General features: G+C 34.9%; 2 protein-coding genes across 3 annotated transcripts; both read left to right on the forward strand.

Annotated features, from left to right (window-relative positions):
* The first annotated feature begins 5,486 nt into the window (after positions 1-5,486).
* On the forward strand, positions 5,487-17,905 carry LOC131154187 (CST complex subunit TEN1). Its single transcript, XM_058106774.1, has 6 exons — positions 5,487-5,504; positions 5,597-5,781; positions 7,545-7,689; positions 9,237-9,390; positions 9,528-9,683; positions 17,658-17,905. The coding sequence occupies exons 3-5, from the start codon at positions 7,586-7,588 to the stop codon at positions 9,642-9,644; spliced, it is 375 nt and encodes a 124-aa protein (XP_057962757.1). The 5' UTR covers positions 5,487-5,504; positions 5,597-5,781; positions 7,545-7,585; the 3' UTR covers positions 9,645-9,683; positions 17,658-17,905.
* A 25,293-nt stretch (positions 17,906-43,198) lies between these two features.
* On the forward strand, positions 43,199-47,119 carry LOC131154188 (probable protein phosphatase 2C 34). 2 transcript variants are annotated; one of them, XM_058106775.1, is made up of 6 exons: positions 43,199-43,489; positions 44,343-44,593; positions 44,859-45,167; positions 46,021-46,138; positions 46,212-46,435; positions 46,727-47,119. In XM_058106775.1, exons 2-6 carry the CDS (start codon positions 44,348-44,350, stop codon positions 46,943-46,945), a joined length of 1,116 nt encoding a protein of 371 aa, XP_057962758.1. In that variant the 5' UTR covers positions 43,199-43,489; positions 44,343-44,347; the 3' UTR covers positions 46,946-47,119. The 2 variants fall into 2 exon arrangements, with proteins under 2 accessions (XP_057962758.1, XP_057962759.1); XM_058106776.1 differs by having other exon boundaries at positions 43,204-43,489; positions 44,282-44,593.
* The last annotated feature ends 24,970 nt before the right edge of the window (positions 47,120-72,089 follow it).

Genomic DNA, 72,089 nt, shown 5'->3' on the forward strand with positions numbered 1-72,089 from the left:
AGAATAGTGGGAATCAGGTCATCATGCCATATGGGGGAATGCTTAACCACATTTTTTTTAGAAACAAAGACTTACTCGTGGACCTTCCTTGTAGAGACCTGAAGAATTATAGTAATTAAATAATAAAATAAATGAGAGAAAATGAATTTTAAAAAGGGGGGTTCAGTAGGGTCTTATCGACAAGTGTAGAAGTGCTCATCGACAAGCAGGGCTCTTGGGCTTATTAATGGGGACGCGAGCCTCGTCGACGAGAACTTGCCAAAAGGCTTGTTCTAGGGTCTGAAACTCGTCGACGAGGGTTAAGTGCTCGTCGACAAACCTTCTTCATGGACTCGTCGACAAGGTGATGTGGCTCGTCGATGAGGCCACATGGACAGGCTTTTTATATAAGGACGAAAATTTTTTTTTTTTTTTTTTTTGCAGGAATTTCAGGCACAATTCTCTCTCTCTCTCTCTCTCTCTCTCTCTCTCTCTCTCTCTCTATAGAATACGTTTTCTCTCACTTCTGTTTACGATTCTGGCTTAGTTTCTCCCCGGTTCGACAATCAGAAGCTACCACGGTGATCCTGGAGAGATTTTCTACAACATAGCAGGAGCAAAATGTTGATTTGAGAAGTTTGGGAACCATCCCAAATTCAAGGTAAGTAGATTATTTGGGTATTTTTAGTATTACCGAGTTTATTTGAGCCTAGATTTTATTATATGAGAATATACTGAAGTTTTGTGAAGTAAAATCATAATATTATATTTATAGTAATTGGGTGTTTTGAGGACCCTAGTGGGTGATATTTCAGGAACTCAGGTAAGATGATAAATGGTTTTTAATCTAGAAATTGTGCATGTGTGGATTTGGGGAGAATATGTATGTGATAATTATCTAGGTGAATTCAGTTGTTTGATTGGGAAATTATACGTGTGTTATCTCTGGATGTTGAAATTATGAGCGCTGCACGCGTGAGATTGTAAATAACATTTAGTGCTCAGATAATCGGTAAGGGAAATATGCTATGCTAGGAAATTTTAGTATGGTTATCAGTAAAAATTATATGTTTTACCAGATTCTTATTCAGATCATAAAATATTAGTATAATAGAAAAAATAGATTACAGAGCATGTGAATCTAATTATTTAATTGTGTGGCATGAGCTTGTAACAGATTAGTATAGTATTTATACAATTTACAAATACCATGTTTTATAGTATATTAGCAGAAAATATCACGGAATATATGTAGTGACCCAAAGAATTATGGAATTTAAATAATAAAAGTGGGAGAAAAGGAAATTATAAAGGGGGTCACAGCGACACGTGTCTTGTCGACGAGAAGATACCCATCAACAATACCGAGAGGCTATATTTCAATTCTGAATTTCGTCGACAAGGAGTATGCATTCGTCGACTAACTTCCTTCGTGGCCTCATCGACGAAGTGATGTGTCTCGTCAATGAAGGCTAGTGTATAAATAGCCCTAATCTGGATTTCAACGCAGTTTTTTCATGTAAATAGTGTTTCTCTCTCTCCTCTTTGTTTTTTCCTCCTTCTCTCTAAGATTTTGAGCCGGATTCTTGCCGGTTCGACGATCCGAGGCCACCACGACACTCCTGGAAAAGTTCTCTTCAAGTCTGCTAGAGTGGATCGTTGGTGGGGTTGCCTTAGATTTCATCCCAAATTCAAGGTAAGACTTTTTATTCAATATTTAGCTTTTCTACAATTGTAAGAAATGTAATAGTCGAAGAAATACTAAACTTTTGTTTAGGGGGATATTATTTTCAGGGTGTTGAACAGGAAACTGTGCGGGTGTAAGACTAGATATTGTAGAGGCTTTTCAGAAATCAGATAAGGGAATAAACTAAGTCAGAAATTTGCGAAAATGTACTTACCATTTTACAGCAGTTAATTTCAGAAAAATATGTATATTGTAGTATTTTTTTAGGAATAATGATGTTGATTGGAAAATATGATTAATACCTAAATTGTGTGGCATGAGTAAAATTTACCATGGAAAATTATGATGATAGAATATTATGTTTTTACTGCTTCCAGGAAAATATTAAATGAAACAGAGGTTTTTATATTATATCAGCATACGGGCCGAACTTTTATATGATATATCGGTGTACAGGCCGAAGCTTTTATACGATACATTGGCGTACGGGCCAACATTTTTATATGATATGACGACGTACGGGCCAAGGTTTATAAAATGCAAAATGCCGACGTAAGGGCTGAAGATTTTTATGATATGTTATGCAACATTATATGAAGATATTAACTTGACAATTATTATTATGAAATAGCAATGTATCATTATTTAGACATATGTTATATGTTATCAGAACCTGGTTGGCTTGGTTTAGGCTATTACAAAGTACGGTACCGTAGCTATATGATTACGATTATGATTATGTTAGTGCTACCGCTTGCCGTACGGGGCAGTGGGAGATTGGCAGTTGATGTGGTTTATTATAGTGTTGGCGCCCTTTGGTGTACGGACCAAGAGAGGTTGACCCATTGCACTTACAGACTTTTGCTTTTGACGTGGCAATGGTCAACTAGCCATTGTCGGATCCCGCCTTCGGGCCACACAACCTAGTCATGTGGGGGTAAGACATGACACCAGCCAACTAACCTTTCATGATGTTTTCTATGTACAGTTATATAAGATGATGTATGTTTATGAAAATTCAGTATGTTATACCATGATGTGATTATATATGATTTCCCAGATATGATACAGATAGTTTTATCAAGAATGTTCATGTACTGTTATATGTATAACATGAAAATACTCATGTTGCCACACACTGGTATTAGTTTATTTCCCTTACTAAGAGGTGTCTCGGCCCAAATTATATAAACATTTTAGGCGCCCTAGATAGGAGAGTGGATAAAGCTCCGCAACGCTAGAGTTCGATAGTCCTACCCTACCTGAAGGGTAAGTCATTTTACTAGGGTCAAACGGATTTTTGGGTGACTACCCTAGGACTTGTTTTTGGTTATTTTGGGTTATGTATAATGGGTGTAGTAAACTCTGGTACTGTGTTGAATGGTAATGTGATATGTATATGATTTCATGTTTCCCGCTGCTTAGGTATTGGTACTATATTTCAAGTTTACCCTTGGTACCCCTGGGTCTAGGTGGATTATGATTTGATTGAATTTTTATATGGATATTGTTATTATGAAAAAAATATATGGAAAGATAAGCAGGCCGTTATAGTTTGGTAACAGAACCTAGGTTGTTAGGTTCTGTAAACTTTAGAGTACAGCGGAAACGATACTAGAGTATAGGAAAAGAATTTAAAGTTTTGTTCTACAATCTAGATGCAAGACTTCAGTGGTGGTTTCTGTGTTTTTCCCGAGATGACAATTTCAGGAAAATCATAGTAAACTATTGCCAGGTTGTGTTCTTAGAATGTAGAATTGGGTTTCGAAATAAGATAAGGATGTTAAGATAGGGGACTATGTTAGGCGAGTAAATTATAAGGATATGGTCTCTAAGTTACGTTCATTGTTTTTTAGGATGGACCCTAGAGAAGGTAGTGCCTATGCAAGCGGAAGTGATGGTGCAAGGCCCTCGAGTGCAGGCGGGACTGATTTTGATACGGTACTACGCAACGTGGCTCAACAGGTTATGACTGAGATCGCTAGCAGTAGGATCTCACTTTTCTATGAATCAAAATAATAAACACTACATGCATGTGTCTAATAATCATATCAGGATTAAGAGTATAAGCACTCATAATAATCATGAGGTATTAATTGTTTTATATAGTCAATATAAAAACAATTACCCCAAGATGGTCCTATCCAATACACACAAAGTGTACTAGCACAAGGAGTTTGAACTATACCATTTCCCATAATCAAGACAGACCTATTAAAACCTTGTGCTACAGTCCTACCAATGGTGTGTCCAATTCCATTTAAGACTGTGAACAATAAACTTATATTCTATAAGAACTGATGATCTAATTTTCTGTGTGTAAACCGTACTCTACACACTAGATCTCCTATTATATAGAATAAAAGACACACATGCATAATCATTAAATAAATAATGTCAGACAAACATTACTCACAAAGATTTTCATTAAAATGGAATAACTGAAGTTATTAATAAACAATAAAACTGATTATATAAAGCATGTCTATCAGTATAAATCTGTAACACCAAGCGTCATGAAACTGAATGTTATAGATACGGAGGAAAAGGTCATTGGTCGTGTACCTTTCGTACGCCCAGACATTTGGTAGATCTATACCAAGCTTCTATAAAAGAAAAGGAAAAGAGTAAAGAAGTTGAAACAAATTTTGCTGATAATGTTGTTGCAATAGATCTTAATGTTGGACCATCAAACTCTATTTATCTTGATGTTGCTGATTTCCTTGTAAATTAATATGCAAATAATTATGTAATATTTTAAGATATAAAGTAAGTAATATAATATTTTGATTCTAATAAATAAATTATCGAATTTTATTGTTGTTATGATCAATTATAATAATGAGTTTTTAAAATGTGTGTTGCAGTGTGAATTGTTTTAAAACTTTGATCGATTATAAGATGTCTTTGGAAGAAGTTTGTTTAACTGACAGTGCTACAACACATACAATTCTTCGAGACATGAAATATTTTCATTACTTGAATATATTTTCAACAAATGTTAATACAATATCTGATTCTACAAATTTGATTGAAAGTTTCGGAAGAACTAATATAAAGTCACTCAATAGTACTTTATTACAAATTGATGAAACTTTATATTCTAGCAGATCTGAAAGAAATCAGTTAAGCTTTAAAGATTTAAGATTCAATGAATATCACATTGAAACTACAAATAAAGATAGTAAAAAATTTCTTTATATTACTTCTATTGTAGAGAATGTGTGTGGTTCAAATAAATGATTTCTTATATCAAAGCAAATTATGATTTTCAAATCAATTAAAGATATTTTATTAGTTTTATATAAAGACGACATTGCATGTATAGTTCAACTAAGAGGATGATACATAAAGGGTGACAGAACAAAATATATCTTTTCAAAATTCTTCTATATACATGAACCCCAAAAGAATTGTAATATTTTTGTTCAACAGATCCGATCAAGTGATAATCTAGCAAATTTATTCACCAAAACTTTACGTACTATAACATTCAAGAAATTATTAATTTCATTGGAATAAGACATCTTAAAAATCTTAGAAGAATGAGTTAATATATAAGTGACATTTAAAGGGGAGTGTTACAAAAACCATAAGGGTTTAATGGCTGTCACCCCTTTGTTTTATTACCCTAATAAATACTTTGTTATCCTTATTGCCCTATAAAAGGGGAGCTCTCACTCTTATTTGAAACACACATTGCATGTTTGAAATAAGCAACATATAGAAAGGATTTTAAAAAGATGAGAGATAGAGAGAAGATATATATTTTGTATAAAATTAGATTTAAATTATCTTATAATTCGATAGTAAAGTTTTTTACCTCATTCATCGTGAAGTAAGTATAACCGAATCACGAAAATTTTGATTTCCTTTCAATTTTTTATGACATATATAATTTTTCCTTTTTATTCTTTTTAACATTTGGAGCCCTAGCGCCAGCGCCATTTCGCGACAGCCTTGCAGAGCACTGCCGGCCGAAGGAGCTCCGAGCCCCCGTTCCACCGGAAGTCCCAACCACTGTACCAGAGCTTTTCTTCTTGTTGCATCTTCACTTCTAGCGTTCGACTGTTTATGTTAAACCTTCGACTCTTCGGGCCCACCAGATTCAACTGGTAAGTCACTAATTCCATGCATTCTATTACTAGGTCTTCTTCCCTCCTTTCCTTCCCCCTCTCTGATACTCTATAAAACCATCTCCATTTCACTACTCTCTGTTTATTGTTTGTTTGATTGTTTGCTTGCTCGTTTTAATTATTAGATGAATGATGAATGATGACTGATGAGCCCTGCCCAGCGCCCACCATGAGGCATAACAGCGTAGTGTGTATTATAAAATTTGTGTTTCTCTTTTCTTTTTAGGGTAAACTGACAGCTCTGGGTGCCCCTCTCTCCTTCACTCCTGTTTTGTCTTTTTTTTTTCCCTTTTTTATTCGTTTTTTTTTTTAATAGTAAGGTAGTGTTTGGGAGCGCGAATTTTGGATTTGGATTTGGATTTGGATAAATTTTACATCTTAATATCTTATATAACTGCAAATCTAATACCTCTTCTGGGGTAACTGTAGTTTGTGATGTGTGCATTGTGCGATTGATAGTTGACATGAATGATGCCTATATTTTAATTTGACTGTAGGGATATCCTTAAACATGATCGAATGAAGAAGTGAGACACAAATTGTTGGAATAAATGCATAATTGTTCTTGTTTAGACTATTAAGTTTCATATCTACATCCAATACCACAGTAGACTGTTTTTCATAATGCACCAATGATAGCTTTTTTCTTTTGAAAAGGGGGTTCTCTTTCTTGGGATTTCTACTTGTTTAGGAGTCTTAACTATTCATTGTTTTTTCATTCAAAATATCAGAATGTATATAAAATAAGATAATAAATCCTCCCAAGATCAAAAAAGGAAAAGACAAAGTCTTAATAACAGCCCGCCAATCCCACTGGAAATCCCCCAAAAAAAAAAAAGATACATTCAGTTAAAAAACTGTCTGCGGAAGCTCAAAGCAAAGTTATATATTGTATCCTATCCCAAAGGTAAATTCAATCTTTTTTCAGTGAAAATATGAGCAATCCAAACACTTTACTCCAGACACCCCTAGTAAATGAACAGTGTAAAAGGAAATGAAAATGAGACTCTGAACTGTCAGACCATAAAAAGCGAACATTTGGGAATAATGCCTTGGAATGCCTCTCACTGTAACGTGGATTGTCCATGTTAACTCTGTTAAGAAAAGTAACCAAATGAATGCCCCAAACTTACTATTTTTTAGGGAAGAGTGGAAGTTATGGAGTTAATGGGAAGTTATAGAGATATTTTAGAAATTTAAAATTAAAATTGTTTTGTTAATTACTTTTATATATCCATGGTTTGTAAATGTTGTAATAGAACCAGTAAGTCTGAGGGCATTTTATGAATAATGAGGAAAAATGTTGATTGAAAACTACCTCCTCTTCCCTTAATTAGTAGTAGAGATGATTCATGTTGCATAGAAGTTGAATTAGCAAATCAAAGCTTGAATTCATCAACTTGATGTGAGATAATTAGATGAGTAGCAATATGATTTTAAAAAGTTCCAAATAAAATAATTCTGTGACTAAAATCCTTGTCAGCATGGATATTGTCTCATTTATGTAGGCTTTTGGACTATAATTGGCTGATATGGGTGGTCCTTTGGATCAGTTAATTTATGGGCTTAAAAAGTTGACATGAGTGTGCATGTATTTCCACTTCTTTGTAACCTAAACTAGGAGTGTGCATGTTTTCATCTATGTGTAACTAAGATGAGATTGTATGATCTTTTTTTGTTTGCATTAACAATCAACAGTTAATGCCTTTTGTGTCTCATCATATGTGGTCTTCAACTTGTAGGAAGGAGTTGATGCTCTCATAACCAAGTGTGTGGTGGTTCAATGGCAGTACCTGCAATAAAGTCTGGGGAATTGGTCTCTCTACAAGATCTGCACCCATCTTCACCATTCTTTAAGCAAGGGGCTTCACTTAGAATTACTGGAAAGTAAGATTTTGCTCACAGATCATCCAAAGCTTGCTCGTAGCCTTTTGCGCGGATGCTTTTTTGTTTTTAATTTGTGTGCATTAATGATTAACGTAACTCCTTATGGTTTGATTTTTGAGTTCCAATGTTTTAACTTACACCCCAAGACTTTTTTGGGAATTAGGATTTTAAAATCCATCTCTCCAATTCCCCAAAAAAAATTCAGACAGTAATAGGACCTAAATAAACAACACACTAAATGTTTAAGCAACTTAAGAACATTATCTTAGATGATCTACTTGTAACCATACAGAGATAGACAATTAGATATATAATTTTCTTTTTTTTTGTTAAAAAACTAATGTATGAATGTCTCTATGGCAGCTGTAATCTATTGCAACATTATTGGCTAATGTATCAAAATGACAGACATAAAGCAGATTAGGGGTTTGGAGGTTCTTTTGATTGTGAATTGTAGCTTAAGTATATGATCTGGAAGATGCTACATTTTTTGCAGTTTGCATGTTTCTAGATTTTAATATAATAATTGAAGAGTTTGATTAGGTTGTTTCATCCATATTTATTTCCTAATGGGCGGAAGAAGTGATTTCTGCATTGTTGTAAATCCCTTCCCTTCTCCGGGGCTACTCCATGGACAAGTGGCTGAACTCTCTATATCCTTAGTTGGGGTTTGAAGTTCTGTCAAGTACCTAGGGCTTAGAGGAATGAAGAGCAGACCATGCTTCTGGGGTTTACTGGCCTAGTTTATAAATGGCTTTCCATGTTTCGAACAAAAATGAAAGAAGCCTAAAAAATGTTTTTATGCAATGTTGTGTAAGTTGCCTTCGAAATATTGTGAAATGATTTATCAAAAAGAAAATGCAAGCACCTTCTCATTTTGACATCTTGTTCAAGCCTTTATGATTGGTGGTTTTAGAAACACGTCCATTTCAGAAGTGGATGCCATTTTGGTGATGTAGCTAATTGAATACTTCTATACCCTGCTGACCATGCATACAAGGTAGCAGCCTAAAACATGTGGAAAGAGTATTTGTATTGCAGCTGCTCTCTAGATAGATTTGTTCAGGAGTTTTCTCTATATACCTGGGTCCCACTTTACGTGGTATTACATCTCATATGATTGTGAATACAACCAATTTGGAGTTTCTACCTTATATTAGGATACGGTACCATGGATGTTTACAGACTCATAATTGTCCAATCAGATTGAGTTTTAAACCATGAAAGTATCTTTGGTTGGTGCCGACATATTATGGGTCCTTTCCACATTCATGAATCCATGTATATTAGTCTTTTATTTATTGATATTAATCTTGTTTTAATATATATATATATATATATATATATAAATATCTTTCCAATCATTAAGTTGGGCTAATAATTGGTAAGAGATCAACAGTTTTAAATTATTGCAATATACCTTTGTGCAATTATCATTCTGTTGTGATGGTATGATAGCTTACATCACATATATTGTATTTTTTTATTGCTCTTCTTTATAATGCAAAATCATGGAAATGCGCATTATCTTTTTGTTTCCCTCTCAGGCTACAAGAGTATTCTGTAGAGACAGCCATAGCCAGAGTTGTTTATGGTGGTGGCATTTTAAAGATCAACACTGAACACTTGAGGGACCTTCACATTAGAGTTGGCTCCATTTACCAATTCATCGGTGAACTAGTTGTTCTATCAGACAATGAGGTTGGATTTTGATAACATCTCTCTCTCTCTCTCTCTCTCTCTCTCTCTCTCTCTCTCTCTCTCTCTCTCTCCCCTTTCGCTCCACTCCTTCAAGATGATAGTTTGTATAAATGTGTGGTTTCATGTCTCCCTTTCAGGCAATACTGCATGCACGTGTCGGTAGAAATGTTGATGGCATTGATCTCAACCTCTATCATCAGTCTCTGCAGCTTGTGAGACAGTTTCAAGCTGATCACATGAAGAGTCATACTTAATTCTGAAAATACTCTCTTTGGGAATTCTTGCCAGCACAGGTATTCAAGTACACAATCAAGAGACATGGATATGTTGAATCGGATAGTTTTTACTTATTTTTCTCTTGGAGTGCGTGAAACTGCTTTTTCAAATGAAAAATTCAAAAATAATTCATCAAAATTAAGTCAGTGTGTTCGTCACTACCTATTTCCCATGAAAATGGAAAAATATGAAATGAACAAACTTCAAATTGGAACTAATTCTTTATTCTTTTATTACATTTTAATTTTTTTCCTAAGCTGTTGTTGCAATTGTTATGTGTCACCATAATCCTTTTATCTGCAGTAATTATTTTGCTATTGCAGCTGCAAACTATAAACTATTTCAGCTGGCTAGACCATTATGCTTATTAATTAGCTCTAGTTTGAACGCTGGATTGACACAGCCCATCCTCGTCCACCACGTGCTTTATTCTGCAGAAAATATTTTAGATATGTAGGATTTTCATTTAAGCTCATTGTGAAGGTCTACTTGTTATCTGATCTATTAAAAGAGAAAATTAGGTAGTGATGTAGGATTCAAGAGGGAGGAAAGCAGAGAAAACATAAGAGGAAGAATAAGAATATAGAAATGAATACACAGTTACACTTCAATACGAATTCTGTTTTTTTTACATCATAATTGCATTCTAATTCATAGGGAATGCTGAAACAAATAAGTTACAACCAAGCCCCAGCCCCGTAGCTTATTAACAAATATAAGCTTACTTATGAATTAAACCTAACATATTTAGGATTATAATTCAGCAAGCCATTGACTCTATTCTTTGGAATCGATCTCCGAATAAGGTCAAAGAGATCCATCCCGCTGGTTTCCCATCTGACATCAGTGTCATCTTGCCAGAAAGAATTTGACTTTGTTGAGTTTGGGAAAACACTGACGACTCCTTACCACAAGAGGTTCTATCTTGCATCATCAGAAAAAGCTAATGATGCATATTAGCTTGGTTAGTCAAAGATCGCAAGATGGCATCAACTTGTACCTCCTCTTGAGAAGGTATGGGAATTTTCATATGCGTTATGCTTAACCCTATTATCAAACAAGGCATTATTCACCCATGCAATCTTTTATAGATCATGTGGCTCAGCCCTTAAGTTCTACTTCGTCATAACCATGACTCATGAGCATGGACTATTCAATTGGTATTTTTCTTACCAGCAAAGGAGAGTTTCAAAGTAAATACACTGCTAGTACTTTGGAGGTACAAATTGTTGCTGCATGGCTGACTCCATCTCATCCCATGCTTTGATATAAACATATCTTCTCCTTTTTAAGATCACATATTTGTTTAATCCACCAAATTGGAGTAGCTCCCTCTAATTTGGATTTAGTCAAATACAACTTTGGGGCTTGAGTCATATCATTCCACTAAAAATCGTTCTCCAAAGAGTACACCCAATCATCCAATTCATCAATGACACCATCGCCGCCAAAATCCGAACTTCCAATTTAATTTTCCAAGACAAATGTTCATTAGTCTTCATGTAACTCAAAAGTGTGAGGAACAATGAGTAAAAATGATTTATTGTCCTAATGTCCAGTATTGTGAGTTTGCAACTTCCAGTCATTACTATATTCGAAGTATTAAGATTGGTTTCGAAAATATTTTTCATGTTCTGCAGTCTGCACAACAATAATTTTACCTTGCAGAGAACTCAACATTAGACACCATGCTACTGAGTAATTTTAAGTTTAATTTTGAAGATTACTAATAAATTACAGAAATTTGAATGAGACTAGACTTGGCTAGTTTTCATTTATTAAAGACTCGTTCAAATACACTATCTTAACACTAACGTTGGATTGTTTAATTAACAACCTTTACTGAAGCTTGATCTCAAAGCTCTCGTTCACTAGATTAACATGCCTAACTAAAACATTAACTATATTAATTTTGTATTATTTAATTAAAATGTAAAAGTTTTAACTCGGTTTGTCTCACATACTTGAAGTCTAGAACCTTCCCTTCAATGTTGGTTTCAACCATTTTTCTATGTCTACTCGAATTTGAGACTCACCCCTATATGTTATGCTTATTAAATATGGAGAGCATGCCAAATTAATTTATGTGCTCATTTTAAAAGACAAAAGATGAGTGTTAATGGTAGAAACAATTAGTGTATATTCTAATTGTGCGTGTGTGTATACATATATAATATTATATTAGATATTACATAAATATGATTTATCTTTCATTTGATATACCCTAAATATATCAAGGTCAAAACAGTTCATCTGCCATAAAGGAGCATTAAGGAGCAGCTACAATTGGGGCCATTATCACTTAAGGATAGCTGTTCTAAAGGGGTCAACCCCATGTAGGCCAGAGCGATCCACGTCCGCGTCATAACTGACCAATAAATGGCCATACACCCTCGGATCAACTTCAGCCACTATAAGTAAGGACTCGGGTAAGAGGTCAAGGTAAGTCATTCCTAACCCACTCTTATTGTTGCATTCAACTTCTGTGAAGCATTCCCTTTAGGCATCGGAGTGATCCCCCGAAGTACTTCCCGGGTCCTACAAGTCTGTTTTGTTTTCAGGCTTTTCAGGTCATCGAAAGTCAGAGAGCAGCCTCACTGGTCATCGCCATTTTTATCCGCAATAGTTGGTGCCGTCTATGGGAACTTGTTTCTGAGAGGTGCTCATCTCACTCTCGACCTTTGACACTCAAATATTGACAACCATTCACAGCCTAAGCTCTGGCCCTACCATTGGAAAAAAATCACCCCAGTCAATTCACTCCACACTCGTAAAACATTTGAGGGTCACCAGGGAGGAATTTCTCGCCTTCCAAAGGAGAATGGAAGCTTCTCAAAAGAAGATGGAGGATATGTTCAACCTACTCTTGCAGCAAAAGAGTCAAGAAGAGCATGTCCCCCGCCAACAGCAGGTTAGCCTCAGCTCGCCTAAGAAAGCAGAGAAACTGAAAGAATAAGGAAAAAACTGACCTCACTAAAAAGGTGAAAGACGCGAACAACGTAGGAGTCAACGAGCAAAGATCAACCGAGTTAGAGGAAAGGATTAAAAAGATAGACCAAATTGAGAAGATGATGAAAGAGGGTCAAACCAACCCCTTCTACAAGGAAACCCCTTTAAGATCCTCGGAGTCGCCGTTCACCAAAAAAGTGATGGAGGTCCCGCTGCCCAGCAAGTTCAAAATGCCGACCTTTGAAATGTACAAGGGCCTGACTAACCCGGTCGATCATCTGGACACCTTCAAGGTGTTGATGCAATTGCAGGGTGCACATGATGCCATCATGTGTCGGGCATTTGCACCCACCCTTAAAGGTAGTACCAGGGATTGATACTGAATCTTACAGCCCGAATTACTCAGCTCATTTTTTGAGATGGAGCAGCTGTTCACCGGCCATTTCTTTAGTAGTTGGAGAATCATCGAAACGTCGACTTATCTGATGAGCATGGTTAAGGGAGAACATAGACACTAAAAAAGTTCATGCACTGTTTCCTCACTGCGACCCTGAAGATCCTCAATCTGGACATGGGGGTAGCTTTGGTAGCTCTGACCACAACCCTTCAGTCGGGAAATTTCCTGTACTTATTGGGGAAGAAGCCGCCAGGTGACATGAGAGAATTAATGGCTAGAGCGCAGAAGTATGTCAACCTGAAAGAGATGATGGATATAAGAGGAAATCGAATCGAGTTGAAAATGAAGGGTAACCGAGAGATTTGCAAACCTTCCAGACCCGTGAAGAGGCGGGAGAACAACACGCTGCATGCCAGCTCTAAGCCGAGAGGGCACACTAGTAAGTGTCAAACTTATACTCCCTTAAACACACCATGAACTGATGTGTTGATACACATAAGAAAGGAGTATATGTCGTGGCCCGAACCTATGCGAACACCCTCATATAAACGGAACATGTTAAAGTTCTGTCAGTTCTATAGGGATCACGGGCATGACACCGAGGAATGTATTCAATTGAAGAATGAAATGAGACCTTAATAAAAAAAAGGTCATCTGTCGAGGTTCGTAAAGAAAAGGGATTGTCAAGGGGAAGCTCGTGAGCAGAAAAAGCCAAACAGGGAAGAGAAAGAGGAATAGATCATTGGGGAGATCGCAGTGATCTTTGACGGATCCGCTAGTAGCGAAGACAACGGGGGAGCTCGAAAGAGGTATGCTAAGCTGGTGCTCTTAATAGAGAAGCCGAGCGGCAAAAGACAAAAATAGGAAGACGCTATCACCTTTGATAGCGAAGATGAAGGAGTACAGTGGCCTCTTGATGACGCCCTGGTAGTCTCCCTTCTGGTGGTTAACTACAAAGTGAGGCGCGTACTGATAGACAACGGGAGTTCGGCCAATATAATATTTTGGTCAGTGCTTGAGGGAATGAAGATCGGCAGGGAATGCCTTAAATCAATCTCCAACCCCTTTGTCGGATTTGGAGGAGACGTAGTACACCCCATGGGAACAATTACACTCCTAGTGACAATGGGAACAACCCCACAACAAATAACCTTGTTGACTGATTTCTTGGCGGTTGATCGGTCATCAGTATACAACATCATACTAGGCCACTCCTCACTCAATGCGGCTTGATCCATAACATCTACGTATCATCTAAAAATGAAATTTCCTACCCCGCACGAGATAGGGACGATCAAAGGAGATCAAGTTGTAGCTCGGAATTGCTACGTGATGACATTAAAAGGCAAGAGCGAAGCGAGGGAAACCTTGACTGTAGAAGACCTGGAGGTGAGGGAAGAGTACCCACAAATTGGCACGTTGGATGATGACCTCACACGCATACCCATAAACGGTAATTAGGAGAAGTGTGTGCAAATCGGGAGTCGATTGTCTAACTCTTTGAGAGTAGAACTGAGTAAGCTATTGAACGAGTTTGCTGACGTGTTTGTCTGGTCGGCCGAAGATATGCCAGGGATTGACCCTGCAATCATGGAACACAAGTTATAGGTAGACCCCAACCATAAGCCCGTAAAGTAAAAGAAGAGGAGCTTCGCGTTGGAGCGGATCAAGGTGATAGGCAAAAAAGTGACAAAACTGGTGCAGGCCAAATTCATCAGAGAGGTCAACTATCCAGAATGGCTAAGTAATGTGATTTAGGTAAAGAAACCAAATGAAAAGTGGCCGACGTGTATCGATTTCACGGACTTGAACAAGGCATGTCCAAAAGACAGCTTTCCTCTTCCTCAAATCGATCAGTTGGCGGACTCAACGTCTGACCATGAGCTCCTGAGCTTTATAGATGCGTATTCGGGATATAATCAAATCCCAATGCACCAAAGAGACGAGGAGAAAACATCATTCATCACAGAAAGAGGACACTATTGCTATCGAGTAATGCCCTTCGGGTTAAAGAACGCGGGGGCATCGTATCAGAGGCTGTGAACAAGATATTCAAAGACCAGCTCAGAAAGACGATGGAGGCGTATGTAGATGATATGTTGGTGAAAAGTTTGAAAGCAAGGGAGCACTGTAGGGATTTGAAGAAAACATTCGAACTGTTGTGCGAGTATCAAATGAAATTAAATCCTTCAAAATGCGTGTTTGTTGTCTTTGTAGAGAAGTTTTTAGGGTTCATGGTGACGCATAGAGGGATAAAAGCCAACCTTGACAAGATAAAGGCACTGTTGGAGATGAAGGCCCCTCGAACAAAGAAGGAGATCCAAGTCTTGACAGGAAGGATCGCCTCCCTCTACAAGTTTACTTCACTATGAAGCCTAAAAGCTTCCCTACAGAGACACCAAACGCGCATTTTGAAGGATTCAATTTCATTTGATACCCGCGCAGCAGTTCAAATGTTTTCTTCAGATCCCTACAGTGCTCCCCCACTTTCAAACTTTTCACCAACATATCATCTACATACGCCTCCATCGTCTTTCCGAGCTGGTCTTTGAATATCTTGTTCACCAGCCTCTAATACGTTGCCCATGCGTTCTTCAACCCGAAGGGCATTACTCGGTTGCAATATAGTCCACTTCTGTGATGAAGGATGTTTTCTCTTCGTCTCTTTGGTGCATTGAGATTTGATTATATCCCGAATGCGCATCTATAAAACTCAAGAGCTCATGTCCAAACGTTGAGTCCGCCAACTGATCGATTCGAGGAAGAGGAAAGCTGTCTTTTAGACATATCTTGTTCAAGTCCGTAAAATCGATACATGCCTGCCACTTTTCATTTGATTTCTTTACCAGAACCACATTGCTTTGCCATTCTGGATAGTTGACCTCTCTGATGAATTTGGCCTGCACTAGTTTTGTCACTTCTCCGTCTTATCACCTTGATTCGCTCCAATGCGAAGCTCCTCTTCTTTTGTTTTATGAGCTTATGGTTGAGGTCTACCTGTAACCTGTGTTTCATGATTGCAGGGTCAATTCCTAGCATATCTTCGGCCGACCAGGCAAACACGTTTGCGAACTCGTTCAGTTGCTTACTCAGTTCTACTCTCAAAGAGTTAGTGTAGTAACCCGAAAAATAATAGTATTTTAATAATAAAGAGAGAGAAAATGGAAATATGAATAGAAGGAAACCATAAACTTCGTCGACGAGTAAATAAGGAAATTCGTTGATGAATACAGGGCTTCGTTGACGAGAAAATACCGAGTAAAGGTTTTGGACTGCTCTGAATTTCGTTGACGAATATAGGGGTTCGTCGACCAATTTACTGAAGGACTTGTCGACGAGGTGACGTGTCTCGTCGACGAATCTGACCCTATAAATAGCTAAAAATTCAATTTTTATCACATTTTAACGCTCCTCTCTCTCTCACGGATCCTCTCCCTTCTCTCTTCGATTTCGGCCCTGACAGTCGCCGGATCGACGATCTGAAGCCACCACGACGCTCTTGACGAAGTTCTCTGCAAGTTTGACGGAGCGGATCGTTGGTAAAACGAAGTTGGAAATCATCCATAAGTTGAGGTGAGACTTTTTAAGTCAAATTTGATCCTATGGTAGTTATAAGAAATGATGTACACGTAGAAAATACTGAAGTTTAATACTGTGAGTTTTCAGTTTCAGGGTATTGATCAGGAAATCCTACCGGGGGGGTTAGGCCAGAATATTTTAGGGGCTTTCTAGTAGTCAGGTAAGGAAAATATGCTATTCTAGGTATTTTTAGAATATTATACAGTTTATTAAATGATGAAAATTATGTATTAAAGTATCGTGCGGCTTGTGAATACGAATATAGTACGAAGATATGTTTTACGATATTTCAGTATCCTGATTTTACGATATTTCAGTGCCATGATTTTATGAATCTCAGTACCATGATTATACGAATATCAGTATTACGATTATACAGTTCTCAGTATTACGACGTATGAATTACAGTACAGTTTATGCAGCATCATGGTTATTACGATTATTTCATAATCATGGTAAATCAGATAGTTGTATATAGAAATACATTATATAGTATCAGACCCTATTGGACTATGTAGCTACAGAGCACGGTACCGTTGCTACAGATGCTATGTTATGTTATGAGTGCAACCATATATTTAGATAATACGTGGTAGGAGGTCGATCGCTTAGGTCCTTGACGTGGACAGGCTCCCCATCAGATATGGGTTGAGGTGGGTAGATCAAACCGATGGAGTATAGTAATTTATTCGTGGTTGGCCAGTCAGGGTAAATCCCGCCTACGGGCTGCACAACCCTGTCATGAGGGGTTAAATCATGACACACAGTTATCCACAGGGAACATTTTCAGCTATTATAACGTATGTACAGATTTACCGAGACAGGGATCATACTTATGTATAATAGGAGTATTTTGAATAGTAACATATAATATTGTTATGTTAAGTAACATGGAAAAATGGTAGTGTATTTTATTACATGTATTGTACTTACGTATCAAGTTCTACATGATATTATAGAAATAGATTTTCATGATATTATAGCTCATTTGCCACACACTAGTAATAGCATATTTTGTCTTACTGAGCGTTGGCTCATCCGAGTGTTGAATCATTTTTTTTTCCAGGTGATCCAGGTAAGCGAGCAAACCAGGCTTGCAGATAGAGGGGCTTCAGTAGTGCCCTGTCAGAGAGTGAGTATATTTTGGGAGTGTTTTTTTTGTATATCCCAGCATGGTTGATGGTATTTTGGGGAAATAGATATATGTGTTTATTTTGGAGAAACATTATAGTACTCTGGTATTGGTATTGTATAGTATGTATAATTACATATGGTTATGTTCAATTGATTTCCGCTTCTTGCTGCTTAAATTAATGATTGAGTTTAATCCAGTATGGTATCAGAGCATGGAGATTATCATAGTTTAAAAAAAAATCATTTAATTAAGCAGGTCGTTACAGCTTGGTACCAGAGCAAAGGGCTAGTTACCCCGATCTCCGGGAACTCTCGCTTATGAATGATTGTGACGAAGTAAGACTCTCCGCCCCGGAGCTTGCTGAATTGAGGGACGGCGATACGTAACGCCTCAATCTCAGTGAGTGCTCTGATAGATACCCGTTGTTGCCACGGGCGCAAGGCCCACAAGGTTAAGTGACAACGCCTAAAGGGGGAACGTTACAGTTAGACAATTGACTCCCGATTTGCACACACTTCTCCTGATTACCGTTTATGGGTATGCGTGTGAGGTCATTATCCAACGTGCTAATTTGTGGGTACTCTTCCCTCACCTTCAGGTCTTCTACAGTCAAGGTTTCCCTTGCTTCGGTCTTGCCTTTTAACGTCATCACGTAGCAATTCCAAGCTACAGCTTGATCTCCTTTGATCGTCCCTATCTCGTGCAGGGTAGGAGATTTCATTTTTAAATGATACGTAGACGTTATGGCGCGAACCACATTGAGTGAGGAGCGGCCTAGTATGATGTTATATACTGATGACCGATCAACGACCAGGAAATCAGTCAACGAGGTTATTTGTTGTGGGGTTGTTCCCATTGTCACTGAGAGTATAATTGTTCCCATGGGGTGTACTTCATCTCCTCCAAATCCGACAAAGGGGTTGGAGATTGATTTGAGGCGTTCCCTACCGATCTTCATTCCATCGAGCACTAACCAAAATATTATATTGGTCGAGCTCCCGTTGTCTATCAGTACGCGCCTCACTTTGTAGTTAACCACCAGAAGGGAGACTACCAGAGCGTCATCATGAGGCTACTGTGCTCCTCCTTCATCTTTGCTATCAAAGGTGATAGTGTCTTCCTATTTTTATCTTTTGCTGCTCAACTCCCTTTTCTCTATTAAGAACACCTGCTTAGCATACCTATTTCGAACTCCCTCGTTGTCTTTGCTACTAGCGGATCCATCAAAGATCACTGCGATCTCCCTAATGATTCGTTCCTCTTTTTCCTCCCTGTTTGGCATTTTCTGCTCACGAGCTTCCCCTTGACAGTCATCTTTCTTTACGAACCTCGACAGGTGACCTTTTTTTATTAAGGTCTTATTTCATTCTTCAGTTGAATACATTCATCGGTGTCATGCCCATGATCCCTATGGAATTGATAGAACTTTAACATGTTCCGTTTATATGAGGGTGTTCGCATAGGTTCGGGCCACGACACATACTCCTTTCTTATGTGTATCAACACATCGGTTCATGGTATGTTTAAGGGAATATAAGTTTGAAACTTACTAGTGTGTCCTCTTGCCTTAGAGCTGGCATGCATCGTGTTGTTCTCCTGCCTCTTCACGGGTCTGGAAGGTTTGTCAATCTATCTATTACCCTTCCTTTTCAAGTCGATCTGATTTCCTCTTGTATTCATCATCTCTTTCAGGTTGACATACTTCTGCGCTCTGGCCATCAATTCTCTTATGTTAGCTAGTAGCTTCTTTCCCAATGAGTACAGAAAATTTCCCGGGTGAAGGGTCGTGGTCAGAGCTGTCAAAGCTACTCCCATGTCTAGATTGCAGATCTCCAGGGTCGCAGTGAGGAAACGATGCATGAACTTTTTTAGTGTCTCCTGTTCTCCCTAAACCATGATTATTAGATAAGCTGACGTTTTGACGATTCTCTGACTACTTGAGGAAATGGTCGGTGAACAACTGCTCCATCTCAGAGAAGGAGTCTATTGATCTAGGCCGTTGGATTTGGTACCAATCCCTGGCATTACTTTTAAAGGTGGTTGCAAATGTCTGGCACATGATGACATAAGGTGTGCCTTACAATTGCATCAACACCTTGAAGGTGTTCAAATGATTGACTGGGTCAGTCAAGCCCTCGTACCTTTCAAAGGTTGACATTTTTAACTTACTGAGCAGCGAGACCTCCATCACTTTTTTGGTGAATGACAGCTTCGAGAATCGTAGAGAGGTTTCCCTGTAAAAGGGATTGGTTCAACCATTTTTCATCTTTTTCTCAATTTGGCCTATCTTTTTAATCATCTCCTCAAACTCGGTCGATCTTTGCTCGTTGACTCCTATATTGTTCGCGTCTTCCACCTTCTTAGTGAGGTCAGTTTTTTCCTCACTCTCCTTCAGGTTCTCTACTTTCTTAGGCGAGCTGGGGCTAACCTGCTATTGGCGGGGGACATGCTCTTCCTGACTATTTTGCTGTAAAAGTAGGTTGAACATATCCTTCATCTTCTTCTGAGAAGCTTTCATTCTCCTTTAAAAAGCGAGAAATTCCTCCCTAGTAACCCCCGAACGTTCTACGGGTGTGGAGTGAATTGATTGGGGTGATTCTTTTCTAGCGGTAGGGCCGGAGCTTGAGCCGTGAGTGGTTGTCATTATTTGAGTGTCGTAGGTCAAGAGCGAGATGAACACCTCTCAGAAACAAGTTCCCATAGACAGCGCCAACTGTTGCGGGATAAAATTGGTGATGACTTGTGAGGCTGCTCTCCGACTTCCGATGACCTGAAAAGGCTAAAAACAAAATAGGCTTGGAGGACCCGGGATGTACTCCGAGGGATCACTCTGATGCCTAAGTAAGGGGAATGCTTCACAAAGGGTGAATGCAATAGTAATAGTGAGTTAAGAATAACTTACCTCGACCTTTTGCCCGAGTCCCTACTTATAGTCGCTGAAGTTGACTCGAGGGTATATGGTCATTTATTGGTCAGTTATGGCGTGGGCGTGAATCACTCTAGCCTTTAAGGAGCCGATGACAGCTGTCGGTGAAGCGGGCATGGATCACTCTGGCCTGCATAGGGTTGACCCCTTCAGAACAACTCTCCTTGAGCAATAATGGCCACTATTGCAGCTGCTCCTTTATGGCAAATGAACTGTTTTGACCTTGATATATTTAGGGTATATCACCCACTAAGGATAAAAAGGTAATGATGCCCATTATCTTTATTTCATGTTTAGAATTGGAAGCTTCAAATGTTCAATCATAGATTTTGTAAAAATTGAGCTACAAGAGATCAAAGTCTTGGAGGCTAGTTTGACATTTAACTGAGTTGCATGTTGTGGTAAAAGTCCATTTGAAGTGGTTCATTGAGTAGATTGTGAAATTTTTTTTTACGTCAAATAGGTCCTCAAAATCATCCTTGATTTGAAGTAAATAGTTGAGGAAATTGTTTAAATCATTAGTGTTGATTTGAAGTTATATTTTCTGGCGATTTGAAGTTTTGTTTTGGCATCAATGGGGGCTTTTTAATAATTTTGGGCATCCATTTGGCAAATTGATAGGCATAAGCCTATGCTTTATTATTAATTTACTTTTACGCTATGTTTGAAAGTATGGACCTTTGATTTAGATTTTGATAGATTTGAATAAATTTTAATACAATTTTATATTATATCTTATCTATAGATACTTCATTTTCTTGAGGGCTTATATAACACAATTTGAGTTATTATTCATTGTGTAAGGATCCATTAAAAATGGAAAAATATAAGAAAAAAAAAAAGGAAAAAAAATGAGTACATGGAAAAAAAATGAAAAATTGAATACATTAAAAAGAAAAAAAAAAACAAGAAAGTAGAAAATTCGGTAGGTCAACATTTTTAAACCTGCAAGCACAAAAGGAAAAAAAAAAAAAATTAGACGTGGCAAGTTACATAAGTAGTGTGTGGGTGAAATCATAGTTTAATGTAACTATAAATTGATCAATTCAATTTTATTTTGATTTATCAAGTTAAATCCTCAAAATTGATGGAATGGTTCTACTAGGCTTAGAAATAGTGGGTTTCTGAAGAGTAGAGGACAGACACGTACAAAGAAGAATAAAAGAATGATTCATTTAAAAATTGAGAGAGGATTGTGAGAAGAAAAGCCGAGAGTTTGAGCGATTGAGATTGAGAAGTGAAGAGAATCAAACAAGCTTCGGGTTTTTGACCCATATTTGGAATACCTAGACCCGAATACTAAAATTTGAACACTTATACCCAATTACCCTATGTCCGAATAATCATACTCGAATGCCCCAGATATGACCCGAGTCTTGGTCTATTGACCCATTAATCCAAACTTTGGACCTAGACTCAAAATTTATTCGGGGTCAAACCTATTTAAAGCCCAAGTCCTAATTAATCCAGCTCATGACCCAATTGGGCCTAATTGAACCCATTGGCCCATGGCTCGATTGGACCTAGCCCAATTGACCAAATCCAATCCCCGAAATTGAGCTTAGCCCGACCCAATTAACATAATCCAATTGCCCTAACCTTCAGCCTAAAGCAATTCCAAATGTTTGAGTCGAGCTCGGATTTGGAAGCATAGAGCCCGAAACTCTTTGCTTATGTTCCTATTTTGATCAAGACTTGCAAAAGTAAGAAAAAAAAGTGTGAGAATAAAAAAAAAGAGAGAAAGAAAACAAGGAAGAAAGAGAGAAGGGGATCAAAGACAGAGAGAGATATCTGAGAAAGAAAGAAAGGAAGAAAAAGATTGAAGAGAGAGAGAGAGGGATAACGCAGGGAGAAGAGAGAGAATGGAAAGAATAAAGAGAAGAAAATAAATGTGAAAAAAAAAGTTTTTATATTAATTTTTTAAAAATAATTAGAGAGGACCACGCATTCAGGGAGTGATGTTGCGTGATCGTGGTTGTCCAAAGTGGGGTTTCTTTGGATGGCTGGATCATTGTCATGTCAACGATTCGAGTCAAAAGCGCCTTTTTTGTTCGGCCATGTGGCGGGTGACGTCACCCTGCTGCAAATAAAATAAAATATCAATGCCACATGTTGCCACCGATGGCTGACACGTGGCAACCCTTTCCCCAACTTGGTTTGTTCCGAGTTAATCTAAGTTGACCCATTGACCTAGTTTAGATCGATTGAACCAATCTGACCCATCTCGAACCGCTTGGTTCATTTTTTTAATTTGAAAATTGATTTTGAAATTATGAAAATTGGGAAAAGTAGTAAAAAAATCAGGAAAAAATAATTTTAAAAAAAATCAGAAAAATGAATAAAAAATATTGACTCAAATAACGAAAAAAATGAAAAATTATAAATACCAAAAATAAATAAAATGGAGAAAAAGTCTTTAAAAATTTTAGAAAAATGCTAAAAAAATTTCAAATTTTTTTTGGAAAACGTGGGAATGTTTTAAAGACTCTTTTTGCTCAAATTTGATGAATTTATTTTATTATTATGATATTATCTCTTTCTCTCTCTCTCTCTCTCTCTCTCTCTCTCTCTCTCTCTATATATATATATATATATATATATATATATATTCTATTTTGGTGTGTGTCCTAATTATTAAACAAAGGTTAAAGAAGAATTTCATATCTCACTTCTATTTGTTATGAGAGAGAGTTTATTTAATAAAATCCTCTCTTTTGAAAGTCTTATTAGACATTCATAAAATCTCACTTTATTTTATATCTTCTTTTGAAAATTTTAATGTTTTTATTTTTTAATCCTTGGCTTAGAATTAACCAGAAGATCAATCAATAAGTAGTAATTAGGTGAGCTAATAGTACCTAAAAAAATTATTAGGTTAATAGACTCCATCGAACATTTACTATTATTATTTCTCGCTATTCCAAATCTTTTTCCGAGACGTTGCGATATTATCTAAATTTAGCTGGGGCATCTCTACTTGATTGAGTAGGAAGCTATGGTTTTTTGATTTATTGTTATGGCGGTAATATTTGTAAAGATTCTTATTGTATGAACATCTACATCCTTTGACTGTGTCGCTGAGAGTGGGAGGGGAGATTTGCAAATGTAGGCAAAGGGAAGTGGGGTGAGAGGTACTTGGGATTTCGGAGGAGGAAAATGACATAACACCAAAAACAAGTTTATCTTAAATTTGAGTATATTTTTGTCTTATTCACAAGATTAAAGAGTCATCAAACCTAAGACATTGAATATTAATGACAAAAGATCTTTTTTGAGATTTGATAAAAAGATACTGACCTCTTTTGAGATTTCAAAATTTTCAAGGACATTTCTGAGTTTTAAAATTTTCAAGAATTTCTTTTAAGATTTGTCAAAAAAATACAAATCTTTCCAACAAGTCTTTTAAGGGGTTTGGTCTTTTTGACAAACTATTTGTGACATTTTTGAAATTTTAGAAAAGTTAATGGAATTTTTGAAATCTTAGAAGAGGTTTTTGTCTTTTTGTCAAATCTCAGCCAGTGTCTTTTGCTCAAAATATATTAAAAAAAAAATTTTTATTACTATTTAAAAAGTTTCAAACAAATAATAAAAAATAAAATAAAATAAACTATAAAGTAATAGTTATAAAATGCTTATGAAAAATAAAATTCAAAAAAATAGAAATATCTTGCACTTCGACATAGGTTGTACAAAAAAAAATTTCAAAAAAAATGAACTCAAAATACCTTCTTTGAGATATCAAAAATATCAGTGCCCGTGGATGATGTTTCAAGCTTCAAAAACAAGAAAATCAAAGAAATTTATTACAATTTTAAATCAAAGTTTTGAATTTCATAATCTAAACACAAAATAAGAATCTAGGCACAGGAAGGTGAAAGAAATGCTTGACATGATTTTTGAAAATGACTAAGCAAAAGTTAGAAAAGTTTCCTTTACTACTAATGTTTGTTGGAAATATTAATTTAAATATTTATAGAGAAGTTAATAAGTTACACTAACTTAAGTCAATTCTATTTTCTGGGTATAGGTTCTGAAATATATATAGTTTTTGATCCTCCTATTATTTAGTTGTTGACAATGTTAAGAAAATGTTATTTTTGTGGCGTACTCTATTTACTTCTCAATAGTTTTCTTTGAAAAATGAAAATTTTAATTATGAATTTAATCGAAAATCATTTAATCATAAAACTAATTTTATTTTATTTTATTTTTAGTTTCTTACCGTTCATTTAGTTTGGTAGTTAGGTCAAGTTAGGCTAAGATAAATTGAAGACTCTTACCCTGTGTTTGGTTAGACTCACTAGTCAAATGGGTTTGGCTAAAGAGGAGAGGCTTAGATTGGTCATGTGGTATAGGACTGGCCAACACCCCACCTCCCCCCTTTCCACCAGTCCCACTAAGGATTCAAAGACAATGTTGCCCATTGTCTTTATCTCATGTTTAGAATTAGGGGTGTGCAATTGGCCGATTGCGCCAATTAACCTAAGTCACTGAAAAAATTCAGTTAACGATTCATTATAACTGAACCGACTGAACTATCCTTTTTACTCGAATCTTACCAGATCAAATTGAATTTAACCGAATCAAATTATAATTAATTATAAGAAAAAATATGATTGTATGCCTTCGATATTTAATTTATATTTAATTATATAATAATTATGGAACCCTAAATATAAATTATATAATTTATATTTAATTATTAATTAATTATATAATTCAGTTAAATTGGTTAATTGAAATGTAATTTCTCCATAACCAAATCAAAAATAGAATAATTGATTTTGCCAAAATATAAAACTGAACCGAATTAAATAAAAAATTAACTGAACTGAACCAATCGAATTTGGTCAGTTATTTCAGTTAATTCGGTTTTCACCGAATTTACACACACCCCTATTTAGAATTAGAAGCTTCAAATGCTCAATAATAGATTTTGTAAAAATTGAGGTGCAAAAGATCAAAGTCTCGGAGGTTGGTTTGACAATGAACTGAGCTGCACATTGTCGTAAAAGTTGATTCAAAGTGATCCACTAAGCAGATTGTGAAAATTTTTTTACATCAAATAGGTCCTTAAAATCATCGAGCATAAAGTGTCATTGATTTGAAGCAAATTCTTGAGGAAATTGTTTAAATCATTGACATTGATTTGAAGGTTTTTTTTTTTTTTTTTCTTTCTTTCTTTTGGTATTAATGGGGACTTATATGACGATTTGGGTGTCCATTTGTCAAATTAATGAGTATAAACGTATGCTTTATTATTAATTTTACTTTTACCCTAAGTATGAATTTCAGACCTTTGATTTAGATTTAAATAAATATTATTTCATATTATATTTTATACAAATTCAATATAAATTTAAGTTCAAAACTAAAGATGAAGTTAAGGATATTAACATTTACGCCCTTTGATTGAGTTTGTATAGATAGGTAAGAGATTGAGGATAGGGCATCTATACTTGATTGAGTAGGAAGCTGTGGTTTTTTTATTTATTGTTATGGTGGTGATATTTGTAAAGATTGTTATTATATGAGCAGAGTGGGAGGGGAGATTTGCAAATATAGGCAAGGGTGGAAAATGACATAGCACCATAAACAAGTTTATCTGTATATTTTTGTCTTATTCAAACATAGGACAAGATTAAAGAGTCCCCAAACCTAAGACATCTTTAAAAACTACAATATTTTAATTTGCTACTCTTTGTAATAATAATGATAAAATGACAAAAGACATTAACCTCTCCTGAAATTTGACAAAAACACACGGACCTTTTCTGAGATTTCAAAAATTCCAGGGACCTTCCCGAGGTTTCAAGAAATTCAGGAATCGCCCTTGAGGTTTGCCATAAAAACACATATCTTGACAAGTATTTAAAGGGAAGGTTTGTGTCTTTTTGATAAATTTCAGGAGAAATTTGTAACATTTTTGAAACTTTAAGAAATCTTAGGACTGATTTTTTATCTGTGTCAAATCTCAGAGTAGGTTAGTGACTCAAAATAAAAAATATCTTTTTATTACTGTTTAAAAAGTTTTAAACAAATAATATAAAATAAAATAAAATAAAAGATAAGAGTAATAATTATTATAGAATGCTTTTAAAAAATAATTTTTTTTTTTTTCAAAAAAGTAGAAAACATCTTGCACAGTGGGATAATGTTTCAGACTTCAAAAGCAAGCAAAGCAAAGCAAAGCCAAGCCACCCCCACCCCCACCCCTCATATTATGATTATTATGAAATGAGAATGGACCGGACACCCCTTCCATTCTCATTCATTATTCATTGTATCTATCTATCTGTTCTGTCTGGGATTCCTTTCCCCTTTTCCTATACTACAGTTCCTACGCACCCAGCTTTTACAGTTGTTCACACCTGTAAGCTACATGATCCGTCCATGAATATATATATATATATATATATATATATATATTCTTGTGCTATGTTTGGAAATATGGATTTTAGGTCTTAAATTTGAATTTGGGTGAATTTAGGCACATTTTAATATAATTTTATATTACATCTTATTCACATTTAATACAAATCCAAATTTAAAGATTATCCAAATATAGGGTTCGGGTAAGGGGTGGGTATAATTCAGTTTTAATCGAATTAACCGATCGAATTCGGTCAGTTTAGTTTGATTAATTTATAGTTCGGTTCGGTTTCAAAATAGAATAAATTCGGATATTCAGTTTTTAGTTCGGTTATGGGGAAAATGTAATTCGGTTAATCGAATTATCTAGATTTTAATTAATTAATAGTTAAATATAAATTATTAAATTATATAATTTTAGGCTATGATTCCAAACCTTCAATATTCCATTTGGTTATTCTTAGATTTCTTTTCCATTAGGCAATTTCCATTTCGGCATAAAAATTATACATTCATATTTTTTTCTATAATTAATTTTAATTTTATTTCGTTTAACCAAATTATCTAATAATTCAGTTTGGTTGGATAAAGAGCTCAATTTGGTCGGTTTAGTAATGGAGTGAGTTAATTGAAAAAATTCAATTTATTGACCGAATCGATCGATTGCACAACCCTAGTGTTTGCAGAATATGAATTTCAATTTTAAATGTAAGTTTATATGCATTTAAAATATGTATAATATAATTTTATATCATATTGTATCAAAATCATTACAAATTTAAGTTGAAAATTCAAAATTTATACTCCATTTGAGGGATTTTTACCTTCGTACGGTGCCTGCATGAAAGAGTCTAACACGCCGACTTCAACACGTGGCAACATCAGGAGGTGGGGTCTGCTGAATCCGAATCGTGATAATTTGGGTGATTGGGCCCGATAGGTTTTTTTATTTCTTTAAATCAGTAGGTGCCGTAGTGGGACCCACACGGCTGATATTTATGCGTAGTGCGCCACGTGTGAGGACAACGGGTCTACAGTCAAAAGTTCCCATTTGAGTCTCAATAAACGTGCCAACGGTCCTGTTTGAATGTGTCGTCTAGTTCCCACTGAAATGGGTTGGCTCAAGCCTCATTGGCCCCGCCTGGTCGACCCACATGATACGGATCATCAAGTGGTAGGTGGTTGTGGGACCCGACCATCACGGCTCTTTATAATGAATGAGCGGTGGATGACAGTTGGACCCCGCGATGACTGTCTAATCGGACGGCGCAGGATTATCCACGTTCATAGCACGTTGATTTTAGATCGGCTGAGTGAGTAATACGTTTTTTTTTTTTTTAATATATTCAATCTATTTAATATTTTTGTTTTGTTTATTTTCATAATTTTGTTTTAGGATTCATATCACAGTGGGGGTAAGGCTACGTTTGCTGTTATCGTTTTTTTTTTTCCCCTTCTTCTTTCATAATTTTGTTATATTTATGTTTTTTGTAATTGATATTTTATCATGTAAATAGCAGAACTATACATTTTTATATATTGATAAAATATTTTTAATTATTTTATAATTTTTGCTCACGTGAAATTATGAATTCCTAATGTCATTTGTGAACATTGAACGTTTTGTGACGAACTTTCCATACGTGGGTAATAATTTTAATCAAAAAAATATGGAGGAAATTTATTTTTCTTCTCTATTAAATATTATTAAAAATAAAAAATTATTTTAATAGGATTAAAAATTAAAAAATAAAATAAAATCTGAATGATGTGTAAAGTTAAATGTAAAAATATAAATTTGTTGATATTTTACTTTTTGTTGTGGTGGTGGGACACGACCAAGAGAGGAGAGGGACTTAGTGTAGAGCTGAGAGGATGGGATGAGTTTTGTGGTGTTAGAGAGGTGCAAGAAATGCAAGTCGGTGAGTTTTGTGATCTTCCGGAATGAGTCATTTAGTTTTTGTTTTCTTTTTTGATGTTTATTTGTCGCGTTGCTTTGTTCAGGGTGTTTTTGTCTTTTAAATATTTATCCCATAGATGAAAACCAAACGTGGAACAAGATTATTTTTATAGTTACTTTTAGTCTAGGGTTGAGAATAATTTGATTTTAATCTGTTCGGTTTGGTTAATTAGTAGTTTGATTCCGTTTGATTTTAGAATGAACTAAATTCAGATATTTGGTTTTTGGTTCGGTTATGAGAAAAAAAAAATTCGGTTAATCAACTTACTCAAATTTTAATTAATTAATAATTAAATATAAATTATTAAATTATATGATTTTATGTTAGGGTTTTAAACTTCCAATGTTTCATTCGGTCATTTTCAGGTTCTCTTTCCATTCGGCCATTTCCATTTCAACGTACAAATTATACATTCATATTTTTTCTATAATTAATTTTAGTTTTATTCAATTAAATTTTGTTAACCGAATTACCCGACAATTTGGTTCAATTGGGTACGGTTTGGTTAAATAGCTCAATTTGGTCGGTTTGGTTATGGGGTGGGATTAACCAAAAATATTCAATTAATTGGCTACACCTCTAATTTAGTCTAGTCTTGTTATTAACACTGCCTCTACTACACCGGAACAACTCTCAGTGGACACCTCACCTGGCCATGTGTCAAGTCAGAACGATAAAGAATAATTTTAGTTATACACGTGGAAAGCTTTCATTTGCTGTGGCTGAAATCTGTTGCAACAAATATTCTGTTTCTCTATTATATATTGTTGGTTGTTGTATTTGCACTGTGCAGTGAAATTGAATAATATTTTTCTTCATTTCATTTTGTTTCTGTTTTCGTTTTCTACTGTTTCGTCATGGTATCAGAGCCTCTCCAAACTCACGTCTATCAGCTCCTCTTACTGGTCTAATCTACTAGCATCTGCTTCCATGGCTGAATTTTCAGCCACACAGCAAATGAAAGTTTTCCACGTGTATAACTAAAATTATTCTTTATCATTCTGACTTGGCACATGGCCAGGTGAGGTGTCCACTAAGAGTTGTTCCGGTGTAGTAGAGGCAGTGCTAATGCCACGTGTGAACTTGGTCTCATGGAGCTCCAAGAAACAATCTACTATAGCCAAATCGAGCACGAAGGCGGAATATAAAGCCCTTGCTCATGCCACGTGTGAACTATTGTGGCTTCAATCTCTCCTTTTTGAGTTGGGAATCTTCTTATCAAAACCTCCTACTCTTTACTGTGATAATCTGGGGGCAACTTACCTATCCATGAATCTTGTGCAACATTCTCGTACCAAACATGTGGATATTGACTATCATTTCATACGTATGAGATCGAATTCAGGCCAAAGTTTTGCAAGTTTCTTTTCTCTTAAGTAAGGATCAACTGGCTGATATTTTTACCAAGCCTTTGTCTATATCCAGATTTTCCACTCTTCGTTCGAGCCTCATTGTTCTTCCAGACATGCTTGGCTCGTAGGGGCGTATTAGCACTGCCTCTACTACACTGAAACAGCTCTCAGTGGACACCTCACCTGGCCATGTGCCAAGTCAGAATGATAAAGAATAATTTTAGTTATACACGTGGAAAGCTTTCATTTGCTGTGGCTGAAATCTGGTGCAACAAATATTCTATTTCTCCATTATATATTACTGGTTGTTGTATTTGCACTGTGCAGAGAAATTGAATAATATTTTTCTTCATTTCATTTTGTTTCTATTTTTGTTTTCTGCTATTTCGTTACTTGTCAATTTTATTATCAAATCAAACATACTTTGAGGCCCCATTTGGAACTTTAGAAAATATGAGAGAAAGGAAAGTAAAACATAAAGGAATTCAATTTCTCATATTTGATTATTAAGAAAATTAAAAAAGAAAATAAAAAATATATTAAATCAAAGGACAAAAAATTTTGTTTTATATAATATTCACGTTTAATTTTTCTTACTTTTTAATTATATTAGAATAAAATTTTATTTTTAGTAGCATTTGATGTAAAGAGAAAAATTCTTGATCCAAACAATTCCTAAAAGAATTGCAACTATAAACTTGAATTACAATTAATTATTACAAATTAAAATGTTAATTTTAATGAGTTACAATAACTTTATATCATGATAACTTTATATCTTTTATATATTTATCATTTTTATTATTCAATTAATATTTATGATGGGATATTTTAAGAATAAAAAATTGATAAGATATTAAAGATTAATATTATTGTTGTTGGTGGAGGCTGAGACTCGACTGCTTGTTGTCTTTTATGAAGTGAGATTATAAGAACAATTTTATTACAAGGATATTCATAATTGAATTTGAATAGTATATTGTATTTAAGAATATAGATTTTAAATTATATGTTTAAAATTATATAGAATTCAAGAATCCTCGACATAATGTTATTTTTTTTATAAAAAAAAAAAGCATAAAACTCTAAATTGAAGATTTGAAATCTTTATTTTAAAGCATAATATTATATTGAAGATTTGAGATCAATATTTTTTATAAAAAAAAAAGTTCATAATAAAGTCATACCTCTCTCTCTCTCTCTCTCTCTCTCTCTCTCTCTCTCTCTCTCTCTTTATTTATACATTTATTATTTTTAAATTTTTAAATGAGATCTTATTTATATATATATATGAAACAGTAAAAAACATTGACCTCCCTTAAAGTTTGGTAAAAAGACAAAAATCTCCCATGAGATTTCAAAAGTCCAGATACCTCCCCTAAAATTTCAAAAATTTCAAAGACGTATCCTAAGGTTTATGTACACATGCATTGCAGTGGAAATCTCATGGGTCATGAAGTAGAAATTATGATTATATATATATATTGTAACGACCCGAAGAATAATGATATTTAAATAATAAAAGAAAGAGAAATGGAAATCGAAAATAGAAGGAGGCAGTCGACTTCGTCGACGACATTACACTTTGGAAGGAATAACCAAAGGGAATTGTCAGGGCCTCATCGACGAATACAGGAGATTCGTCGACGAGGAAATACCGAGAGAGGTTTTGGGCAGTTTGAATTTTGTCGACGAGGAGTGGGTTTCGTCTACGAAATTATTAAAGGACTCGTCGATGAGATGACGTGGCTTGTCGACGAATCCCGCACTATAAATAGGGTTAAATGTGATTTTCAGTCTATTTTCCTCCACAAAAACCCTCTCTCTCTCATCCTTCAGTCCTTCCTCCTTCTCTCTTCGATTTCGGGCTGGATTTCTGCCGGTTCGACGATCAGAAGCCACCACGACGCTCTTGGGAAAGTTTTCTGCAAATTTGTCTGAACGGATCATCGGTGGGGCTGAGTTGGAAATCATCCCAAATCCAGAGTAAGGTTTTCTACTCAGTATTTGGTTAATTGACAGTTGTAGGAAGTGTTATACGCGTAAAAATACTGAACTTTTGTTCTGGGGAATGTTGTTTCCAGGGTGTTGAGTTGGGAACCCTGCGGGTGCAGGACAAATTTCCTTAGGAGCTTTTCAAGAATCAGGTAAGGGGATAAACTAAACTAGTATTTTATGAAAAATATGTATATTGTTATATTATTTGATTTCAGAAAATTAAATATATTTATATATGATTTATATTTGGGAAAATACTGTTAAAAATGATGGTATGTTAAATATGCGAAAAACCTGTTAGTGTGGCATGAGTAGAAATTGTTATAAAATATTGTTTTCTGGGAATGTGTTAATGATACGGATTTTTATAATGAAAAATCAGTGTACGGGCCGAGATTTTTATATGTTTTACCGGCGTACGGGCCGTGTTATGTGTATGATTTGCCAGCGTACGGGCTAAGCTGTGTTTATGATTTACTGGCTTACGGGCCGAGCTATGAATGTGATTTGCCAGCGAACGGACTATGCTATGATATGTTTGCCGGTATACAGGCCGAGCTATGGATGTGATCTGCCAGCATACGAATTGTTCTATGATATGATTTACCGGCTTACGGACCAAACTATGATAAAATATGAAATACTAGCATATGGGCCGATAATTTTCATGATATACATATATATGCAAAATGATATGATCGATTTGAAAACTAATGATATGAAATGTCCATGTATCACAGTTTCTGTGACAACCCAAATAAAAATGGAATTTAGATAATAAAAATGAAGGGAAATGAAACCAGTAACAGAAGGAGGAAGTCAACTTCGTCGATGAATACATGGGATTCATCGACGAGGGCTTAAGAGAATTCGTTAACGAAGATTGAATTTTGTCGATGAAGAAATACCGAGACGTTTTGAGCTGACTGAATTTCGTTGACGAGGACTGAATTTCGTCAACGAAATTAATGAATGATTCGTCGACAAATCCTGTTCTATAAATTAAAAAATCTGGATTTTTAACTTCACAACTAAGTAAACTATCTTCTCTCTCTCTCTCTCTCTCTCTCTCTCTCTCTCTCTCTCTCTCTCTCTCTCTCTCTCTCTCCCCTTTGGCTCTCTCTCTCTCTCTCTCTCTCTCTCTCTCTCTCATCAATTTTGGGCCAGATTTATGTCGGATCGACAATCCAAAGTCACCACGATGTTCCTGGGGAAGTTCTCTCCAAATTTGCCGGAGCGGATCGTTGGTGAAAGTAAGTTGGAAATCATCCCTGGGTTGAGGTAAGACTTTTTATGCCAAATTTGACTTTACGGTAGTTATAGGAAATGATGTACACATAAAAATACTGAAGTTTAGTACTATGAGTTTTCAATTTCAGGGTATTAATTAAGAAATCCTACGGGTGTGAGACCAAAGGCTTTAGGGGCTTTCTCAGTAGTCAAGTAAGGGAATAAATTAAAATAGTTATTTTCCATGCAAATTATTATTAATTATGAGTAAATTTATTTTCAGAAAAGCATATGTTATATTTGTTTATTACGGATGAAATGTATGTTTGGAAAAATACTACTATGATGATAAAATGTATATATATGTATGAGATGCCAGAAACTACGATTTTAGATCACAATGTATGGTTTTATACAGCAAAAATGTGTGGCATGAATATTATTTTACGTGGAAAAATATCATGATATGAATGATGTATGTTTGAGAAAGTAAGAAAGAATACAGTAAGTTATGGTTTTGAGATACATGATAATTGATTTATTTTCAGAATAGAATTTATGTATGATTTCGACACGAGGCTGTATTTATGAAATATTCGGCACGAGGTCGTATTTATGAAAAGTTTGGCACGAGGCCGCTATTATATCATGTATTATATGTTATCAGAACCTGGGTGTTAGTTTAGTTCAGTTTCAAGAGCTCGGTACCGTAGTTATATGTAGATCAGATATCTACGTTTAGATTAGTACTAACCATCCCACGAGGGGATGAGAGATGGATAGTCGATGTGGCTTTCAGTAGAGTGTGGACGTCCACTTGGAAGTCCGGACCAGGGTGTGGCGGGCTTATCGTACTTACAGACATATTTGACTCGGTAGTGGTCGGCCAGCCATTATTGGGTCCCACCTTCAGGCTGCACAACCCGTCATGGGAGGTAATACATGACATTAGCTAGCTATTCATCCTAGTTATGTTTTCAATATTATCAGTTATAACAGATGTTTTATGTATGTTATGATTTATTAATAAATATGAAAATACATGAGAATTTAGTATGTTTTGATGAAAGTTTACTGATATATGAAATGTATTGTATATGTATAGTTGTATTAAATATTCATGTTGCCACACAACTGTATTTAGTTTATTTTCCCTTATTGAGAAGTGTCTCATCCCCGAACTAAATATATTTTTCAAGAGACCCTGAGTGACCGGCAGGTCGTAGCCGCCGTGCAGTCAATGGTATTACCGCAATAGGAGGGTGAGATTTTGTACTAGGGTCAGAATTACTTTGTATTTGATCCTAGAGTTATTTTGACGCTTATGATAATGTATATAAAATACAGTTTTATGATGTTGTAGTAAACTTTGGTATTATGCTTTATGGATGGATGATTTATGTAGACACCCAATTTTTGCCCTAACCAAATAGAACAAGGGGTTCCCTTTTATTATTTTATTATCATTAGTATTTTTATTATCGTTATTTTATTATTACTTTCTTATAATTATTTTTATTATTATTATTATTATTAATTTACTATAATTATTCTGGATTATTATTACTATTATTTTTATTTATTTATCTTTACCTTATTATTATTATTATTATTATTATTATTATTATTATTAGCATTAGTATCTTATTTTGGTTATTATTATTTTTATTATCTTTATTTTTATTAGTAATGTTATCATTATTATTATTATAATTAGTTATTACTTTTAATATTAGTATTATTACTTTATTTTTATCAATATTATTATTATTATTATTATTATTATTTTTCTGATAGTATCTTTATTATTTTTATTTTTACTATAATTATTTATTATTATTTACTATTAGTAGTAGTATTATTATTATTTATTATTATTATTACCTTATTGATGTTATTATTATTATTATCCTTATATTATTACTATAACAATTATTATTATTATTATTATTTCTATTTTCATTATTACCATAAGAATAAAAGCAAAAAAGAAAAAGAAAAATAAAAATAAAATCAAAAAAGGAAGTTTTTTTAAGGGTTTTCAAAAAAAAAATTTATATAAGGGCAGGGGGTGCTGCGTGCAGGAGGCAGAGGCCAAGGGCGCAAAAGCGGAAACACAAAAAAAAAAAAAAAAAAAAAAAAAAAAAAAAAAAAGCCTTCTTTACTGTTTGTTTCTCCTCCTTCTTCTTCCCTGCGTCTCTGACATCCTTCATTCTCTCCATCCGCCTGCTTCACCATCTTCTTCCCTCTCCCATTGCAACTCACGGCCATAGCAACCCGAAGACTTCCACTACAACTCTCGGCCACGTCTCCTAATGCATAGCTGCTGATATTTAGCCACGAACCAGCCCAAGCGCCATTCCATCCTCCATTCGACGTCCCCAACATCTGTTGAAACCCCCTGTTCCAGCAGCTCCTGCTGAAGCTGCCGACTCCACTCGGCCACTGCTGCTCTTGCCATACGTTAGGCCTCCATCTCCATTTGCTGCAACCGTCAACACCGCCTCCATCCCACTGCCGGAGTCCTCTGCTCCGGCCATCTGCCGCCAGCCACAGCAACTCTCAGACCAGACCCGAGCTCCTGCTGCGCCAAAACACACACAACACAGCTCTCCCCAACCAGCAGGGTTTTTTTGTTCACATTTTAATTTTTTTCATTTTATTTATGCATATTAAATACTAATTGATTTATTCTTCTTAGATGTAGAATTTTTGTTCATATTTAAATCTTTATTGTTTTTTTTTATGCATATTAAATACTAATTGATTTATTTTTCTTGGGTGCAAGATTTTTGTTCATATTAGATATTTGCTTGATATTTAAATATTATTTTTGAATTTGTGCTCTTTAGGGTATGTTGTAATATTGTTGTTTATTGGTATTTTTGTCATGTGTATAAATAGGTAATATGGTAATATATTATTTCATATTATTTTTATTATTATGGTTTATTAGGTTATAAGGTTGTTATGCATATATAATTTAGGTATATTAGGGTTTATTATATTGTTTCTATTATCATGTATATGATATAATTTATTATTTTGTATTGTACGTAATATAATGGTTGACCATGTAATATTGTGTTATTATCATGTTAACTATTTAGGATTGTATATCGAATTTGATTTGATTTATTACTATAAGTTTAGAAGTTACCATACTCATTGTTTACATATTAGTAATAGCTTGAATAGGTTTCCATAAGTTCATTATTTGTTTGTCTTTAATTTGATTTGTTCCATTAATTAATTGTTTATATTTGTGTGTATTGAATCTTTAATTAGGCGTCAATATTAAGGTAAATAAAATATGTATATTACTATTACCATAAATATTGTTATTATTCCTATCATTATTTATTATTATCCTTATCATCTATTACCTACTATTATTATCATATCTATTATTTACTATTATTATTTATTCGTTGTTATTACTATTATATTTTCTTCGTATATTAGTATGGTATTATTATGATTTTATATACTACTATTATAGTGTAGCGTCGCAATATTAATATGATATTATTAGTATAGGACTATTATTATAGTAATATGTTTTTATTATTGTCAATATTGTCATCACTTTTAATTAGTACTAATGTTAAATATTTTTGGTATTTTTATTTCTTGGGTATATTCATATTTTGTATTATGTATTATGATATTTATTTTTATTATTTTATAGTATTATTTATTTTCATGTGTATATTATCCCTATGATTTTAATGCTGGGGTATGAGCCTTCGGGCTTCACGTACCTTTAAGCTTTGAGGGAATATATATGTATATATTATATTTATTTATTTTCCATGTGTATTTATAAATTCATAAAAGGAGTAATTTAAAGACTTTTTAAATTAACTTAGGGATAATTCTAAATTAATTAGGTACCGTTCGTAAGAACGGGCGCGTAGGGGGTGCTCGTACCTTCCCCTCGCGTAACCAAACTCCCGACCCCAACTCTGGTAACGTAGACTCACTCTACCTCTAACGGGGTAGTAATCATGTGTTCTAACCACACTAAAAGGTTAGTGGCAACTCCGACTTTCCTCATTTTTCCTTGAAAATTAAAATTGATTTTTATTTCGCCACCCCGGGGGCACACGCGCTCCCAGGACGTCGCGACAATTTAAATTTTATGTTTACTGCTGCTTAGGTTTCCGCTATGATTGACAGGAGTCCCCGTTACCCATAGGTTCGAGTTGACCATTTTATTTATTATGTTATATTTGATTTGAGGTCGTTACAGTTTCAGTATATGTTATATGATATTAAAACTTGGTTGGCTTGGTCTAGGTTAGCACTTGCACGGTAACGTTGCTATTTGTCTATGGTCTTCGTGATCATGATATTTGTGTTAACGTTGCTGTACGGAGTGGTGTGAGATTGGATGGTCGATGTGATTTTTAAGAAGTGTGTGAACGCCCCTAGTGTACGGACTAGGTCAAGCAGACCCATCAAACTTACAGACTGTACTTTTGACTTGGCAGTGGTCGGTCAACCATTGTCAGGTCCTGCCTTTGGGCCATACAACCCAGTCATGTGGGGGTAATACATGACAACAATCAGCTAACCTACTAAGAATGTTTTTGTATTATTATTATATGAGATGAAATATGTTTATGAAAATGTAGTATGTTCTGCCATGTTTTGATGATATATATGTTTTTCCAGATTTGACAAAACAATTACTGAATATGTTCTGTATAGTATATGTATAACACATAATACTCATGTTGTCACACACTGGTATTAGTTTATTTCCCTTACTGAGAGGTGTCTTACTCCGAATTTCATACATATTTCAGGAGCCCCTGATAGGAGAGCGGGTAAAGCTCCGCTGATCTAGTACGGTATATCTGCCCTTTCATAAGGTTAAGTATTTTCATAGGGTCGGTTGTATTTTGTGGAAATGACCCTAAGATATCTTTTTGGGTTGAGTGTTATGTATATATATATACAGTGATTGTAGTAACTTTGGTATTGTGATATATGGTATAATGAGATGTATATGATTGTATGTTTCTTGCTGCTAGAACTTCTGCTATGTGTTCTGATATATCCCTGGTAGCCACGGGTCCAGGTGGGTTATGATCTGCTGAGTTGAGGGTTGTGATTTTGTGATATTGAATTTATTATATTTTGAAAAAAAAAAGTAAAAATTAAGCAGGTCGTCACATATATATTGTATTTAGGTAGTGTTTGAGAGTATGGATTTTGGATTTTGAATTTGGACTTGTATGGAATTGAATTAGATCTTATATAATTTTATGTTATGTTTTATCTAAATCGAAAAATCTAAATTCAAAAATTGAAATTCATATTTCCAAACACGACCTAAAAAATAGATTTTTATGATATGAAAAAGACACATTTGGTGTAAGATGTGGTCGGCACCAATTGATTAATTTGTGTTATAAATGTTCAACTTTTCCTCCTTTCTACACGTCTTCTATCTCGAGAAGAAGTCAACCTTAACACCAAAAAATCCTATTCATGTCTTAAATTCTTATGTGAAATAATTTTTGCAACCATATATAATGTATTATGTCATTTGTATCACTTGTAAAGTTTTTTTTTTTTTCTCTTAATAAAAGAGTCTGATCTTGTGATATACTAAAAATATGTGAATTTTTCTTGAGATCCACTTCCTTTTGTCAAACTTTAGATTATTTTAGTTGTGTAAATAATTTTTATTTTTTATTTTAGTTTTTTAAAGAATGAAAAAATTAGTTTTTTTTTTTATTTTAAAAATATTTTATGTAAAAATAATAAAAAAATTTTGACTCTCTTTACTTGTCAAACTAGTTTTCTTTTTTAGTTTAAAATTTTTAAATAATTACAAAAATGTCACATTATTTTCAAATTTGTGTATATTATTTTATAAATTTTTTAATTTTTTAACTTTGTGTTTCAAAGTATGAAATTTGGATTTTTTTTATTTGGACTTGTATGAACTATGATAAAACATTATATAAAATTGTATTAGGTTTTTTTCTAAATGCATACATATTCAAATCCAAGTTTCAAAATCTATGATCCCAATTGTTATCTTATATAATTTATAATTCTTTGATAAACTAAAAATGACAAATAAAAAAATATAGCTTTCCACACCTGAACTGCTTTAGTCTCTATTCAATTTTTTTCCTTTGAAAAATTATAACATGATAAACCTATTGTAGTCCACCCCTTCCTCATACCTTGTGCGTCAGACTGTCTTTTGATAGAAAAAGAGTAAAATAAAAATGAGTATAAGACATTGTACTCATCTTAATTGTGCAAAAAAAAAAAACTTCGTATTAGTTCTTGAAATATTGTATGGACACAACTTAATTAGAATATTTCTCTGACGCTCCATGAGTCCCACCTACTCTTTTACAATATTAGAATTTAAGAACTAGTATATAAAAATTTCTTATACAATAACCATTGATGTATTCTATATAAATGAGTATCGTCATTTTCAATTAGGGTTAAAATGAAAATTAAATGAAACTTCATAAAAACTTTTCCTAAGAAGTATAAGATATGAAACAATGCATATATAAATAAGACAACTTTAACTTTTTAAGAAAATAGTGTGAAAATAATTTTTTTTTAAAAAATTGTATTAAAGCTATAGAATTAGAAGATAAGTTGATATTTTTATAATACGAGATACTTTTATGATAGTTTGAAATAAGGGTGTGCAACTGGTTGGTTCGGCCAATTAACTGAATTTTTTCGGTTAACTCTCCATTATAATCAAATTGATCGAATTACACTCCTTAACTAAACTGTACTCGACTGAATCAAATTTTTTGTTAATTTGGTTAACCTAATTTAACCAAATTAAATTATAATTAATCATGGAAAAATATGATCATATAATTTGTATATTTTCAAAATTTAACTTAATAATTTATATTTAATTATTAATTAATTACATAATTTGGGAATTGTGGGGACCCTAAATTATATTTTTATATTTAATTATTAATTAATTACATAATTCAGTTAAATCAATTAACTGAAATTTACTTTCTCCATAACTGAATTAAAAACCAAATAACCGAATTTGTCAAATTATAAAATCGAACCAAAACGAACTAAAAATTAACTGAACCGAACCGACCGAATTTGGTTGGTTAATTCGGTTAAAATCGAATTATGCTCACCCCTAATTTGAAAGACTAAAAATGAATTATCTAAAAAATGTGATGTTTTTGAAAAATTCAATGATAATAAAAAATAACATATCATCAAGACCGACCACTAATACTCTTTAATAATAATAATAATAATAATAAGAACTATTTTTTCAATTGTTGATACATAGGTGCTTATTTTTCATTACTTATCCAATATTTTATTGATTAATAAAATCATCGTATCCTCAAAGGTTATTTTTAATTGAAAGTTATATTTTGTTTCCAACTTAGTAATTTAGTTATTCTATTTGTCAATTGTTGATTTATAGATATGAAAACATTTTACAATTAGACCCGTCATCAATCGGTCAATGTACAAGATTATCAAACAATTAATTTAGTAGAATTCGATTCACATACTAACTAATTATTAATTTAATATTGATGTTTGAATGTTCAAATTCAATCATCTAGTCATAGAAAAACAAATATTATTTTTAAATTATCTCTATAGTTAATAACAAAATATACATATTTTATGCATATGCTGAATGAAAATAGTTATCCATATCATATTTAAATAGTAAAATTTATGTGAAATTTGGTTCGATTGGTTTGATCCATATCAATTTTTTACTAATTTAACTAAATTTTAATTATTTTTAACTATTTATTATAAAATTTAATTTTAAATAATAAATTTACTAAGACGATTCGTCCGGAAGCTATTCTTTAAAATAATGATATAGATTATAGCTTAATAAAATTAGTATTAATTTTTAATGGGCTTGACTTGGGGCGTGGTCCTGGTCCATAAAAAGGATTTCTCATGTTTAATTAATGGCCATTTGTATGACCCATTTTCCATGACAGCATCATGCTTCTGGAGAAAAACCATTCTCACCTGCCCACCACAAATTTTTTATTTTTAAAAAAATGCATTTTAATTTGCGGGCTACATTCCATTTGATGGAATAAAAATAATATTTTCATGTATTCAAAAATTTTCATCATATATTTTTATTTCCTTATATTATTTTCATTATATAAATTAAATTGTTTTCATACATATATAATATTTAAGTAAAAATTTTTATAATATAAAATTTATTTATTTATTTATTTTATTCATATAATTGTTTCAATTTTTTATACAATCGATGAAATTTTAAAATCTTTTCTCAAATAAATAGTAAGAAAATTCATACTAATTTTAACATTAATTTTTATTTAAAAATTTTTATTATGTACTTTTATTTCCTTATATTTATTTTCATTATATATAAATGAATTCATATTATTGTACTCATACGGTCCATTTTTTTATACAACTATAAAATTTTTCTCAAATGAATCATGAGAAAATTTGTACCATTCTTCACATAATTTTTTAGTACTAAGTTTCAAACATACCTAATTTCATTTTTTGTCCTACTCTAACATAGGCCCTATGTGTAAGTTTGCACATAATTACATTTTCAGATAGGTGTCTGTCTTCCTTAAAATGATCGAGTCATCTTTTATATTAATAATTACAATAAAAACTTATCTTTAAAATTTTTTTAATATTGGGAAACATGACCAAAAAAAGGCTATGTAGTCCACAGATGTCGATTTTTTCAAATTATAGAGTTGAAAAGAAAAAAAAAACTTAGATGGACCCACATATTCTGAAAATTTGTGCACATTATATGTAGGTAAGATTGCCTCTTCTGTCAGCTTTGTATAAAAAAGAAAATTAACTTTATGTGTAAATCTTGAACTTTAACTGTTTTTCAACTGTCATCATGTCATCACTGTATTTGTAAGAGATGCAATACGAGAAATATATATATATATATATATATATAAATATTTTCAACTTTATACAATTTCAAGAAAAAACTTTAGATCTTTGTTCACATAAATCAAGTTAATTATTTAAACTATTTTTTATTCACAGTGCTTGATATTTAGTGAGATTGCATCTATGAAAAAATTTCTTCAACAAACAAACTCATATTAGTTAACTGTAAATTTTTGTATTTCATTACCACGATATTATATTGTTTTTCTAGTTTTTTAATTTTTATATTAGCAAAACAAGAAGGTAATTTCAATAAAATTTTATTATTTTATTTTAATTTTATAATTTTAAACTCGAAGACCAATAAAGTTGAAATAATAATTTTTAGATAGTTTTTATTATTTCAAAATTTTAGATATAAATTTTTATTTTATTTATTGTTAAAATTCATATGATGAATCTATTTTAATTTTAGTTAAAATTTTGTACAAAATAAATGATTTAATCCATAAAAATTAATTTAATATTAAAATAATAAATTTATATCATAATTATTAAAAATTGTAAAATCTCATTCCTAATTTTTACAGAAAATAAACAATTTATAATATAAATAAAGGCGTTATTATTAAATTAATATCCATCTACATATTAAATTTATTAAAAAAAACCTTTATTTGTATAAATAAAGATGTAAAGCTTTTTAATGAAGCTAATAAAGCAGCTTGGGTAGTGACAGAACTGACATAGCTACTCGTACAGGGTCGTCTCGTACAAAGGCCGCCTCAGTTGTCAATTCTGTTTTCATTTGTTTTCTTCCGCGGAGATAGACCAAAGGAAAATGGAGTTTGATCCTCATCAAACTTTTCTATATTCCAATCTCAGCTTGGGTCGTTGGAGCATCGCCGGGATTTGGCCGCGGAGATTTGTTTGCCGGCGGCGCAGTCAGGTTTCGGCTCTCTAACTGCTCATCCCTCCGACCAGAATTGACTGTAAAAGGTCTTGAATCACTAGACCTCCATTTTGATACGTTTATTACTTGCCCTTTTGTTTATTTTCCGAGAAGCTTCACGAAAAGAAAAGAAAACTAAAGAATGTGTTTGAAAATTTTGACTTGTGTTGTTTTGGTTTCATGGAAGCCAAGTAGTTGGATGAGATTTTGGTTGAGTTGGTAGTATTTTTCTTTCCAGAGGATCCAGCTCAGGAAAATCTAAGGTTCAACAGGAATTTTCTTTTCGTTTCCCGCAGTTTCTTACTCAACAAACGAACGGAGAGTTAGATTTATGTTCTAAAAAAATCTCCCTTCTCATCTTTTACTTTGGTCCACAGAATATAGATTTTTTTTTATTTAATTTACAAGCGAGGATAAATATTATCTGCAATGAAATATTCTAAACAGTCTTTCCCTTCTGTTTTTGGGGGTGGGGGGTTTCCTTTTTCTAGGCTGCCAAACAAGAATATAATTTTTTTTGCGCAGTGTTGGAATTCCATGTAAGAGTGAATATTCTCCTCCACCTCTTTATGATTCATTGTCTTCCATTTTAATTTTATATTCTGAGGTTCGTGCCTTTCTGAGTCGGATCACATCTTGTGAGCTGAAGAACAAAAATTGCTTATATCCTTTGTTTCATTTCTCCGAAAGAATGAGAGCAAAAGGAAAGTAAGTACTAAAAGAAAAGGGCTTCCTATGACTAGAAGTTACGAGAATTTTCCTTTTTTTTCTTCTTTCTGATTCTTTTCCACTAACCAAACAGAGGATATCATTATATATGATTCTCTTTCCGTGTTTAGTTTTTAGATCAATAGCCAAGGAAGGAGCTAGAGCTTATTCTTGTGGATATTTGAATTGCAGAAGCGATGGGTCATCTATCGTCCATGTTCAATGGGCTGGCAAGGTCATTTTCGATCTGCAAAGAAAGTAATTATTCTGAGAACTGTGGTGGAAGAGAAGCTGCAGACGCAATGGTGAAGGAAGCCCGGAAGAATGACTTGATATTGCGCTCTTGTGGTGTTGTTAATGCTGATGGGTCGAAGAATTTCGCATCAGTTTTCTCGAAGAGAGGTGAAAAAGGTGTGAACCAGGATTGCTTCATTGTGTGGGAGGTGTGTACAAAGCACTGTCAATACCAATTTTTAAGCTCCTTTGATTGAAAAAAGACAGTAGTAGAAAAAATAAAAGAACCTGAACTTTTATAGGATTTGAAGCTTTTCGTTTCTTTTGATATGTTCTCCTAGCAAGTAAATAGAGCATTATTTTTCATCTTAAGCTTCTACGAGAGAAAAAGTTTGGGGTTGGGGGGAGGGGGTGAAGCCATGTTTTTTATTATGAAATATATCTGAATGAGGCCTTTTTTTGTTTGGATGGTAGGAATTTGGATGTCAAGAGGATATGATATTTTGTGGGGTTTTTGATGGGCATGGGCCATGGGGACATTATGTGGCGAAAAAGGTCCGAGAATCGATGCCTTTGTCTTTGCTGTGCAACTGGCAGGAGGCTCTTGCTCAGACTTCACTTGACCCGGAATTCGACTTGGAATCAGATAAAAAGCTTCACCCATCTAATATCTGGAAGCATTCATACATGAAGACTTGTGCAGCAATTGATCAGGAGCTTGAGCAGGATCATGGGATCGATTCATTCTACAGTGGAACCACTGGTCTGACAATTGTCAAACAGGTAATATTAGTTGTTAGTTTTGATAAACTCTATAATTTACTGAATTGATATGAATGTGCATGTTCACACATTCTATTTCCTGTTCATTGTTGCCACATTTCTTTCAAACATAATAGCCAGGGTATGAAAAAAACTAGGTAGTAGACTTGTTAACAACGGATGAGTCCAAAGGTGTGCTTGATACATATGGGTGAGCACCAACTTGATCCAAAAGTTTAAACCCATTGGGTCTTGGGCTACACCATGTATATAAGCACCCATCAAATACTCACTTTTTCTAATGTGAGACGAACTTCACAAGTAGAATTGTCAACAAGACTAGCAAAAACGGTAACCATTTAGAGAGATATTTGCCTAACAGGATGAACACGGAAGCATGTCTCCTTTATCCAAATTGCATGTGGTTGTATGTTTGACTATGTCCATATTCATCTGGATGGAATTTTTTTTTTTTGGGCTTTGGATTAAATTTTTTATAATAAAAACAACCTTTTACATCAGACTAGGGGATATGTTTTTCCATATGCTTGTGCCGGCAGAAGAAGTGAATTCACTGTTAGAGCAATGCCTAGTGAAACTGAAACTCTTGGAAAATACCCTAAGGTGCATTTCATTATTATTGTAGAATGCAGAACATATGCTTTCTATATAGACCACGTACTTGCACTGTCTCTGTGATCTGCTATATAAATATAGATGGTAGAATAGTCTAGTGAAACCTAGCAATATTTACATGTTTCTTTATATTGTGAATCTTTGCTGCAGCTTTTTACCATGTTGGGCTCTTTAAGATAATGAACCTAGGCAAGTTTATCAGGTTGCTTGAATCCTTTCCAAATTGATTTTCTGCTAGGGTGAACTCATTGTTGTAGCAAATGTTGGCGACTCCCGTGCTGTACTGGCCACCACTTCTGACGATGGTGGCTTGGTACCAGTCCAGCTCACTGTTGATTTCAAGCCAAATCTACCTCGTTAGTCTCTCTCTCCCTCTCTCTGCTTGTGTGTGTGTGAATCATTGTAACTGTTTTAATCTTGTTTCTGCAGAGGAAGCTGAGCGGATAGCCCAGAACAATGGGCGGGTCTTCTGCCTAGATGATGAGCCAGGGGTGCACCGAGTCTGGCTACCCGATGGGGAAACTCCAGGACTAGCAATGTCTAGAGCATTTGGAGACTACTCTGTGAAGAATTTTGGACTTATTTCTGCACCAGAAGTGACCCAGTGGAATAAAACAGGCAGAGACAAATTCATTGTGTTGGCGACAGATGGGGTATATGTTGTGCCTTCGGTAGTTTTAGAATAGAAAACACTATCCTAACAATCTACTTTCTCAAATATGTGGAAGAAAATGAAATGATTGATGAAATCTTAACTTAATAATCTATATCGATGTCTCATCCATGCAAATACATTGATAATATGACAATTGACAATCATGAAAAATGCTATTACCTGATCAAACCCATTGAGATACCCCATAAACTTGCTGATGAAAAAGACCCTTCCAGAGAACCAGGCCATTGTGCGAACTAAAACTTCTTTTTATTATTTTTCACTTCAGGTGTGGGATGTTGTATCAAATCAGGAAGCTGTGCAGATTGTGTCTTCTACACCAGACAGGGCAAAGTCGGCAAAACGACTGGTTGAGTACGCTGTCCGTGCATGGAGACTCAAGAGGCGGGGAATCGCAATGGATGATATTTCAGCCATTTGTCTCTTCTTCGACTCTCCCCCTTTACCCCAGCAGTTTGAAACTTTTGCTGTGCAGAAGCATTCATGAAAAAGAGCAAGGGTAATTGTTCATTTTCTTTCTTTGTAACACATTATATTTTTGTTTCGATGTAGTTGCTGATATCACGTCCTGTTTTCGCCAGTTCACGATTTTTCTCTGTTCTGGCACAAGGTATAATATAAGTAAAATCACAACCACAAAAAAAGTATTGTATGGAAGAAAGTTTTGTACTGTAATTACTCTCAAAGGGCAAGAAATGTATCTGATCTACTTGCAATCCTTTCGCCCCAAAGGGCAAGAAATAGAAACGTGTCTGATATGCTTGTTATCATGTTAAAGCCATCTTAATCTTTTCTTAATGCCAAGTTTGATCAACATCAATTCCATTGTCAAAAGGCATTCTAGAGCGATAGCAGTTCCCACCACCTCTTTCCACCCATCGCCTCCTACGACGACTGCTGGTGGTAGATATATCCCGAAACCTATAGTAAGCTATGAACTCTTGCACCATCAGCCACCATCGTCTCCGCCACCTCCCATGACCACGACCACGACCACCTTTCTACCATCGCCCTTACCACCATCTCCCTTAGAAGAGATAAATTTTTTTAGTTTTGATAAATCTGAAACTTGGGAGATGGCTGATGTACTGGATTAGGTGCAATGAGGAAAGATTAATATTTTAAAAAATGATTAGATAAAATTAATTTTGGGGGGATGCTTTTGTTTTTCTCTTTCAATTTTTAATATATATTTTATAAAATTATTCATTCAGATGAATATAGTTTACCAAAAAAGTTTTTACATTTTAGTATTGGGCTCTAAATCAATTCAAAAAGTTCAAAATCTCAGGGTTCAGCAAGGAATGCTTAAATTAATAAATGTGCCAAACTAATTAAATATAATTGATAATTAATAAAGATAATTTGAGGGATAATATATTTAAAAGTTTAAAATCAAATATTTAATAAGACTAATACCAAGTCTATTTACGAGTGGAGTTAGTTTGCAAGCTAATTATAAGGCAATAAATGGAATAAGCTTCTAAGTTAGCTCGCAAACCTAACGAGTGAAGTATAATTCAGCTCGAGATCAACTTATTTTGTTAACGTGTCTAAAATTTTAACTCAAACTTGGTTTGATTAATTTAACAAATGAGTTCTAGTGAGTAATTCATTTACACAATTCCAAATTCGAATCTCAATTTACACGCTATCAATACTACTTTTCCACCAAAAACCTAATTTTTGCATTTGAATGTAATTTAAAATATTTTGTTATGTAATTTTATACATTTCAAGCATGTATCAATCTCATCAGCCTCTAGGTAAGTGTTGGATAGTCAATTGTTTAAATAATAGATTTTAGAATGCCAAAAAAAATTGGACAAGAGTTTACTGAAAACAGAATTATAAAGGCACATTTGATAGAAAGAAAAATAAAAATAAAAATCTGTCATCAATACAAAATGGGTTTAAGCATTTTTGAGAACAAGAGAATTGTGCTAGTCTGTGTAATGTAAGGTTATATTAGAATTTGAAAATCTTCACCTCACTCTAAAGGTCTTGAATTTGAAATTATATTGGATTTCGATAAGATGTAATGTAAAGTTATATTAGAATTTGTCCAATTCATTCAAATTTAAATTAAAAGTCTGAAATTCATGCTCCCAAATGCATCGTCAGTTTTTCCTATTCAATATGGGATATTTTTTGTTGCAGAGTTAAAACTATTCTATTATCAAGGATATGTTTGGATCAAGGATTTTGTTTGCAAAAAGAAAAGGAAAGAAAATTAAGAAAATGTTGTGAAAATCGAATGCACATCGGAATAACACAATTTTACAACGCAACACTCAATGGTGAATAATACAGAAATAACATAATAACGCAGATATTATGAAAGTAATAACAAAAGACACAAGATTACGTGGTTCAACAATGCCTACATCCATGAGAGAAATTGGCAGTATTTTCTTACTATCTTATGTCAATGACACCAACACTATTACAAATACATCAAAATCAATGTATATATAAAGTTCCCGGAGGATTTCCCTTCAGACTCCAACCAACTTAACGTCCCTATTCAAAATTTGAAAATCTGCACTGGGTTCCCAAGCCAAACCGTCGACGGTTTATAGACATACCATCGACAGTTTCAAACAGAGAGCAAAATCTCTCTGAAATTGTGCCAAATCGTCAACGGTTACAAGGCTACCGTAAACGGTTTCCTCAACTGACACCAGCATCTTGATTTCCACAATGTTTTCTCTTTGTGCATGTCTTCCACTCAATATATGGCCACATATCACAATAGAGGAAAATTCATTTTCCATCACATTTTCTCTCTCTATATATCAAATACTATTGAAAATTAAAATGTTTTTACTATGACTAAAATTTGACTAATTGATTTGTTACGTATTTATTTTTCTTTCTTACTTTTCTTGATAACCAAATACAAAAGGGCAAGATTCTTTCATATTTTCCCTCCCTTTCCCTAACTAACATTTTCCAAGTTCGAAATGAACCCTAAAAATATAAAATAAAAATTACTTCATTCAAATGAACATATCTAAGGTGACTCTACTTTGCCCATGAACTACTCTTTTTTTAAAAAAAAAAGCTAAGCATAAAATAATTAGCAAACAACTTTTTAGCTTTTCAAAAACAAACTTTTAATCCTCCAAGGAACATCTTAGTGATTAAAGATGAAGACTTTTATATCGGAGGTCTTAGGTTCAAATGCTATTAGGAGAAAGAAAGAACATCGGATAAAAAATAAGTTACTGTCACTTGTGTAGCATAGACTAAAACCTCTTAGCTTTTTCAAAAAAAATTTAAAAACTTTTGCCAATTTTTAAAAATTATAAAAATTAAAAGCTAACTTTTTCTAACATATCATTTACTACGGGATCAAAAATCATAAAATTATATGTGCGGTAATTATATTTCTTAGCGTGACATGTCTCAAGCTTTTTCTCCCTAGTAGCCTTTTTTTCTCAAGGGTCCGTTTGGATCAATAATTTTATTTATTTGGGAAAAGAAAATGAAAGAAAAATAAGGAAAAAACTCATTTTTCATTATATTTTCCGTCTATATGAAATACTATTAAAAATGAGAGTTTTTTTTATATGATTAAAAATTAAGAAAATTCAAATATAAATGATTTGCAAAATCAAAATTTTGTTCATGCATTTGATATATTTTTCATTTTCTTTCTTAGTTTCCTTAATAACCAAACATGAAGATGTAGATTCCTTAATATTTTCCTTTCCTTTTATTTATATTTTCCGAATTTCAAACTGGATCGAAGAGAAAAGTTAAATAATTTTCATAACAATATAAAAATCATCACATTTTCTACAATTTCCTTTTAAAAACTCCTCTTCATCAACTTGACCAAACTGAACTTTATAAGAACCCCAAGGTTGATAGATGGGAAACCTAAATCCTTTTTTTTTTAATTTTTTGCATGCACATGCCCTAAATTCATGAATTCATGTGTGCAAAATACAAACAGCAATAATATTAATATATGTATGCACATGCCCTAAATTCATGAATTCATACGTGCAAAGTACAAACAGCAATAATATTAATATATGTATGCACATGCCGAGCGCCAGACTTGAACATATGGTCAAAGAATGGAAGAAGACAATCTATGCCATGTTTGTGTGTGTTGCTTGAAAAAATATTAGACCAAATTGGTAAGTAAGACAGACCAGGGGCGGGTGGCTGTTGCCATTTGGCAGCAGAGACCCCATGAGGGAGGCAAGCTCTATGGCTTTTTGCTTGGAGTATCTTTGTCAAATCTCACTTCTGTGAAGCAATATCTTTTTCTATGTTGCCATTTCAATGGCTTCAATTAACTCTTCTTCCCAATGAACCTCTGATGAAAACATCATACCCAGCACTCGGCTCGATCTGAATTCTGAAAACATTAGCCTTGTGTTAGGAGAAGCCTCGGATTCGGACTTGTATGAATTTGAACAAAAGATAATATAAAACTGTACTATATTTTTCTCAAATCTATTTAAATTTAAATCAAAGACTCTATCCTGTTAGTTTATTTTAATTTTATTTTATTAAAGTTGATTAATCATCTAGAAACTGACATGTATATTGAAGTTAAACTTATTCACTTGAGTCTTTGAAAAGGGCATGTACCTTGAAGTAAGACTTTTATTTAATTGAGTATTTGGAAAGGGCATATACATTGGAGTTTGATATCTATTTATTTAGGTTTTGATTTTTTGTGTTTCTTAAATTCAATAGTGTACCTTGTTTTTAGGTCTTGTGTCTTTAAATACCCCAAGGCATTGGTTCTAAAATACAATCTCTACATACAATTCCCTTCACATCACTCTTATCATACTATCCTATCATCCAAGTATAGAGAGTTTGACAACTTAAGAAATGTGTTCTTTGTACAACTTTAGACTTTTCCATTTATATAGAATTGGAGAGAGTCATATGATTCAAATCGAACTGTTGTATCCTGAGGTAGGCAAATCAAAGTGAAGTTCTACTGCATCGGTTCATAAGTTAAGTCGAAAAAATCGCAAAAAGCTTGAATCTCCTTAAAGAGAGCGAAATATTCGTGCCTTAGCCTAGTTATGAATCATGTTTGTGTTTGTTTTGTATTTAAGTTTTTTTTTTTTTAAATATTTGTATTATATTCATAACAATTTAAAGGATATTAAAAAAAATATGGAATCTATAGCCGAAAAGCCCTTAACAAGCCCTTTCAGCTTACTAAAAGATGGAAAGGGAAGGTGTTCTTTTATCTTAGTCTCCTCAAGATTGTCTATGTTCTTACCAAGAAGCATCCCAACAATATCAATACTGACAACATAACGAAGACGAGTTAGTCGACCACTATGAAAAGTTGGACCAATACAAAAATGATGAATGTAAACGTTGGTTTTATATATTAAATTGTCTTGCTGATCATTTTCATGATTATTATGATACTACTTATTCCTCTGCAAAGAAAATTTGGAAGACTTCGAAGAATAAGTATGATATTGAGGAGGCAAGGTTCTATTTGTAACTAGCTGATTTTTTTGCTATCAAATGGAGGATGGAAAATTGGATGTAGAGCAAGCACAAGATTTCCATATGATAGTAATGAAAGTTACATCCAAAAGAAGCAAGATTGGAGACAATCTTATTGTGGTTGGAATCATTGACAAGTTATCCCCTTCTTGGAGAGAATTTCAAAAGAGGCAAAAAGGCTAGATGTGCTTATGCAAGAAAGTAACGGCAATACTAATAATGGTAATACCAAAAAAGTAAATTTAATTGCTTTCGTACATACTACTTTGCCTAATGGTCATTTTCCTAAAAACTCGCAATCAAAGCCTAAGAAGAAAAATATGAAAAATAATGGTAAACCTAAAAAAATTAATAAGGACAACCCTAATAAAAACAATTGGATCCAAGGAACCCTTTATAATCAAAACAAGCAAAGTAATAATATTTGCTTTGTTGTGGCAAAAATGTGCATATTGTTGTGCATATTGCTCGAATTTTAAATTTTCAAAAACTTGGACCTAATCCTCAAATCAATATAATTGAGGAACCATTTGCGGTAATGATTACAGACATAAATGTGGTACATAGTATTGAAGGGTGATGGGCAGACTCAGGTGGTAATAGACATGTATGCTATGATAAAACTTGATTCAAAGTGTATAGTCTTTTTAAGGAACCTAAAACCCTTATATTTGGTGATTCTTGTACCACCCAAGTGCTTGGTAATGGTGAGGTTGAATTCAAGTTTACATTTGGAAGGGTATTAGTATTAAAAGATGTGTATTATACTCCGAATTTGGTGTTAGGTTTTCTTCTTAATAAGGTTGGGTTTAAACAAACCATATAATTTGTGTAATTACTAATAACTGAAGAAGGATTTAATAGTCCTTAATCTAATAGAGGAAAATGCTCTAGATTAGATGAATTGGCAGAAAAGGATTCATGCAGCCAACCCCACCTAGTGGGACTTAAGGCTTGATATTGCTGTTGTTGTATCATCAGTAAGTACATAAATGTACTCTCGAAAGATAAGTGGATAAAGGAAGTCATCTTGTGAAATCTATCTCACTTTAAATATCTTTGTATTGAACATAGTGTATAGTTTTAGTCCCACGTCAGAATGTTAAGGTAACCTCACTCTCTTGTATAACTATATATACATCTTAAAGTTGCAAGTTAAGTACACCAAGTGATATTCACTTCCTCTTGTATAGTTCTCTCTCTTTTACTTTCTTCTTGGTATCAGAGCAAGGTTGGGTTCCTTGTTTAAGGTTTGAGTTCTCAATTGAGTTGTATGCTCTGCACTCGCCACGTACGTGGAGCTTGTGCATCAGAAAGCTTTATTGGTGGTAGGTTGAGTTGTATGCTCTGTATTTGCGACCTTTAGTGGATTGTACATCAGAAAACCCAGTCTATTATTTTTCTGGAACCTTCCGGCGGTTTTTCCAGTGACTTCGACAACTTTTCTAGCGACTTTCCCATCGACTTCGACTACCTTTTTCTGACGACTCCAACAACTTTTCTGGAAACTTTCCGGCGGCTCCAGCGACTTTTCTGGCAATTTTTCTTCACTTTTTATGGCAACTTTCCTAGTGACTCCGCCTACCTTTTCTGGCAACCGCGCAACTCCAGCGACTTTTTCGGTGGCTTCCATATGACTTTTCTAGCGGCTCCGGTAACTTTTCTAACGCCTTTCCCTTCCACTCCGGCGACTTCCATTGTCCTTTTTCATCAACTTTTGGTGGCTTTTTTCGGTGACTCCTACATCTTCCGACATCCTTTTCTTGGAAGTTTTTCCAGCGACTTGCTTTGCTTTGCTGTGTTGATACTTTTGCAGTATATTTCTATTGTTGGGTATAATTGTAATAATATATTGTGCTAATTACATGTCTAAGGGAAATTATGTCTAGTAAAGTGAGACTTAAGCAGTCCATTGTGACCCCCCACATCCCTGAGAAATTACATGGTGTAATTTAGTACAATTATTCACTTTCTATTTTTCCCGACCACTCTTTCGGTGACTTGCTTTTTTGTGTTGATACTTTTACAGTCTATTCCTCTTCTTTATAATGGCTACCAATGTAATAACCCCAAAAATGGTTATACAAGATTAGTAGGGTGATTTAAAAAAAAAATTTAATTAATTAATTAAATTTTTAAAAAAAAGAAAAGAAAAAATAAATAATTTTTAATTTTTAATTTTTATTTTTATTAATTAAATAAATTATTATTATTAGTATTATTATTATTATTATTATTATTATTATTATTATTATTATTATACATACCTATCACCTCTTGAAGCAGCTTTAAGAGGATTTTAACTTCACACAACAGCGAGCCCCCTGAGTCTCTCGTCTCTCCTCCATCTCTCTCTCTCTCCCACTCTCTTCAATTTCGCGGCTGATTTTCACCTGATCGAAAATCAAAAAATACCGCTGGACTCCATTCTCCGCCACCGACATTTCTACGGGAGCGAATTTGTCATAGGAGCAACGTAAACATATTCCCTAGGATAAGCTAAATTCTCACTCTTACCTTAATTTCTCGTAATTCTTAACCCTAATTGAAAATCGGACACCACCACGAGAATCTAGAGATAATTTTCTACAAGTCTAGCGGAGCGGATTTCTCATGTGATTGTCGTAAGTATAATCCCAAAATTAGGATAAGGGGATTATTAAGGGGCTAATTATTACTTAGTTAATGTACATTTAGAAATGCTAGAACATTATGTATTCTGAGGTTGAATTTGAGTTATTGAATTTAGGGATCGAGTAAGCGCTGCGGGTGTAATTTCAGGACCCTGGAGGCATAATTCAAGAAACCAGGTATGAGTGTTAAATATTAGTTTAAATGTTAATTTGGAGTATATGGGAGCTATGGAAGGTTATATGAGTATTATTTTGGGAAGTGAGTTAATTAATCTGGGGAAAAAGCAAATTATAGGATTTGAGTTTCGGGCGCTGGGGGTCTGGGTTTTAACGAGACTTTTTGTAAGTCAGGTAAGGGGAATAAATTATTACAGTTGATTTGAAATACTTATTGAGTTGTTATGTGAAAATGATATTACGATATTTTACCTGAAATTTATTATAATATGAGTATTAGATGAAATTTGTGTGACATTTGATTTTTACTGAAATATGTTTAAAACTGGATTAAATGATTTACCTTGAGAATTATGAGATTATGAAATGCGTATTAAAATATAGGTTTTTAAATGTGGTAAATGATGGAAGTGACAAGTATTGGAAAATATTTCTTCTGAGAAATGATGAAACATGAATTATGGAAATATTTATTGAGAAAGATTGAATAACGTGAAATGAAATATGTATACGTTATTATAAGATGAAATGAATATTGAATTGGTGTAATGTTATTGAAATAATGAAATGAGTTGTGAATGCTGAAATGAAAATACATTGCAATGTTAATGCTGCAATGAACATGAAAATATGAATATTAAAATGTGAATATGGCAAAATAAATGCTGAGTTGAGAATGAGAAAATGAAAATATTGCACCATAAATAATGCAATACGGAAATTGAAATGTAATGATTGAAATGAGAATATTGATTGTAAATATTGGGGAAATGTGAACATTGCAAAGTGCGAAAGTTGAAATGGGATCATTGAAATGTGATTGATGAAATGCCAATACCACATAATGATTGCGGGTATGTGGCAATGATTAACCCTGATGGACAGATATGGAAACCCTAATGATGGGTTATGATATTGAGCACGGTACCATTGCTAGTGGTGTTAGTGCAATCACATAAACTCGTGGAGCGTGTGGCGTGACAGTCGACTGAGCTGTATATTAGAGTTGTTATGCCCCCTAACTCCGGATCAGGGCTATAGGCCGGCCAGTCGTACTACAGAGACGAGATATGTGATATGATATTTTGATCTAACCTGGTCGGCCAACCGCGATTAGATCCAACCTTCAGGCCGAACAACCCTGACCATGGGGGGAAGCATGGCGTAGTGAATATCCTCAGGGCAACCATGAGTTACGGACATGGGTATGTTGATTACTTGAGACACTCATGAGCTAGAAGAGAATGGAAAGGTAATGAAAGTGGAAATGAAATGAAAATGGAAATGTGAAAGAAAATGAGGAAAGAAATAGTGTGAGTTAATAATATAAATAACTAAAGCGAAGTAAAACACGCCGCTTGGGGCTTACTGAGTAAGGTGAGTGTCCTGATAAGTATCAGTTGTTGCCGAACCCGAGTTATCCTGGTAAGAATACAAACGATATCAGGGCAGAGGGAAACTACTTGTATGAGCGGGTAAGCTTCCCTATTTTCAAAACTTCGCTAGTAAACATGAGTTGTGTACGAATGATTTAGGAAACGAAATTAAAAGTTTTTAAAAGCTTGTGATGTAAATCTATACGAGTATGAAAATGAACTTGTATACTTTCTCAAATGAAAATCACTTTAATGAGTATTTTGATATAACTGAACTCATATTACCACACACTGTAAATAATTTATTTCATCTTACTGAGATGTATCTCACCCAAATTATCTAAAATTTTCAGGGAACAAAGATAGGTTAGGTGAAAGAGCTCTGAGACAGTAGGGAGCTGAGACCCTGATACACAAGGTGAGTTCTTGGACTAGGGAGGTGTAATTTCCCTAAGGTTGTGTTGTTTTTGGGTATGAGATGGTAATGTGTGTGTGTGTATATATGTATGTTGAAACTCTAGGTATTGTATTCTGGTTGTTATGTATATACCGTCTTCCGCTGTTAGGTTGTATAAATGAAATGACAATTTACCTGGTACCCAATGCAGGTCGAGTCATATGGGTGGTAACAAGGTTGTTGACATGGCCGATTTGTGAAAATTGTTGATGACGTGTGAATATTTATTATTGTTTATATAAAAAAAAATTGATACGAAAATCGGGGCATCACAACCAAGGACAGTACATCCACCTCTTCTCCCCTAAACCTTCCACACCCTGACTTATCTCTGACTCAGACTGCTCCTGCTCAGAAGGTCACCAACATTCTTTTGAATGGTGGCAACTTTCATGCCTGGTCACAGTTCCTTCGCTTATATCTTGGGGGTCGTGGCAAGGTTGAGTGGTTGTCAGGATTGGAGTCTCGCCTTGCTAATACTAATCCGGCTCACTGACAGTGGTCTATTGATAACTATGTCATCTTGGGTTGGATATTTTCTTCTATGGAAAACCGCCTCTACATGATGTTCATGTTTCACGATATTTTTCATAGCCTTTGGTCTGCCTTAACCAAATTATTCTCCCACACAAGGTGTGAGGCTCGGAGTTTTGAGCTTTATCGGGAGCTCCACCAGGCAACCCAGGCTTCTTTGTGTGTATCCGTGACTGACTTCTTCAGCTATCTCTAGTCTCAGTGGGAGGAGCTTGCTCAGTATGAGCCTCTTTCTGAGTTTTCTACTAAGGCAATAGCTATTGAGGCCAAGTTCCAAGATCGTTGACATACCTATCAGTTCTTGATGGGTTTGAAACTGAGTTCGAATCACTCCAAACTCAGATTTTGAACACATCCCCAGTGCCCTCTTTGTACGAAGCATTTGCAATGATTGATGGTGATGATGGGCGACAACGTCTTCTCCCTAGATTTGCTTCTTTTAGTGTGCCCGAGAAAGTTGCCCTTGCAACCCCTACTGGTGCTAGGTCTATTGACCGCAAGACTCGATTCTACTAGCACTGCCAACGGAATAATCACACCATTGAGCGCTGCTTTATTCTCCACCCTGAGCTACAGGAGCGTTACTCTAAACAGGCTTCTCATGGTCGTGGCCGTGGCAAAGGTCGGGGACCATATAACATTGGAGCTGTTGCAGAATCTCTTCCTACACCTTCGGCTTCTCTTACTCCTACACCTATTACTGCTCCAGATTTCTCTCAGCTCTAGACTCAGCTTACTTAGCTTCAGTCTCAGATTAGCCTCCAGGCTCTCTCGTAAGGGCATTTCCCTCTCTCAGCAAAAGTATGCCTTAGATCTCCTCATGGACACTAGTATGTTGGGATGTCGGTCTACTTCTATGCCCCTGGATCCAAATATCTCCCTTTCTGCAGAGTATGGTCATCTATTGACAGACCCTTCGGTGTATTAGAGACTTGTTGGTCGTCTCATCTATTTGACCAATACTCGGCCTGATTTGGCTTATGCAGTGAGCCTAGTAAGTCAGTTCATGCATTCTCCCCGTACTTCACATCTTGATGTCGTCTATCACATCGTGAAGACCTTACCTGGACTAGGATTGTTCTATTCATCTGGAATACAACCAGGTCTTTCCATGTTTACTGATGCTGACTATGCTGGGTCCAAGACTAACAAACGATCTACCTCAAGTATTTATACTTTCAAGGGTGATCATCTTCTTTCTTGGAAGAGTAAAAAGCAGGCGATGGTTTCACGTTCTTCTGTTGACGCTGTGTACCATGCTATAGCACAAGGTACCTGTGAGATCCTGTGGCTACGCTCTCTCCTATTTGAGATTGGCTTTCCTGTGATAGACTCTTCTTTTTTGTTTTGTGACAACAAATCTGTTATATCTCTCTTTTCTGATTCAATTCTGCATGAGAGGACCAAACATATTGAGGTGGATATTCACTTCATCAAGGAAAAAGTTCGTTTTGGGATTATCTCTCCCCAATTTATCTCCTCCAAAGGTCAGGTTGTTGATGTCTTCACCAAGTCCGTGGGCCCAAATATATTACAGACTGCTATCTCCAAGTTTCGACTTGTCAACATCTTCGTTTCAGCTTGAGGGGGAGTATTGAATATAGTGTATAATTTTAGTCCCATATCGGAATGTTAGGATAACCTTAGTCTCTTGTATAGCTATATATACATCTCAAAGTTGTAAGCTAAGTACACCAAGTGATATTCACTTCCTCTTGTATAGTTCTCTCTCTTTTACTTTCTTCTTTTTGAAATTTCTCCATGTTGATGCAAGTTGTTTTTGAGAGAAAGCTTATATTCCTCAAAACAAAGCTTTCAATACTCCAAAAAGAAACATATGCTATTATACTTTGTCCTAGGGCAAGGGATGTCATACGCCAGAGTTGCAGGCGTGTATTGCGAACCTGCTGGGAAGAAGTAGTGCAAGCTCTAGTCCACGTCTACGTTTTCATTGCCAAAGATTGAAGTTTTGGGGGACGTCGCACACCAGAAGGAGATTGTCGTCGCCATCGCACCTCAAGTTCCATCTACTCTTGCCACAAAAGGTTGGTTTTTTAGTAGCTGCTAACCACCGTCAACCCTAGTCGTCAACCTAAGCTGTGTTGTTTCCTTGGGTTGCCCATGGTGGCACTCGTTCCACCGGCGACTCCCTCCGGTGGGGACCTTTGAACCTGGTGATACCAGCAAAAAGACGTATTCTCATACGGTAACAAATACGGTGGTGCATGCGTTCAAAATGCCAATGCATTATCCAGTGGATATTAATGGAAAGAAAGACTTCATTTTTACAGAGATGGAGATGACAAAGGCGGCTAAGGAACTCCGGTTTGCTTTGGTCCTTAAGTTTACACGCTCTTGGCCCTCAATAGATGTCATCAGAATTATAGTGGTTAAAACCTAGGGGTTATTGGAAATTCCAACGGTTAGTTTCATGGACAGTTACCATGCTCTGGTACAATTGAGATCTGAGAGGGACTTTGTGCATGCATGGGCCCATGAAGGAAGAGTAATAGATGGGTGTTCGTTTCAGTTGTTTCACTGGACAAAAGACTTTGATTTGGAAAAGGAGTCTCCTTTGGCACCCCAATGGATATCCCTACCTGGCTTACCGATCCATATGTATCGCCCAAATTGTCTTTAAATCCTATGTTGACCTAGTTTGTCATATCCCATTTTGATAATGACAAATACACTTAGTATTGATGTTTGCACTAAGGCTTGCATACAGGTGCAGGATACTATATCATGATGGCGTATGGTAATATTACAGAAGACTGAAAAATATTGTACCTTATTTGTAATTGTGTTTTTATATTCTTCATTCTGGGTTGTAATTAATTATGGACTGTAACACTATATAACTTGTAATAATATGCATCATGCATGGTAGGACAATATGCTAAGAATGACCTTAGATAAATCTTAGGTTCCCACATTTAGTGCACAAAACCCCACTATACTTCACATGTTATCAGGGGTTAAATTAAAATCAAAGAATGGACTTTAGGTTAAAATCATGAGGCTTTGGGCAACTGAACCTATCAAGTCAAATTGCCTCGGTCGACCGAATCGTGGAATGGTCAAAAAGTTGACCTGGATTCGGGCGACCGAATTCAAAATGACTTGAGTGTCCACAATCGACCGAACTTGTACCTTGTACTTTTCCATTGTCCCCGGGCGCCCGAACTTACAGTTCATTTTACCCGTGGGCGACCAAACTTAGCAGTTCGGTAAGCTAAACTATGGTTCGGACGACCGAACCTTGGACAGAATGGAAATTGCCTTTGGTCAGCAAACCAAACCTAAATTCAGGCACCCGAACTTCAAAAATCACTTTTTCTGTTGTGTTTGTTTGGGTGACCGAATCAAGGGACAAGCGCCCGAAACTCTCGGGTTGTTTTAATTTTTACCTCAGTTAATTAGGGTAAATTATGATTAATTTCTTACACTCATTTAAAATATTTTTAATAATTCCCTATGTGTCCCTAACAGTTATAATTTTGGCCTTCTCTATATATATGGGTTCATTTGTAAAAATTAAGAGAGATTAGCATATTTGATTAGCCAAAAATCCTCTGTTTTTCAAAGATCATATCTTTCACATACTAAGCTCATACACTCGCTCTTCGTTATTCCTTTGAGAAATCCAACTTCTTAAGAGTGTTGTTGAGTGTTTCTAGTTTCTAAAACTCTCTCGGTTATAGATTGATTATTTGTTTTTATTGAGAGTTTTTAATTAGGGTTCTTCCCCTGATTTAATCAAAAAATATTTGCATGGGAAAACCCTTGTAGCTAGTGAGTCTTTGCATCTTGATTGCAAGACTCATCAAGCTTGTGTGTTTTGATTTGCAAAATACTTTTTCACAAGCTTAAACTTTTCAAATATCTCTTGAGCTATTATTTTGTGAAAAATCTTGTTTGAGATATTTTGGAATATACTCGTTGAAACACTTTGAAACTTGTGCTGATTGATTTACATTGATTATTTGTTTCAAAGTTTGCTTGGAAATATACTCTAGATCTTGATTGTATATTCACATTAGATTGAGTATTTAACACATACTATTAGCACTGAACATATTTACTATCATATGTGCTTGCATTATTATTTGGACTATATTGTGGGACATTTCTGCTTATTATGAAGCACATTTCCGTGTACGCAAAAATTACATTTGTTGTATTTCAGATGTGGGCCTGAAGAGGGAGACTAACTCTGGTGAATAGTTCCAGATTGGCTTAGATCTAATTAGGAAAGCTAGGTGCACCATCTTGGTAAGGTGTAATTGTAGATTTAGGTCAGCCCCGTTAATTGACTTGACTGTATTCGGTGTCGCTCCACCCGTGAAGTGAGCTTATAATGAAATCCTTGTGCTAGTGAGCCAAAGTGGGGACGTAGGCACTTTGGCCAAACCTCGATAACATATTATGTGTACAGTTTACATTTCCGCAATTTACTTACCGCACGTGTATGTTTTATTGTGAATGATTGAATTTATAATTGCATAAACCGACCCTAGGTTGCATAATACTGTTGTTAGACTAGTTGACCTCGGAAAGAATTTTTAAATATCTAATTCATCTCCCCTCTTAGGATTGCACCAAAGCTAACATCCTAGCATCCAAATTTGGTCGATTTTTAGGAGTTGATAATGCGACATTAAACAAGACTCAAACGTCCGATGCACGGATTTGTGTAGAGATTAACCTTCAAGAGGAACCGGTACAGGAATTCCCCATTGTTGTTTCAAATAATAAAGTGATTTAGTAGGAGGTACGGTATGAGAAGCATGATTTCTATTGTTCCAAATGCTGTCGTTAAAGACATACAGAGGTAGTTTGTAGAGCTGGAGAAAATAAGGGCAGGAGGGATAAAGAAATTACTCGTGTTCCAAAGAAAATGTGGAGAGAAAAGGAGAAACAAGAAGCAGAAGGACACACAGACCTCCCGACGTCCATTAATGCAGAGCCGAAGGTTGTGGTGTAGCGACCCGAAAATTTCACTTAATTTCTCTGATACCAACTATGACACCCCAAACCCAAAACTAGGGTTCAGAGTGTTATTCTAAATAAATCTTTGATACCACATAAATACACAGCGGAAGATCTCCATAACAATTATTAGAGTAACTAAAATATCCTAATATAATAATAAATTCATCCCAGTGACACAATGAAGTTCTAAACTTATCAAAACATAAATAAAATATCAACAATATCTCCAATATCAATCTAATACATCCTTAGGAATTTCAAGATAAACCAGAATAACAAAATTAACAATTAATCTAAACCTCTTTATCTAGTCCCACCCACGCTTCCACTACGCTACTCTCATTACTGTCATAGTCCACAGGACATCTGAAAAATGATATATAATGATGGGGTGAGACACCTCTCAGTAAGATGAAATACATTATTATCAGTGTGTGGCAAATGAGTTCTATTGTGACAATTATTTATATATGTCTCTTATATTACCCCTAAATATACTCAACATCAGTATAATCAATATGATGTAGTTAGATAAGTCTACTGACGTAAATTTTACGACATATCACACATAAGTAAAATAGTTTATGATAAATCTATTAACGTAAGGTTTACGACGTATCACAAACAATATAATGCAGTTCAATTACATCTACTAACGTAGGTTTTACACTTCTATAGAACTTCTATATGTCACACAAGCCTTCTCCTTTGATATATACGCCACACAGGCCTTCAGCATCAGTATAAAATTCACACAGAGTTGTTATACGGAGCATCACCACTTCAATTTATACACCACACAGGCATTCGACATCAGTATAGACTTCACACAGAGTTTCTATACTGAGCATCACCACTTTAATTTATACGCCACACAGACCTTCGGCATCAGTATAGAATTTACACAGAGTTTCTATACTAAGCATCACCACTTCATATATCTTAATCAAATGCAAAATCACTTATCATAAAACAGAATTAAACTGTTACATTCACATATCCACATCAAACCTGCCATTTCATGATTAATGGAATTAAACTGTCATATCCCTATATCCATATCAAAACTGTCATTTTATAATTTCACAGTAATCTCACTATATACATATATCCATAAACTAGTATTACGTCACATACTCACAATAACATACCATAATAATTTCAACAAATTCATATAAAATTATTTATTAATTAATCTCATGTCACATGGTTATACATTAAAATTTTCATTTAAATAATCCACTGGGAAAAAACGCGTATTACTAAAATCTGGTCCGATTGTTTTTCAAAAATTTTATTTAATTTAAACATGCAATTTTTCCTAAAATGGAGGCACACGAACCACCCTCCTGGTTATTCCCAAATATGTATAACACTCAAAAAAAGACCATTTCATACACCCAAATCATATAGAAATTCAAATACGGTGTATTTGTATAATATACTCAAATTTAATCGGTTCAAAAACGAAAATTCTATTTAATTTAAACATGCAATTTTTCCTAAAGTGGAGGCACACGAACCACCCTCCTGGTTATTCCCAAATATGTATAACACTCAAAAACGACCATTTCATACGCCCAAATCATATAACAATTCAAATATGGCGTATTTGTATAATATACTCAAATTTAATCGGTTCAAAAATTTTAAAAAGTTGACATAATGTATTCCCCTTACCTGCTTACTAGGAACGTGCCTGCAAATATCCTAAACCGACACCCGCGGCGTTCGCACAAATCCCTTATCCCAGAAGTGGTGCCTACGACGCCCAAATGACGAATCCACTCCAGTTCAAATGTTGGTGGTCGAATTTGGAACCCAATGACATTTTCCATTCTTCAATCGACGCACGTTTCACAGAAAAATCGAGGAGAGAGAGAGAGAGAGGGGGCGTGAGGAGAGAGAGAGAGAGAGAGAGGATTCTTCACGGCCAAAATTGGGAGGAGGATTGAAATTCTAAACAACTTGAACCTGATGCTTTGAGTATTATCTTATAATATTATATTTTTATATTAATATAATATCATATTATATTATTAATAATTAATAATTAATTAATTTATATATATATATATATTTTAGGATCATAACCCTAATTAAATATAACTATTTTTGGAGTCCTTACATTCTCCCCTCATAAAAATTTCATCCTCGAAATTTGTTGAACATAATCCCAAATAAAATTCCTTCTTCTCCTACCATCAAGAACTCTATAGACAAGTCTTAGGGTTACAATACTCGTCCCTAAATAAATTCTTTCCCAATTCCTGTCTCCAATTCATCTCATGAGCAAGTTTCTAACTCCTGAAGTATCACAATCTTAGTTCTTAAAATTATTTTATCATACTTTAAATGAACATATTCCTACTTAGTACTCACAATAAACGCATACCCAATTTTACGTTTTTCCAATTAAACAAAGTCCTTCATCTAGAATGTATATATCGACTTTAAAAGAAAAGAGTGCTCAAGTAGTTCATTAAACTTCATAGTAGGGAATCTTATTAGTAATATCACGACAACCAAGAATCCAATAATTCTTGGCATATTTGTTAAGCCTAAATCCCCAATACCTTTGTGATCACTTTTAAAACCTCCCAACACATAACTCCATAAGGAAATCTCAGCAACAATTTTACCTTACACTAAAAACAAATGTGGATACTAGTCTTGAAAAACTCTCGTATTATCCATGAAGACAATAGGAAACTCATCATCATAGAGGGCACTCAAACTTAATTTATTATTGTCCTATACCAAGATATTATATTCCTACGTGCACACACACCTATAGATCCAATCATAAGTTAATTAAAGTTTAATTCACGATCTAACATGGATGTTTTCACTTATTCTACGCACATGCATCCTTGACTCTACTACTCACTGAAATACATCACCAAAATCTCATTACATCTACTACATGAGTCCAAACCTCAAACAACCATAAGCTCTATACATCCACTTTACTTAACTCTGTTATGGGTGAAAGCCTTATACAATAGGCCAAACCCAACTTAAGTGACCTCCAAAACTTTTTTAAAAAAAAGTCGTCAAATATTTTCCCCGTACAATTAGTTGATCTGCAAAATGACTCTTAACCAAGACCTTATCATCGACTTCAGATTCAACTTCAAAACTAGTGTATCCAAAACTTCTAAAGATTTGCCCCCAATGAAATCACCATAAATAAATAACCAAATATACCATTAATTTAATAACCCAAGAAATTCTTCCAGGACTCGTCGACGAACACAAGGGTTTCGTCGACAAGGGTTCTTCAGGATCTCGTCGATGAAAACCCGTCTCGTCGACGAGAAGATATCGAGAGAAGGTTTAAGGCAGACTGAAACTCGTCGACGAGGGTGCAGGTTCATCAACGAATTTTCTACAGGACTCGTCGATGAATCTCACCCTATAAATAGCTGAAACCCGGATTTTTAACTTAGATTTCAACGCTAAATTCTCCTCTCTCTCTCTCTCTCTCTCTCTCTCTCTACGTTTCCCTCCTTTTCTCTCTTCGCTCTTGGCCCCATTTCTCGCCGGATTGAAGATTTGAGGCCACCATGACGCTCCTGGCGAAGTTCTCTACAAGTTTGCCAGAGCTGATCGTGGGGAAAGTTGGTTTTAAATTCATCTCAAATCCAGGGTAAGGTGTTTTATTTAGAATATGTTTCCCCTATAGTTATAAGAAGTGTTGTATACATAAAAATACTGATATTTTGTTCTGGAGGATATTGTTTTCAGGATGTTGAGTTAGGAACCCCGCAGGTACAGGGTCAGAATTTAGTAAGGGCTTTTCAGATTTAAGGTAAGGAAAATATGTTGTGCTAGCAATTTTTAAAATATATACAGAATATTATGAATATGTATTTACAAGCATGCAGATCAGATTATTTTTTTAGAGAATTATGAATATTATCTTTATAGCAGAATTACAAAAATTGAGCATGAGATTGTGTTTACTCAAATGTGTGACATGAGTTTATTACAGTACAATATGTAGATTTTACAATATTACAGATATTCAAATATTTCAGATTATTAGCAAAGAATGAGACTTACAGTATTTTCCAGAAAAACATGATTTCTAAACCATAACACTCAGACAGTTTATTCAGACAGATTATACAGTTATAGCATCAAAATGCTACAGTAGATTATTCAGAGATTATAGATATTATATAATAGTATACAGATATTATATATAGATTTTTTATACAGATATTACAGATTGTACAGATAGAAATCACAGATGATACAGACAGATAATATATATATATATATATATATATATATATATAGTTAGATATCTCAGATAATACAACTCATAATTATAGTGTTACAGTTGCTTTTGAAATCATGTTAAAAGTAGCAAGATGATTATCTATTTATGTATGTATATAGTATTACACGATATAAGACCCTGTGGAAATTACAAAAATATATATATATACAGCAGAGCACGGTACCGTTGCTAGTTTCAGACACGTGCAACCACATGACTTAGATAATATGTGTATTCCGTCTAACCGTACGAGGAGAGATTTGCAGTCTCCCTAGCATGCCGGATTGAGGTAGTCGATTAGACGATGACAGAGGTTTGAGATGGCCCGGAGTGATTGCAGAGGGCTAAGATCTACATAAATCGAGACATATTGGCGGATGATAGATATTAACTTGCCTGGTAGGCCAACTAGAGTAAGTCCAGCCTACGGGCCGCACAACCCTATCATGAGGGATATATCATGATATACAGATCCCAGGGTATAGCAAAAGTTCCTATGTACAGATATATCACACAACAGCATTTTATACTATTATATTAGCAGTAACTTCAGATAGCAAACTCAGATACACAGTTATATTTTAAAGATTACATGATAGATATATATTATGTACTGTTTATCAGTTTTCTCATATTACAGTATTTTTACAGTATTTTAAATGATTAACTCAGTCGCCACACACTAGTAATAGCATATTTTCACTTACTGAGCATTATCTCATCCCAGTGACTTATTATTTTTCAGGGGATCCTACTAGGCGAGCAGATCAGGCTCGCGGGTAGAGATTGTGTTGAGCTGCCCTAGTTGGAAGGGTAGGTGTATTTTTTATACCAGTGATTTGGGGTAGATTGTTTTGGATGATGTCACTAGGTATTTTGTGCTGTAATTATATTTCAAAGCTTTATAGTTTTCTGGTATTGTATATAGCAGTTCCCAACTTTGTACACCACTGCTTAGTTATATATGACAGACAGAGTTTCTTCAGTGCTCTTTTGAGCTTGAGTTATTTTCAGTTATATTTCAAACAGATGATATTTACGGAAAAAAATGTTTAATAAGTAGCAGCTCGTTACAGTTTGGTATCGAAACTTAAGTTGCTAAGTTTTGTAGACTCTAGAATACAGCGAATACAATACCAGAATATAGGAAAAGAATCTGAGGATTTGTTTTGTGGTCTGAATACAGGATTTCCGTGGTGGTTTTTGTGTTTTCATAGGGTGACGATTTCAGGAAAATCATAGTAAATTATCGACGAGTCGTGTGTTTGGGTCGCAGGATTGGATTTTGGGGCAAGAATAAGGGAAATAGTTGACAGTGAATTTGAGGTTTTAGTTGGATGGAATAAAGTATATCTGTGTAGGATTTTAAAATAGCGTTTTGTGTATTTTCAGGATGGATCCGAGTAGCAGTGATACGGATGCTGGAGGTAACAGACCAGGACCCTCCAGTATGGGAGGTGGAGATACAAATGCCGTTTTACGTAGCGTCACCTAGCAGGTGATGGCTGAGATGGCCAGGAGTGGATGAGAGCGTGGCTGCACGATTGAGCAGTTTACGCGGATGAGACCTCCTTTATTTGCTAGAGGACCTGACCCAATCGTAGCTGAAAATTGGGTTCAAGACGTAGAGGATATTTTAGCAGTACTGGCATGTATGGACGAGCAGAAAGTGGTGTTTGCAACGTTTAAACTGACAGGAGAGGCAAAACGCTAGTGGAGATTAGCGCGTATGATTGAGGAGCAAAGGCCGGATCGAGTGCCAGTTTCGTGGAGTAGGTTCAAGGAACTATTCTTCGAACGATATTTCCTTACTATCATTCGGAGTGCAAAGGCAGTAGAATTTCTTGCATCTGACTTAAGGGTTGATAACGGTGACACAGTATGCTGCACGATTTCTTGAGTTGTACCATTTCGCCCCATATTTAGCACCAAACGAAGAGAAAAAGACAAGAAAATTTGAAGAAGGCTTGAAGCAGAATTAATTTGAGCAAGTTATCGACTTTCGAGCTCAGACGTTTGTAGAGATGGTGGATAGAGCAGCTGTTATTGAGAGTAATATGCAGAGGAGCGCTGTAGCTCAAGGTTAGAGGAAGAGGTCTACGCCTCAGGATTTACAGGCGAGATCTAGCCGAGGGCCATGGAGAGGAGATCGCTATGGAGGTGGTCAGGGACGGATGACGGGCCGTGGTGGTTTTCAGGGTGGACGGGCTGCTCCTACCTATCCTAGATGTGACCGCAGACATCTAGGTGAATGCAGGATGGGTGACGACGTCTGCTACAGATGCGGAAGACCCGGGCACTGATCGTGGTTGTGTCAGGGATTGCTATCTCAAGCACTAGCTCCCAGATCATATCGGGGTGGTTATCAGGCGCCCCGTGGAGGACAGTAGAGGAATACGGCACCAGCGAGAGTGTAGGCATTGATGTCGAGTGACGCCAATGCAACTGGAGACGTAGTTACAAGTACCCTTACTGCTTTCTCATTTATATCTTTTGTTTTATTTGATACAGGTGTCACCCACTCTTTTATTTCTGCGGTATATGCTAAGTTAACGGGGTATGAGGCACAGTTGTTAGATATTGGGTTGGCTATAGCTACGCCGACTAGGTTAGTGGTGAGATGTAGAAAGGTACTCAGGGGTTTTCCAGTAACTATTCAGGGAAAAATATTGCCAACTGATTTGGTGATATTAGATATACAGGGATTTGATATAATTCTGGGTATGGACTGGTTGGTAGATAATTATTCTAGTATTGATTGTCATTTGAAAGAAGTAATTTTCAGACCTCCAAGCGAGCCAGAATATAGATTTCTTGGTTCGCTGGTACATTCTTCGCCACAGCTTGTATCGGCTATTCAGGTGAGAAAACTGATTCAAGAAGGCTGTCAGGGATTTGTTGCTTACATTAAGGAATTGTCAAAAGAAAAATTAAAACAAGTTGATATTCATGTGGTCAGAGAATTTTTAGACGTATTTCCAAAGGAATTACCTGGTTTGCCATCAGACCGTGAAGTTGAGTTTACAGTGGATCTTCTACCGGGATCAACACCAGTATCTAAGCTCCTTATCGGATGGCCCCAACCAAGTTAAAAGAATTAAAGGATCAATTGCAAGAATTACTAGATAAGAGATTTATTAGGTCTAGCGTGTCGCCCTGGGGAGCACCAGTCTTATTTGTGAAAAAGAAAGATGGCACCATGAGGATATGTATCGATTACAAGGAAATAAATAAACTGACAGTTAAGAATACATATCCTCTTCCTAGGATCGACAACTTGTTTGATCAGCTCCAAGGGACCTAGGTTTATTCTACAATCGACCTGCGATCAGGTTACCATCAGTTGAAAGTGAAGGTAGAGGACGTCTCGAAAACGGCGTTTCGAACAAGATATGGGCATTACGAGTTCTTGGTAATGCCATTTGAGTTGACTAATGCACCAGCAATGTTTATGGATTTAATGAATCGAGTGTTCCATCAGTACTTGGACCAGTTCGTAGTTGTATTTATTGATGATATATTGGTCTACTCGAGGAGTTTTAAGGAGCACGAGCATCATTTGAGGCTGGTATTGCAAACATTGAGAGAGAAAAAGTTATATGCAAAGTTCAAGAAGTGTGAATTATGGCTGAGGCAAGTTTCTTTTCTTGACCATGTAATTTTTGAGACAGGTGTATCTGTTAACCCGAATAAGATAGAGGCAGTAGTGAATTGGGTAAGGCCTGGAAATGTGCAAGAGGTTCGGAGTTTTTTGGGTTTAGCAGGCTATTATTGGCATTTTGTGGATGGTTTCTCCAGTTTGTCAAGTTCATTGATGCGACTCATAAGGAAAAATGTGAGGTTTGAATGGACTGATGACTGTAAGCAGAGCTTTCAAGAGTTGAAATAGAGGTTGGTTATTGCCCTAGTGTTGGCTATCCCATCGGGGGAGGACAGGTTTGTGATATACAGTGATGCATCCCTGAAGGGACTCGGGTGCGTACTGATGCAGCACGACAGGGTCATTGCATATGCTTCTAAACAGCTTAAAGAATATGAGAAGAATTATCGTGTGCATGATTTAGAGTTAGCTGCAGTGGTGTACACTTTTAAAATCTGGAGGCATTATCTGTATAGTGGAAAATGCAAGATCTTCACGGATCACAAGAGCTTGAAATACTTCTTTACCCAAAAAGAATTGAATATGAGGCAAAGAATGTGGCTTGAACTTATTAAAAATTATGACTGCACTATTAGTTACCACCCAAGGAAAGCAAATGTGGTAGCAGATGCTCTAAGCAAGAAATCAGTGGGACCAGCACTGGCAGCTATGGAGGTTCAGCATCCGATCCTGATGGATTTGGAGAGACTTAGCATAGAGTTAGTAGAAGATAGTCCTCAGGCATTCGTTGTCAGCCTAGTTGTACAGCCTACATTATACGAGAAAATTAAAGCAGCTCAGGAAGATGACGCAAAATTGGCGGAGGAAATGTCTAAAGTGCGGGGTGGTCAGGCAGAGGAGTTCAGCATATCAGATGGCGGAGCCTTGCAGTTCCGTATTAGGCTATGTGTTCCTACAGATACTGAGATCAAACGAACTATATTGAAGGAGGCTCACAGATCCCTATACACCGTTCATCCTGGTAGTACTAAAATGTATTGGAATCTACGAGAGTAATGTTGACCTCATTGGTCACACCCAGTTTTGATTATGACAAATACTCTTGGTACTGATTGTTGTATTGAGAATTGCATGCAGGTTCACCTTATACGCGCTTTAGGACTGAAAGTTATATCATGATGGCGTGAGGTGTTCGTACCGAAGAATGAAGATATATATGTTGTATTTTGTATTCATTTGATTATTTCTTCATTCTGGATATAATTTATTATGAACTGTGCGCGTGTATGACTTGTAATAATTTGCATCATGCATGGTAGGTAGGTATGCTCAAAACGACCATAGTTGGACTTTAGGTACCTACACAGATCTTAGGAATTTCTCCGGTAGAATAAAAAGACCTTAGGTTTCTAAACAAATGCACAAAAGTCCCCATATCACATATATTATCAGGGGAATTAAAAGTAGCTAAATATGTACTTAAATTGAAAAGGTTGAGAGGGTTCGGGCGACCGAACTGGTTAACTTGTTGACTCTATGTTCGGGCACCCGAACCTCTTTTGAACGTATCTTTCTCGGGCACCCAAATGCTCCTTATAGCACTTTTCAACCACTCGGGCGACCGTCTATTTACGTTCAAATAGAGGTTCGAGCGACTGAACTACCTGGTTTGGTTAACCGAACTTAGCTTCGGGCACTCGAACCTCGAACATTTGGCTACTGACTTTAATTCAGCCAACCGGACCTCAACTCGGGCACCTAAACCTCTTAAAATTGGTTTTTTGACTATGTCTGTTCGGGCACCCGAACCTTGCGGGTTAAAATAATTTTTATTGATTTTTAAATGGGGTAAACTGGGTTAATTTTCTTAATGATGTTTTAAACAATTCTAATTATACTCATTGTGTCCCCAACAGTCAAAAAATTCTCCTTGCCTATATATACCGGTTCATTTGTCTTAATTAGCAAGGATTAGCAAACTTGATTAAGGCAAAAATTCTATCAACTCTCAAAACCCTAAAAACCCTATATTAGCCAAATATTTCTTGCAAACACTCACATA

Source organism: Malania oleifera, chromosome 4, assembly GCF_029873635.1.
Source record: "Malania oleifera isolate guangnan ecotype guangnan chromosome 4, ASM2987363v1, whole genome shotgun sequence".
Taxonomy (NCBI): Eukaryota; Viridiplantae; Streptophyta; class Magnoliopsida; order Santalales; family Ximeniaceae; genus Malania; species Malania oleifera.

Bases quoted from the DNA above. Each gene is read 5' to 3' on its own strand.
- LOC131154187 (XM_058106774.1), top strand. From the start codon at position 7,586: ATGGCAGTACCTGCAATAAAGTCTGGGGAATTGGTCTCTCTACAAGAT. The intron at 7,690-9,236 runs GTAAGATTTTGC...TTTCCCTCTCAG, and splicing joins TCACTTAGAATTACTGGAAA to GCTACAAGAGTATTCTGTAG. The intron at 9,391-9,527 runs GTTGGATTTTGA...TCTCCCTTTCAG, and splicing joins TTGTTCTATCAGACAATGAG to GCAATACTGCATGCACGTGT.
- LOC131154188 (XM_058106775.1), top strand. From the start codon at position 44,348: ATGGGTCATCTATCGTCCATGTTCAATGGGCTGGCAAGGTCATTTTCG. The intron at 46,139-46,211 runs GTTAGTCTCTCT...TTGTTTCTGCAG, and splicing joins TTTCAAGCCAAATCTACCTC to AGGAAGCTGAGCGGATAGCC. The intron at 46,436-46,726 runs GTATATGTTGTG...TTTTCACTTCAG, and splicing joins TTGTGTTGGCGACAGATGGG to GTGTGGGATGTTGTATCAAA.